At 50.1% G+C, this 72,089-nt stretch overlaps 1 protein-coding gene across 1 annotated transcript; it reads left to right on the forward strand.

The window, feature by feature from the left end:
* Nucleotides 1-27,831: 27,831 nt before the first annotated feature.
* Nucleotides 27,832-30,236, forward strand: LOC125945128 (uncharacterized). The gene is made up of 2 exons (XM_049666701.1): nt 27,832-28,916; nt 28,975-30,236. Exons 1-2 carry the CDS (start codon nt 28,034-28,036, stop codon nt 30,234-30,236), a joined length of 2,145 nt encoding a protein of 714 aa, XP_049522658.1. The 5' UTR covers nt 27,832-28,033.
* The last annotated feature ends 41,853 nt before the right edge of the window (nt 30,237-72,089 follow it).

The raw sequence follows: 72,089 nt of genomic DNA on the forward strand, positions 1-72,089 counted from the left end.
GTTCGCGAGCAAGAACCGCTGTCGAACGGCGGCCCGCGAATGGCAAACGGCGTGCGATGAGTTACCGTGCCGGTAACGTGCACTCAGCGCTTCTCGGCTACCCGCTGTTGCTGCGGTGCCTACGCTGCTTCGCATGTTGCTTGTGTGAAAGACGGCGTGGACGTTCACGCGAAGTGCCAGGGAAAGCAAGTATACGACGTCATCCTTCACGTGAATAAAGCTTACTGTTATACTAAAATTGAAGTCACTAAACTGGCACCCTGAAAACGTGACACCCTGAAACCGATTTTTAATCGACGCCTCACTGTTGGCAATGCATGCCTCATTTCGCTCCGGCGCGTTGTACGCCGCGGCCTATCATTTGATGCCCCTGTCACACTGTTACTTTAGATTGCCATACAGCTCGATCTGGACCGCGTGCAGCTACACGCTCACTCGTAGGCTGTCGTCAGCACAGTCATGTCGAGTGAGCTAAACGATTCGGATTGTTGGATCGTGTGGCAGTGACCTGACATGCTATCCTCGTTGACTCGTTTGGGACCCAGTCGGAGCCACCTGCTGCGCTGATAAACGAGATTTATTAACTAGGCGATCTTAATTTACATGACGCGAATGTTCGTTCTTCATCATGTACAATGATCGAGGCTCATTAGGCCCCTTTCACGAGATACGATATCGCATGCGAATTCCTTTCCTTGCATACGCGCTTTGCTTTTACAATGATACATCGCAAATGTATATCACAAGAAAAATCGCACCATGTGAAACCGCGCCTCTCAAGCGCCAGCGGCCGAAACGAGGATCGTCGAATTCGTGCTCGCCAGCACAAAATAGGCTTCCTTGGAATAAAATATTGCTCATCACACATGCCAGTGCTATGCTGATCATACCGAATGCTAAGACAACGGCAAGCAGTCGTCAAATCAGCAAAGTCGTGAAAATTTCTTTTAAATGTTCAGCAGCTGGCCATGGCCGCTGGCGTCGCACAACGAGCTGTGAAACGCACATGTGTAGCACGCTTTACAGAACAAAACCTTGTCACAAATATCAAAGAAGCTGACTTACTTTACTCTCCTCACAGCTGCGACCCATTTCTTTCGCCGTTCGATCTCATAAGATTTGCCAGGAAACCTGTACAACTTTATCACCGGCTGGCCTTCGTGGTTGTGACAGCCCTTTACGCAGCAGTATCACCGGTTCCACTTGCCTTTTTTAACACAAAAGTGTTTTATGCCGGGGTCCACCAAGACTTCACTGACGTATTTCCGTCACGGAAATACGTCAGTGAAGTGACGTATTTCCGTCACGGAAATACGTCATAGAACATAATACAAAGAAAGAAACCAGAAGAAAAAGTTCCACAAACATGCAAAATTTGGAAATCGAACCCACGACCTCTCGGTCCGCGACGATAGATCGCTGAGCGTTTAACCCATTGCGCCACAAACGCATTTGCAGAGAGCTACACAGACGCGCCTTATATATCTAACACTCCTCCGTGTACCCGCGCTCTTGCTCGGGGCGGTGCCGCCGCCTACGAGCAGAAAAGAGAAGTACTGCATTATGACACTAACGCGCACCGACAGTGAACGCTTCGGTGGTCTCAGCACTACGACGTCTCGATGCCAGCATTCGAAGGGACGCTGGCATCAAGAAGCACTACCAACGCCACCTAGGTGGCGTGGCGTTCACCGTACTCAGCACAGCGGAGCGTGGCCTCCGCAATTAGCTCTGAAAATGTTTCTGAAGTTGATCGCGGAGGCTGCAATTACGACGCGCTGTACGCGCTGATTTGACTCGGTGACGATTCAGTTACGTTCTTTGTCTTGCGCGTTGTATTAGTGTGTCAGTTACGTGCTTCGTCTTTCGCGTTGTGCTAGCGTGTGCAGCGTAGTGCAGCTTCCATATGCACGACGGTTGCTCATGGTCATCGACGTTGGTAGTCGTGATGGAGGAGACGTGCCACCAGGCGTCAGCGTGGGTGCATCAACGCCTAAGGGCGCTTTAGCCACAAAACACCAATAGACATTATATATCAATGTGCAATAAACATTACACTACTTCTGTGAAGACACGTTTCACTTTCGTGTTCTATACCGATTCCTATATAAGAGGGATCAACCACATGTTTTTTTTTTTCACCTCCGACGCTTGCCGATGAAGCGCATGCCATTGCACCGTCGCAAGACGTATAAAAAAATAAGGAGGCTGGTGAACAAAGCAAAACGGCTTCAACCGTGGCCGAGACTAAATGTAGCGCGCGGGAAAGAACACTCATCGAGCCGGCCGAGCTGCGGCGCCCACTTCCCAACACTGTTGCGTCGCTGCGCCAGATGGCGCCAGAGCAGCCGCAAACTCGACTGTACGGAGCCTATAGACCCTGTGTTGCGCGCACGTCTGGAAAGGCCAACACTGTCTCACTCTGTTCGCGCAGCTAAACAGACCGCTAAGCACGACTGTGTTGGAACGCGAGCGATTTGGCACTTGCGTTGCGGGCTGTAATTACCGATTCACAAGGGCGCACAAACGAGCAACACGACGAGGAAGAGCAGAAAGCGCGCGTACCTGCTAGCAGGCTAACCGGAAGTCGTAGGTTCTTTTTCAACCAATGGACATCGTTCCCGCAGTTGACATCACCAGATTCCCCCTGCTGACATCGTGACGACCGCTGGGGATACCGGAAAGGCGAGGGGAGGAGAACGGCATTGTTATTATTTTTATTTTTTTTGTGGTGCTCCCGCAGCGCGTAGAGCTGCAGCGTTTGGCATCGTTGATCTTGACGGCATTCTGAACACGATGTGCGTTTACTTGAAATGTTCAAAAATATCTGAGGTGGTCTAGGGGCCCTTTAAAGACACGGAAGACCATCTTCGAAGTGTTATGTGCGATTGGTGAGAGTCGTGCGACATCGTTCGAAGAGCAGCAGGCAACGAACGGTACCATCCTTTGCCAATTAAGACTTCTTTACTTCTCACCTCGGTGGCATCGCGTGCCACACCATAAGACGCACAAAAAACCAAGGGGACTGCTGCGCACACCACACACTGCGAGCAACAGTAGCGCGAGTCGGCCCACACTGGCTACCATTCGTCGGTCAGAAATGGAAAAAAACATCGAAACCCAGCAGAAGACCCAGCTCTGAACGGTTCGGCACGGCTCATTCAAGGAGAGAGAACCGGCTTCGTCACTCCAAAAGAACCGCCGCTCACTTACTGAACCACGGCTCCCTCGGTCTTCAAAAGAGCGGCCCGCTCCTGAGCGCTCAGGAGCGAGCCGGATCTTTTGAAGAGCGAGGGAGCCGTGGCGAAAAGAGCGGCTGCCTCCTGAGCGCTGAGGAACGAGCCGGATCTATTGATCCGCTCTTTTGAAGAGCGAGGAAGCGGTGGTTCAGTAAGTGAGCGGCGGTTCTTTCGTTCTTCAGCTGTAGGCGAGGGAGTGAAGGCGACTCTTGGGAGGAAGGGCGGGAGGGCAGTTGCTTTCTCGTACCGCTAATAGATGGCGCGGAAGTCGCACCCAGCAGGAGACCCGGCTCTGACGCAACGCATCGGCACGGCTCTCTTTACGCGAGAGAACCGGCTCCCTTTCTCCAAAAGAACCGCCGCTCATTTTTACTGAACGACCGCTCACTCGCTCTTTAAAAAGAGCCGCTCATAAGATCCGGCTCGCTCCTGAGCGACCCATCTTCAACTTGGACTTATTGACCCTTTTCGCGGAGCATTTTGTTCTAGAGATACGAGATGGGGCTTTCGGCGGCCCGCCGTACGTCGCCTCAGCGACCGCGCAGGAATACGAAACCATTACCGCTTCTACCTGCTTCTGTGCATCGGCTGTCGGAAATGTAACTGAGTTTTCGCTAACGCACTGCGCTCCAATCATGCTGGATTGAATTATGTGGATTGAAGACGTGTGCAATAATTGGCTACAAAAATGGGGACTTACATATAAAGGAATGTAATGAATATGTGTGGCTAAGTTCGCGGACCGCTGCTGCAACTGTCCGTACATGTTTCAGGCACTTCGAGATGTACGGCTTTCCTAGAGGATACAGAAATTTGCTCATCCGCCAGCGTTGTATCGCCAACCTTCGAAGAAAGGAAGCGGGCCCCGGTACGTCGACGAGAGTGAGTACCGCTCGTTAAACAATGACAAAGGGAGTTGCGCCGCTTCCTGTCACAGTAGGTTTCGCGCACAGTATTTACACACATCTACCCCAACTGGCACGGAAACTTACTCCCATTCTTTTACCAACGTGTCATGAAAAAGTGAATGGGCGCACAATATAATATATGCGCACTATATACGCACAATAAATGACGGGACTACACCGATAGCGCACGAATTGTCGAAACTAAATGTTTCGTGACGGTCCACAAGAGCAAGCGAGTTACTAGCGATAATACGTCTTTTCTGCAAGGTATTACAATGTACAGAACAGCTACGTTTCAAGGCTTGTGCGCAGCAACAACAAGTTTAATGGAACCGAGCACACCTCCGAACGATGATGCAGAAAATAATCACCGCATGGAGGAACTTTAATGAATCAGAAACATGACAATCTGCTGCTTCAAAATATTTGCTAATAAATAACGAGGAGCACAACACACTAATTCTGATTCAATTCATGAGCGGAAAGTTTTGATAACTTGGAATATACAGTTAGCCCCGCTTTTGGAGCAAGCACAATATACGCTGTTCGCGCCGTTTGGACGCAGCATAATAAGCTCCGAAAGCGCTTTTGCATGTTCTCTGAAGCTGTGGCCAAAGCTTAATTCGTGTCGTCCAGCCAGTCACCGTCTACGATATCTCCGGAAACAGAGGTTTGCTAAGCCGCACCGGCATCATACACATCAATTGTAAACACGGAGGCAACGGAGGCAGTTGAAGCAAGCAATGGACGCGTCACCACGTGATCAAACATGGCAGCGCCCATGGGATGGCTGCGAAAAGGGTCAATACGGAATGTTACGGCGACGGAGACGGTAACGCCGATGACGACGGGGGGAATTCGCCTGGGTGTCCATATAATTGCTATCGCAATATAACATTTTGTTGCTTTAGTCTCAAATATTACCTTTATCTGAAAAATTATAGCAATAAATTACGTAAGCAAGTACTCTCGAGTGTTATGAGTGTTTCGTGAGTGTCGCAATATTTAGCGTGCTGCCCCCGGAATGACTATAGAAATTCTACTGAGACCAAACTTAGGAAATATGGGAGAAATACTAAGAAAAATTTGTATGCGAAGTCAAATGCATGTGGCTTTGTAAAACCTTCCGCGGTAAAGGGCTCGAAAGCGCCATGTGCTCGAAGGATCCTCGCATATGTAATATGCGGGCAGCATTCTAAAGTAAATGTGGAGTAATTACATGCAGCTGAAATTCCTAATGAAACTACTCGATAAAAACAGCTCTGATGGAACTTAGGGGCTGATCCTGCAAGATAACGGAAATCTCGTGTCTTTTTAAATGCGATCAATTTCTTGGCGAACATTTGCTACTTTGACAGTATCTATCTATCAAGATGCCTACGATTTTGTGCTCTCATGGTCGTTTCATTAACTTCGTAGGTACGAAAATTGGCATAGTATGACAGGAGTGTATTGCGAACATAAGTGATAGGTACTGACATAAATGTCAAGACATGCGTGTCATGTAGGTCATGAAAATGATCCAGCGAAAAAGATTAACACTCAAATACCACTGAAATGGGTTCGCACGTGGGTACTAAGTGAAGGAAACACTAAAGGATGATGGTAGAAGTCATAGTCATGATCATGACTCAGCAAAAATGATGATGACCCAGCCAAAAAAAATTAACACTCAAAAACCAATGGAATGGGTTCGTAGGGGGTACAAGGTGAAGCAAAAGGCTAAGGTTGTTGGTTGAAGTCATATTCATGAGCGTGACTGAGCAACAATGACAATGACTCAGCGAAAAAACATTAACACTCAAAAAACACTGAAATGGGTTCGGACGTGGGTACTAAGTGAAGGAAACGCTCAAGGATGCTGGTAGAAGTCATAGTCATGAGCATGACTCAGCAAAAATGACAATGACTCTGCGAAAAAAAAGATTAACACTCAAAAAGTACTGGAATGGGTTCACACGTCGGTACTAAATAAAGAGGAGGAGGAGGAGTAAAAATGTCGCAGTTTCGCCCGAAAGACGAAGCATCAATTGCGATAGCCAATTAGTAGGGAGCTATTCGGAGTAGGGATGGTAGTTTTATCGGCTGCATAAACTTGGTCACATTCGCTTACTAACTGTATTAACAAGCGTGGTGTCAGCGCGCACAAGCAAACATGAATAGATCACACTGAATGACCGCAGACAACGACTGTCAAAACGCTGGCAGCAAACGCAGCCGCCGCAGTGGGCGAAGGCTCGTGCGGTCTATCGCTTCAACGGAAACTGAGCGGCTTATGCACAGCGCATACAAAGGTCAGAGCCGTGTGGAGAATAGAGACGGTGCGAGCGACCGCCACAGCCGGGCAAAGTACAAACGCAGTTGTTGGCAGAGTAAAAGCTGCCCCCCCCGTCCCTTCCGCACTGCCTTCCCGCTTTCTTGCTTTCGCGTGGGAGATTGAGTGACCAGTTCCCCTTGCGCCCGGTTCCACGATACGCATTTCGTGCCGCAGCAGAGCATCGCCCCGCCTCCATCTCTCCCATACCCCCCCCCCCCCCCCCCGGCCTTTCGGGCGACGGTCTCGTTTGCTTTCCGCCGTGTGTTCGCTCTCCGTGATAGCGCGCGGGGGAATACGACGCGGCAACGATTTTATCGCCCTTGGACTTTATACGGAACCTCACAGTGATGGCGACGACGACGGCAGAAATCCGGTTGAAGTGTCCATATAATTGCTATCGCAAAAAAAGGAGAAATGAAAGGCAGGCAAGCAAAGGCAGTACGATGAGCTATGTATAAAAAGCCGATGGACTTGACTCATAGATCAAAATTCGACGATCGACGATTGTGCTCACCGTTATCGTTGTGCTTCACGTGGCACTTGTTTTTTACCCGCCATGGAACTAAATGAAGGAAACACTAATCATGAGCATGACTAAGGCATTCACCTTAAGGTCTCTTAGGTGTAGCTAAAGGGGCTCCTGAGGACTAATGACGTGAATGTCATGACATGCGTGTCATTTAGGTCATGAAAGAGCCGCCACGCTTGGTGTTCTCGTGGTCGTTTCGTTAACTTGGTAGGCTCCCTGCGCACTGCTTCGCATAACATCGATTCTCACAAGGCGTGGGATCTGCCGGCTTTTTGGTCTTAGTGCCTACGTAGGTAACGACACTGTGTCCTTACTGGTACGTTCTTTTCCATATGTGGGTCTTTCAGTTTCTGTATGAGAGAACTTCCGGAAATTATTAAATGTTGTCGCGGATTCTGTATTTAGCGATAGCACCTTGTCTAATGAAATGTTGCGCGCGATGCGAATGCTATTGTGCAGCCTAGAACGTCGGTTAGTACCAGCGATTAGGCTAAAATGTACGATGAGCTATGCATAAATAGCCGACGGACTCGTAGATCAAAATTCGACGATCGACGATTGTGCTCACCGTTATCGTTGTGCTTCAAGTGTCCCTTGTTTTTTACCCGCCATGGTTGCTTAGTGGTTATGGTGCTGGGTGCTAAGCACGAAGTCGCGGGATCGAATCCCAGCCATGGCCACTGCATTTCGATGGGGGAGAATTACAAGAAACACCCATGTACTTAGATTTAGGTGCATGTTAAAGAACTCCAGGTTGTCCAAGTTATTCGGAAGTCCCCCACTACGCCGTGCCTCATAACCATATTGTGGTTTTGGCGCGTAAAATCTAATAAATTTAATGGAACAAATGGGTCGCTGTAGGCACGGATTATGTCACCAGGTACTTGCCATTACTGTAACGGAAGCAGCTAGTGCTACCTACCTATAGCTACCAGCTGCGCGACCGACGTCGCAAATTTTCTTCTCAACGATGTTATTTTGCATCATGGTGCTCCGCGTCAGTTACTTACAGATCGAGGCCGTACCGTTTTGCCACGAGTTATCGATGACATCGTCAAACCATGTGTTAACCAGTACAAATTGGCAGTGTTATGTATCTTTTACACTATACTCATGTATGTGCCCTCCCTGTTATGATCTCTTGTGAGATCAGCAGTATTGTGAAATTAAAAAAAAACTGCCAGCCCTTCCACTGGGGTGGAGATGGAAGATCAGTGAAGCTGTACTATGGTGGGAATTATGTATTTACAATTATGAATATTAATATGTGATGGTGTAATTGGCCATTTGAACTATTAAAGAATTAGAAATATATATGACCCCGTAGTTTTCATTTATTTAGTGACCACAGGGACCATTGCCTTATGGTCGCTACGGTACACCGCCATAGGGTGTACGGCAAAGGTTGGCACGTTCTTCATAAACACGTCACCAACGCCGCGCGCGTTCGGTGCGAACACGGGCAAAGCGCCGCCGCCGTCGACAACAGCTCTGCGCTTTGTTTGTGTGACCGCACACAAGCGCTGTCAAAACGCTGGCGTCATAGGCAGCACAGGCGGCGGAGTACGGCAGGGCTGCGCGCATGCACCACAGTGGGAGAGTGGGCACGCACACGCTTAGTCTAGGGTGCCTCGATGCTCGCATCGCCCACCGCTCCCCTTCACTTGAAGTCGCGTTCGCTCGCCGTGAAAGCGCTCGTCCCTCGCCCCCGCGCGCTTTCACTCGCACATACAGCATACGGCCAATGAGAGTTTTAGATGCGAAGCAGCTTATGGCGGGGGCTTTGTCCTTCCCTCCTGCGTCCCGCGGCGTCCCACACCTCCACAGCGCATGCGGGTCCCCTCTCTCTCCTCTCCTACGCTCCCCCCTTTCTCTCCTCTAGGAATCGGGAGCGGTGCGCGACAGGTGGTGCGACAGCTGCATACTCCGCTGGGGGCGCCACGGTAGTTCCGTTTTTTAAAACGGCGTTGCATGTAGGATCCCTATTCGCGGTATGAAAATGACGGAGCTCGCGCGCCTCATTCTCTCACCTGTGCAGCGCCGCGATGAGCGCTCGGGCCGCTGCCGCGAAATCACCTCCCGCTCAAGCTAACCATCTCCCCGCTGCTTCGCATCCACACATGGTTCCCTTTAGTGGGAGATGGAGTAATTTTTTTGTTCTATTGCCGGACGCGGACCATCGATGAGTGAGCCCCTTAAAAACTTCGCTGTAATAAATAAAAAAAAATTGACCACGTCCTACCATTCCCAGAAAAAACCAGTTTGACCAAGCGCTTGAATCTCACGTTGACAGAGATGCTCGTCATCTACGTCTCCGCTGATAAGCTTGACGGGGACCACGCCTTACCATATAATATAACGTTTTCCTGCAACTCGGCATGACACCGCTATTTATTCTCCCTTTTATGTGTGTTATGTGGTCGAGAACTTACGTTATCACTTCATACCATCCCGTGCTTATCTACGTCACCCGCTAGCAATTACACGCATGAAACCATTGCACGGGCCACGCCACGGGCAACGCATGACAGATTGCCCTCACTCGGATACTGCCAGCCAGAAGCGTATTTACGACCGTCGACACCGCGGAGCTAACTTGTCGCCTGGTTAACTTGTGCTACTCTGGTTCCCGTCAGGGCAAGTAAGATTGACCGAGAAAACCCGCCGTGGTTGCTCAGTGGTTATGGTTTTGGGCTGCTAAGTACGAAGTCGCGGGATGGAATCCCGGCCACGACGGCGTCATTTCGATGGGGGCTTAATGCAGAAAACACCCGTGTACTTGGATTTACGTGCACATTAAAGGACCCTGGGTGGTGCAAATTAATCCAGAGTCCCCCACTACGGCGTGCCTCATAATGAGATGGTGGTTTTGGCACCTAAAACCCCATTATTAATTTTTTTAATTGTCCGAGAAATACTTCTCCCGTTACACCGGCCCTCACCGTGTGTGGCGCCATGTGTCTGAAGTGACATAAGAGATAGCCCCAGTGCGCGGTGTAAGAAATATATTTACATTATTTCTTACACCGCGCCACAGTGTTTCCTCCGACGCTATCCTCATTGCCTTCCGGTGGTGTCGTCCACGTTTCTCGGCTCAAGCCGTACCGTTGCGCTCTCGATGTTGAGCTTTAGCACCACCTGGCAGGGTTCTTTTGCTACCAGGGCAATGCTACGGGGCTGTTGTCACGCTTCAGTGCTTCAAAACGCCTGCATTCCTTGATAATGCCTTCAACGGTCGAGCAGTCCGTAAACACCAGCAAGTTGAAAACAACATCAGCAATGGCTTTCAGGACGTGACTTACTTTGTCCGCCTCGGTCATGGTGGCATCAACACGGCGGCAAAGGGCGATAACGTCAAGGATGTATGACACGTACGACTCCGTGGGAGATTGGACGCGACCGGAGAGATATTTCGAAGCGGCGCGCTGGCGGCCAATAGGTGATCGGTAAAGCGAGCAATCGCAAGGAATTGTGGGGAGCGCAGTCTGCTGGTAGCTTCCGGTTCGACGGATGACGCGCCCGACGCGGCGGCATGCCCAGTGCACGTGTTTATCTGCGTGGTTTCAAATGTCAGTCGTGCGAAGCTTTCCGTCCGCTTTGTCGACCACCAATGTCCAACCATTCATGCAGCTGATTTCTATGTGTCAGTTCACTCTGGGCGCGACGGGGCCGAGGCAAGAAAGGTAAGGATATGCTTTTATTCGTAAACTAACTGTGGTTTTAGTTTCGGCAGTCTTTTTTGGTTTCTGACAGGTTTATCTCTGCGATATTTGCCGCTGCTTGGACGCACCGTCACTGAATGCTCTGGCCGCGGGTCAGTCAGACAGTTGAAAGTTATCTTTATCCGATAATTTATCAACTGTATACAAGCATTACTTAGAAAATCGGGTGCTGGCATAGAGTAACATACGGATTACAAGAGTGGCCACTCCAGCTTAAAAGCGCGGAGCTACGCAGCTTCATGCCGCCAGATAGAGGGCAATACAACACTCGCTGTCTCCAAGGGAACGCACGTACTAGTTATCTACTATAGTAACTTTTCTAGTGCACTATACGTCTACTTGTCTATTTGGCTGGAGACGTAGACGTTATCAACGGGATCAGCCGGCCGTGAGCGGTGGATGATAAGACTAGTATAGAATGAAGCATAACCCATCGCTACAATGTAGCGGCCATGGTGCGATCAGAGAAGGCGACGCTATAATAAAAAAATTATGGGGGTTTACGTGCAAAAACCAGTTCTGATTATGAGACACGCCGTAGTGGGGGACTCCGAAAATTTGGACCACCTGGGGTTCTTTAACGTGCACCTAAATCTAAGTACACGGGTGTTTTCGCATTTCGCCCCCATCGAAATGCGGCCGTCGTGGCCGGGATTCCATCCCGCGACTTCGTACTTAGCAGCCGAAAACCATAACCACTGAGCAACCACGGCGGGTGCGACGCTATAATAGATGTGCGACAACGTCTCCGTGGTCTTCGCAGGGTTTGTCTGCCTGAACGTCTGTCTGCTTGGCTGCTGCATGGTTATTGTGAAATAATTCCCAAAGCTTTCGTCGGCAATATTATAGTTCGCCAAATACAGTAATGATTAATAAATAAATGTCGCAGTTTCACCCGAAAAGCGAAGCATCAATTGCGATAGCAACTTAGTAGAGAGCTATACGGAGTAAGGATAGTAGTTTTATCAGCTGTATAAACTTGGACATGCAGCAGCACCAGCAACGCGCAGAACTATTGTCGACGCCGTCAGCGTTTTGCCCGCGTTCGCACTGAACGCGCGCGGCGTTGGTGACTGTTGCCGCTGCCTCTGGGGGCGGCTCGGAGGTTTCCGACGAGATCAGAATGGGACACTCGTCGAGCTGCGTCGGAAATCTTACCCACCTTCTGGCCTCGTAACGTTAGATTTCTGCCGTCGCCGTCGCCGTCGCCGTCGCCGTCGCCGTGAGGTTCCGTATGACGTCAATGGAGATGAAATCGTGGCCGCGCGCCGCCGAACGCTGTATGTGCGAGTGAAAGGGCGCGAGGGACGCGCTCTTTCACGGGGAGTGAACGCACGGCGGAGAACAAACGCGCGTTCTGCGCCGTGCTTCCTTAAGGGCTGCAGAAGTAGGCGTCTCTTTCCTCCTTTACAATCACCATATATGTAGAGCAAACGCGCCTTCTTCCGATGCGCGAGAGGCCGTGGGGGAGGGGGGGAAGGGGGAGGGAAGGGAGGCGACGTTTAGCTGCGGCACCAAGTGCCTATTTATATCAGAGGCTCCGGCAACAGTCACCAACGCCGCACGCATTTTGAGCGAACGCGGGCAAAATGCCGACGGCGTCGACAACAGTTCGGCGCGTTGCCGGTGCTGCTGCATGTCCAAGTTTATACAGCTGATAAAGCTAATATCATTACTCCGTATATCTCTCTATATATAAATACGCATCTGGTGCCGCAGCTAAACGTCACCTCCCCTTCCTCCCTCCCGTCCCCCACGGCCTATCGCGCGATAGAAGTCGCGTTTGCTTTCTATATATGGTGATTGTAAAGGAGGAAAGAGACGCTTAATTCTGCAGCCCTTCATGGAGCACGGCGCAGAACGCGCGTTTGTTCTCCGCCGTGCGTTCGCTCCCGTGAAAGCGCGCGTCCCTCGCGTCCGTTCACTCGCACATACAGCGTCCGGCGCGCGGCTACGATTTCATCGCCGTTGACGTCATACGGAACCTCACGGCGACGGCGACGGCAGAAATCCTGCTTGAAAGCCCATATAATTGCTATCGCAATAAAAAGAATAATCGACAATCCCTAGAACGTGCCCGCGATGCGGCGCGAAAGAGGCGGCGCATAACCGACGACGCTGGCGGCAAGGAAAGCGCGCGAGGACCTACGCGAATCGCGAAGTTAGAACGCGACATTGAAACTCATGGCACCACGCTTGAACGTCAGCAGTGGGAACAAACATGTAGCAGTCTGAATGGTCAAATGGGCGCCAAAAAAACGTGGCATCTATTACGCCATCTCCTCGACCCTAACAGCACCAAATCCGAGACCCGAAAACGTCTTGAACTCATCATTCACCAATACCCGGACGCGGACGACGAGTTGCTTGACGAACTGGCCAATATCGATATCAATACCCAAGCCAATTTAAATGGCGGTAGTAACACCAGAACGACGCTACCAGAATACCGGGGAAACCCTAACCCCCAACTCGATGCTGATTTTTCAGAGACCGAGGTTTGTGCGGCACTCCATAGGCTGCGCACAACATCGGCACCAGGTCCAGATGGAGTGACCAACAAAATGCTCCGCAACCTCGACTCGAAATCAGTGGGGGCTATCACCAAATACATGAATAAATGCTGGAAATCCGGCCAAATACCTGCAGAGTGGAAGCACGCCAGGGTCTCCTTCATTCCGAAACCGGGCAAGAAACTCGAGCTCGGCAACCTCCGATCCATCTCCCTTACCTCGTGCCTGGGTAAGCTGATGGAGCACGTTGTGCTCTGTCGCCTACAAAATTACGCAGAAGAGCACAACCTTCTTCCACCCACGATGCTGGGCTTCCGTGCACATCTTTCTACCCAGGATGCCCTTATCCAGCTGCACCATGACCTCATCAAACCAGACAGTGGCAAAAACACCAAAGCTCTGTTGGGACTCGACCTTCACAAAGCCTTCGACAACGTGAAGCACTCCTCCATTGTCAGCAGTCTAGCCGCGCTACAACCTGGAGAGCGCACATACAATTATATTAGTACCTTTCTCTCCGACAGAACGGTTGAGCTATCGGTGGGCTGCCTCACTTCCCAGCTGATCAAACTCGGCGACCGTGGCACACCTCAGGGAGCCGTTCTCTCACCATTTCTCTTCAACCTCGCAATGAGGTCACTACCCCGCAAGCTGGATGCAATCCCGTGCCTGCACCACACACTTTATGCGGACGACATCACGCTATGGACGACCACCGGGTCCGATGGGCAGATCGAGGAGACCCTCCAGAGGGCCGCGGACGTAGTCGTCCAACATGTGGGTGACGCAGGCCTCAAGTGTTCACAAAGCAAAGTCTGAATTGATGATCCTCCGACCTCCCGACCTACGAAGAATAAAATCTCCACTACGCATTATCAACGTACAGGTCAATGGCACGCCAATACCCCAAGTGGAGCACATTAGGATACTTGGCCTCATCGTGCAGAAAAACCACTACAACAATATCACACTAGACCGCCTTGCCATATCGGTAAATCAGACGGCTCGCTTGATACACAGGGTAAGCACACGCAGGCAGGGCATGAAGGAGAAGGAATTACTCCAGATCATTCAGGCCTTTGTCGTGCCGCGTTTCACGTACGCTTTGCCATACCTACAACTCCGGCAAACCGAACGCGATCGCCTAGACCACCTGATACGCAAGGCTTATAAGACCGCCCTGGGACTTCCCCGTAATACCTCAACAGAACGCCTCCTCAGTTTGGGCCTACACAACACCCTGGAGGAACTCCTAGAAGCGCAAAGGACTGCGCAAATATACCGGCTTCAAGGAAGCAGGACGGGTCGTTCGATCCTGGACCGCATTGGCCACAGGGTTTCTGCAACGCGCAGTGACCCTGCTATGATTCCGCCAGAAATTAGGAGGAAATTCCTCATCAAGCCAATGCCGAAGAACATGTTGGCCGGCCACCGCGATGGAAGAAGAAAAGCGAGAGCAAGGACTCTCCACAAAACTCACGGGTCTAACCCGGAAGCGGCTTACGTAGATGCCGCCAAATACCCAACCAATAACAACTTCGCCATCAGCGTGGTCTCTCTTCCCAACAACCGGGATTGCGAGTCCCGTCTACGCACAGCATGCTCGCTGAGAGCCCCCAACGCAATTGAAGCCGAAGAGGTCGCCATCGCACTTACAGCAGCGGCAGGCTTCACCACAATTCTGAGCGACTCCAAGGCCGCCATCAGCAACTTCACTCGTGGCATCGTAGCTCCTACAGCGCTACGACTACTTCACCTCCTTCTCTCTTCTCGTTCTCAATTTCCCCCTGTGTATGGAAGCGGGGAGGACGATGACGACGCAGAGGTTTTCACTTGCCCCATCGAACTTGTATGGGTCCCGGCCCATTCGGGGAACCCGGGGAACGAGGCTGCCCACCAACATGCTCGAGGATTCGTCCACCGAGCGGCGGGACAGGCCTCCGACCCGGAGGACTCGAATAGGGAACCTTTGACCTCCTACAGTGACATCACCAGCCTACTATAGAATCTCGAGACGATCGAGACCACCACCTCACCCTAAATTTACCAAGTGTCAAGAAATCACCTGGCGTCGCCTACAGACGCATTCGTTTCCTTGCCCCCAGATCCTCTCCTACATATATCCGGAGCTGCTGCTCCTGCCTCTGCGATCTTTCTCTTCTCTAACTATCAGTCCCACTTCCCCTCTGTGCAACGCGGTTGAGGTGTCCTCTATTGAGAGACAGTTATCGCGTTGCACTTAACCCAACATTTCACCCCCTTTTCCACAAGAATCTCACTCCGGAGCTAATCGACCCCCACTGTAAGCTATGTGGAGAGATCGCCACTCTCAACCACATTGTCTGGGACTGCCGGAAGGACCCTCTCCCCCACTCTCTCATGGCCACTCCCTCATCCCGGGCATGGAATAATAACCTCGCCGGGACCAGCCTGGAGGATCAGCTCCGGGCCGTGGACAGAGCTGGGGAGGTGGCTGTCAGGCACGACCTGACAGACTACCTCCCCCCTTGAACGACACCTATTGTCGAATAAAGTTGTACCTACCTACCTACCTACGCGAGGTTCAAGAGAGACTTCCTCGACCGTAACTTCGGATCGGGTTGTGCAGTTTGCGATCGGCTGTGGTTCGACAACGACCTCTCCGACATTAACGCGATATGGCCGGAAGAGTGACGGCATGAGGCGGTGGGTGTTGACCTGGTGCTTTCCCGGCGAGAAGGACGTTGCGAGGTTTCGAGTGTGCAGTACGTGAAAGGACGCTCTTGTAAAGGGTAACTGTGCCTTGTTTCAGCACTACGAACGGGTACGTGTATCGTCCTTTGCCTCCGCAATTGTGCAATCTTAACACCGTCTAGGAAAGACTGATTGCGCCGCGCCATCCGTTCATGTGCATACGGCGACTCCCGCACGGTAGCGGACAATTTGGCATCAAAGGGGAAGTGGTCAACGTGCTGATCGACGTGCAGAAGACCGTGCATAGATTGCCGCGCGTGTTGTGCTGACGTAAAGACCGCCGACGGGACGGTCGTTGCCACCGTGAACGTTCGACCTGGCTCTTCCAAGCGCGACGTAGACGACTTTATAAACGACCACTTCGGATGGCTGCTCGATCCGGCCGACGACGATCAATTAAACTACAGTCTTCGTCGTCGGCGACCTCAACGTGGACGCGTCGCGGCCACATGGCAATTGGCTGCCCTCGTTTATGCTCGAACAGTTAGGGTGACAGTGCTACACCGATCCTAAGGTGCCAGTGACCACGAGGCGCACGTGTTTGGACTTAATCTCGCCAGAACCTGCCCATCGTCGTCACCGAACTCTTGGACGTCTACTATCGCCCACAAAGCAATAGTAACTTGCGTGAAAAAATATACAACACCAAAGCATTTGTGTATGTCGGTGTTGTACATTTAGATATACCACCTATACAGCTTCGCTGGTCATCCACCTTCGCAGAGTGGAATGGCTCATGAATTCTTTCTCCTGCGGCCCTCGAATAATTTCCTGCCGATAAAAAAGCCGGAAGATGCCACCCCCTGTGGGAATCGATGTTATGCGAAGCAGTGTGTGGGGGGTCTACCAAGTTAACGAAACGAAACGACCACGAGAGCACCAAGCATGGCGGCTCTTTCATGACTTACATGACAAGCATGTCATGACATTCATGTCATGAGTCCTCAGGAGTCTATTTAGCTACACGTAAGATACCTTAAGGTGAAAGCCTTAGTCATGCTCATGACTATGACTTCTACCACCATCCTTTAGTGTTTCCTTCATTTAGTACCGACGTCTGAGCCCATTGCAGTGGTTTTTGGGTGTTATTCTTTTTTGCATGAGTCACTGTCATTTTTTCTGAGTCATGCTCATGACTATGACTTCTACCATGATCCTTAAGTGATTACTTCACCTAGTACCCACGTCCGAACCCATTTCAGTGGCTTTTGAGTGTTAATGTGCTTTCGCTGAGTCATTGTAATTTATGCTGAGTCATGCTCATGACAATGATTTATACCATCATCCTTGAGTGTTTCCTTCACTTAGTACCAACGTGCGAACCCATTTCAGTGGCCTACATGACAGGGGCGTAGCCAGAAATTTTTTTCGGGGGGGGGGTTCATCGGCCCGACCGGGGGGGGGGGGCAAGCGTCCGCTTTCCTCTACGTGACGTGATCGATAATAAATATCGGTAGTTTAAGCACCCTCTATGTATGTATATCAAAGACATGGGACCCCCCCTCCCCCCTCGCGTGTGTGTGTGCTAGAGCACTGCACGGCCTCGGGCTTACCTGAAAGCCCGGGCCCGTGGGCCGGGCCGGGCCGGGTAGAACTGTTTTTTCACGGGCTCGGGCTGGGCTCGGACACGGCGTGTGCTTTTTGACCCGGGCCCGGGCCGGGCTCAGGCTTTCTGGTGGTGTGCATGTAACGTGCAGTGAGTTATTCTCGGGCGACTCAACTCTGAAAAACATTATTTTTCGGTCTCGGGCCGGGTTCGGGCCAGTTTAGAGTCGGGCTCGGGCCGGGCTCGGGCCTAAGGTAAAGGGGTGGCCGGCCGGGCCGGGCGGGTAACGTAGATTATTTCCGGGCCCGGGCCGGGCCCGGGTCTCGCCATAAAAGTTTTGATCGGGCTCGGGCGGGCCACCCAACGTAATAACGGGCCCTGGCCGGGCCCGGGCTGAAAAAATCGGCCCGTGCAGTGCTCTAGTGTGTGCTTGTGAAGAAATTAAGTAAAAAGTAATGTAAGCTCAGTAAAATACAGTAAGTACGACAGGTACAGTGGGCGTTTGGAGCAACCGTCTCTCATCGCGCCACTGAATGGACCAGTCTTCGAAAACGCATCATTGAGACGACCCGCCCGATCGGAGAAGACATCATTAATTGTTAATCGCCGTTAAGCGTGGATGGCGTCGTTCTCGTGGGGGCGAAGTGCGTTTCACAGGTCAAGAACGGCTATACATGTGAAAATGCACGTGTTACCAGGCTATACCTACTCCCATAGCAATAGCTTGTTCGCTGCGTCTTTGCGCTAGAAAACTTAAATACGCGCAAAAACGAGTAATGCTTTTTTTTTACAAAGCTTTCGTCGCCTTGCATTTCCTGTGGCAAGTGCATGGGCTGCTGTGTCTTCCGCTGTGTGCGAGCGTGCAGCCGTCATTTGCCTTTACGTCATGGCATGTGTACGCATTTTAAGTAGTGCGTGCGAGTCATTTCTGCTTCACTTAGGCCGGTGCAAACAGGAAGCGGCCTTGTACCTCGCAGAATCTCGACTGATTGGTGTACTAGTGATGCAGGAATGAACTCCGATCTTGTTCAGTGCATAGTGCAGATAATCAATTTCTCAGGACGCGTGAACTCCGACGAGAACTGTCAGCGCCTGCAACAAGAGTTTACTTACGCTGTACTGCGCACATGTAATCCATGCTTGTCGGCTGTCTGTTTCGTGCATTCTGTTGCGAGTCGGTGGAATTTCACTGCTGGCATCAACCCTTTGGTGGGCACATCGCTGGTTTGGGATTCCACAACACAACAGCAACTACCAGCCTTTCGCAATTGCTGGTTGGGGATTCAGCAACACAACAGTAACTACCAGCCTTCCGTAGGGGCGCAATCGCAAACGAGAGACGTTCTGCGCTGCAGACTATGGCTACGTTCACAGTTGGGAAGCGGCAAGCGGGTGGAGAGGCCAAAGCGGCCGGAAAGGCCAAAGCGGCCGCAAAATCTTTTCCGCGCATGTCCAAGTTCACATTTGTTTTGCTACCACCGCGGCCGCCGCTGCCGCTTTCGTCCACATCCATCTAGTCTGCGTACGTTTGTCGGCGTGGTGGCGCTCATTATCGCATTATTTCGAGCGGTATGTTCATTCACTGAGCCACCCGTCATCAAAAGTGATCATCTTGCGCAATTTCGCGTGTCATCTGCGACCTTCGGTAAATTCCTCGTTGGCGTTCTGTAATTCTCCTCACACGGGCGCGGTAGCACTGTGTCACAGGTTGCTGCCTAGGCGTGATTATATTTCTTTAATAGCTTTTATTTACAAGTTGTAATAACATTTCATCAATTCGTATTATTTTCGGCGCCTCCAGGACACGAAAGTGGCAACGGGAACACCAAAGCTAAAACCCGGGCTGGCCCTTTGTGTTGAGGCTCGCCAAAGCCTGCGCGTCCTTCGTGAGACCTACGCTCCCAATCTATCGTCGCGACGAGAAAAGCACCCCGCGACTTCTGCAACATACCGTGCACGTGCAAGGAGAACTATGGAGCGCCAATGAGGAATCTGCCTAACTATTGTCTGTCATGGAAGTGGAAGAAGAAATGGCTTTTATACTTCTACCTACTTGTTTTCTAGAAATGGACAATGAATAAACGGAAGACAAGAAAACCTCGGAAACGGCGGTGGTGGGTTCGCCTGGCTTTGCAAAAGCGCGAGAAGTTGGGTCACGCGACTCCGTTGGCTTCGTTGCCGCGCCTCTGGTCGCGCGACGTTGAATACTATCGCGAGTATTGCTGACAGTACGTTTTAGTACTTCTCTTGTCGTAGAGCAAGGGGTGGTTCTTGATCGCGTCGATCAGCATTGCAGCCTACACTTTTGGTGCCATGTTCAATGTTACGACCTGAAGTTTACATGCTAGTGTAGCTTCCGGTCGAGCAGAACGACTTCGTTTCCGCTTCGCCATGGCGAAAAAATCGGTCCGAGACCAATTTGGCTCGCCGCCTGTTTTTCTGCCTGTTTTGCCGCCTAGGCGGGCGGATTTTTGCAAGATTTCCCCACTTCCGCCAGCTTCGAGACCAAGTTCCTACGCGAACGCGGCCTAACCGGCACCTGAAGGGAAGCGGTGGAAATGTATACCGGAAATTTCGACCACCTGGAGACTTTAACGTGCACCTAAATCTAAGTAAACGGGCCTCGAGCATTTTCGCCTTCATCTAAAATGCGGCTGCCGCATTTGTTTTGTTGCTTCATTTGTTGCGCATTTGTTGTTTCAGAATGCGGCCGCCACATTCGCGCCCAAAACCTCACAGAGTGTCAAGGCCTTGACAAACACCGTGACAGTTTTTTTCCACATGCAGACATGATTCGCTGTAAATTACCAACCCAAACGGAAGCGCCCAGGAACGAAAGTGTGAAAGTAGCACCGGTTTCTTGAAATATGTGAGCGCGAAGCGACGAGAGCAAAGGGTGGGTTAGTGGGGGGGGGGGGTGCAAAAAATTTCGGGGGGGGGGGTTGAACCCCCCCAACCCCCCCCCCCCCCCCTTGGCTACGCCACTGCTACATGACAAGACCTACATGACACGGATGTCATGAGATTATTGCCATGACCAATCACTTATGTTCGTCGTACACTCCTGTCATACTATGCCAATTTTGGTACCTACCAAGTTACCGAAACGACCATGAAAGCACCAAGACGTAGGCGGATGTTTCATGACCTACATGACATGCGTATCATGCCATTCATGTCATGACATATAATTTATGTTCGTCATATACTCTTGTTATAGTATGCCCATTTTGGTACATACCAAGTTAACGAAACGACCATGAGAGCACAAAGTCGTAGGCGTCTAGATAGATAGATAGATAGATACTGTCAAAGTAGCCAATGTTCGGCAAGAAATATGCTTCTAATTAAAAAAAATTCACAGTTTCGCCCGAAAGGCGAAGCATCAATTGCGATAGCAAATTGGTAGAGAGCTATTCGGAGTAGGGATAGTAGTTTTATCGGCTGCATAAACTTGGACACATTCGCTGTCTAACTGAATTGACAAGCGTGGTGTCATCGCGCACAGGCAAACATGAATAGATCACACTGAATGACCGCAGACAAAAAACGCTGGCGCAGCGGCTGCAGCGGGCGAAGAATCGTGCGGTCTGTCGCTTCAACGGAAACTGAGCGGCGAATGCACAGTGCATACAAAGGTCAGAGCCGTGTGGAGATAGACGGTGCGGGCGACCGCCACCACAGCCAGTGCAAGCGTATTTGTTGGCAGAGTAGAAGCTGCTCCCCCCCAACCTCCCACGCTGCCTTCCCGCTTTTTTGCTTTCGCGTGGGAGATTGCGTTGCCAGTTTCCCTTGCGCTCGGTTGCAAGATAGGCATTTGGTGCCGTAGCACAGCGTCGCCCCGCCTCCATCCCCCCATACCCCCACCGCCTTTCGCTCGACGGTCGCGTTTGCTTTCCGCCGTGCGTTGGCTCTCCGTGATAGCGCGCGTCCCCCGCGCGCTTTCACTCGCGCATACGGCCCGCGGTGACGATTTTATCGCCCTTGGAATCTATACGGAACCTCACGGCAACGGCGACGACCACGGCGACGCCGACGGCAGAAATCCGGTTGAAGTGTCCATATAATTGCTATCGCAATAAAAAATTTGCGTAGCTTCCACTAGAGGCGCAACTCTAAAGAGACAGCGGAGCTAATGGGCACCTAGCTAGTCCTCGCTTTTGGGCTATGCTAAGCACTACCATGTCATCCCCAGCATTTTCAATAATTTATTTATTATTTATTGATTAGCTATTGATTGGCTATTGATTGGCTATCGAGTGGCTATTGATGATTGACTAAGCTTAAGTAGTACCAACAATGTTTGGCTATGCTTAGCCAGGCTCAGCTTCGCTAGTTCACAAGGGTACGTACCATTGCGCTTGGACCCAGTCTGCAGGATCGGCCCGCATTTTCTGTTAACGCGCCACGGACTTACGGCCGGCTTAAACAGCTCCGCTGTTAAATATGCTGGCGCTCCCGTAATCGAGAGTAGATGTAAGCATGAAATGGCTACCATATGGCGTCTTTTACTGTCTGTGGCGCCGCCGCCTTCAACCGCTTTTCTTCTTTCAACAGTGCAGCGAGCTCAGAGTCTGTCGCTACTTTTCAAGCGAAGCTTGTTATAACTCACAGATTTCGGCGGCGTTCATGTACGCACAAAATTATCATCATCAGCATTGGCTCGAGCGTCGTCGTCTTCTTCCGCAGCTGGCTCGTTGGCGCCCCTCGGTTCGCGCTCGTTCGCGGCACGCGCTCGTGCCACTGCTCCCGCGTTCGTCGTCGTCGTCTGCATCCACAGCTGGCTGCATTGCGGCTAATCATTCCAGCGTAGAATTTCACTTCTCTTCTTTCGTCGTTTACGGGGGTTTGAGCGATTGGTTAAGGGTGTATGAGCCATTCATTGTCTTACGCAATGAACAAATTTTAAAGCAATTTTATGGAAATCCATCCAGAATGAACACGCTCGGGAAAGGGCTCACCGTCGACGTGCGGATTCTAGCGTGAGGGCTTGCGAAGTCCAGGCGAAATGTCAGCGAAGAGTAGCGGACCCCGAGTTGCGGGAGCGCGATGTTGAGGCCAAGCGTCAGCCTCGTCTTACCCTCCAGGAATCGGATAACGGTGGTGCATGCCTCGGCAACGCTAGCGCAAACTTGCCCAGTGGGACGGCCAGGTTTCAACGAGATTTTCTCAACCGGAACTTCGGAGCCAGCTGCAGTCCGTATGAGGGGTTGTGGTTCGAGCACAGCGTGGTACTCTTCAGTGCAATTCGTTCGGCAGAACAACGAAGAAACACACGACAAGCTTCGCTTAATTATCCCCATTTCCTCGACAGGGCAGGGGCTACTGATTTTTTAATTCTTTTCGCGTCGAAGTGGTCGGCTGCAAATGTGTGGACAACTCACGAATCGCTGGCGTTGAGAAGAGCTCAGGCAACACGGTCTCACCGCCACAAGATGACAATCAAGTGTATGGTGCCCTGTACCTGCCTTTTGAACGTCGCTATTGGAAATGACAAATAAAACTTCAGCGTACCAGAAGTTACAGCTTCAGTGACATTGTGAACAAACATTAGGAAGAAATCGGAAGTAATATTTTTTGTAACTTGTTTGGGCACTAACTAGCGTATGTAAAGTAGTAGAGTACAAAGGGTTGGGGGCCAAATTCCGCATATTCTTAAATTTTGACATGTTACCCGAATGATCCCTTTTGATCTCGCAACGATGCCGGGATGTTTTCGTTTGAGTGCCTGGATAAATTCTCTGGCTTTTGGCTCAATGTCACTTGAAGGTCGCCGTCAACGGGTGCTAGAAGCAACGCTTAAAAAAACCGTTTCGTGCCTATACCGGACTGTTTTGAGAAGTATCTGAATCTTCGTCGTCCTAATAATAGGTAGGTAGGTAGTAAACTTTATTGAGGTCATAACCAGAAAAAAAGTTGTCGCAGTTTCACCTGAAAGGCGAAGCATCAATTGCGATAGCAAATTTGAAGAGAGCTATACGGAGTAATGATAGCAGCTTTACCAGCTGTATAAACTTGGACATGCAGCAGCACCGGCAACACGCAGAACTGTTGTCGACGCCGTTGGCGTTTTGCCCGCGTTCGCTCAAAATGCGTGCGGCGTTGGTGACTGTTGCCGGAGCCTCTGATATAAATAGGCACTTGGTGCCGCAGCTAAACGTCGCCTCCCTTCCCTCCCCCTCCCCCACGGCCTTTCGCGCGTCGGAAGAAGGTACGTTTACTCTACATATATGGTGATTGTAGAGGAGGAAAGAGACGCCTACTTCTGCAGCCCTTAAGGGAGCACAGCGCAGAACGCGCGTTTGTTCTGCGCCGTGCGTTCACTCCCCGTGAAAGCGCGCGTCCCTCGCGCCCTTTCACTCGCACATACAGCGTTCGGCGCGCGGCGACGATTTCATCTCCATTGACGTCATACGGAACCTCACGGCGACGGCGACGGCAACGGCGACGCCGACGGCAGAAATCTGCTTTTAAGTGTCCATATAATTGCTATCGCAATAAAAAAATACCAGGCCTGCGCGGCACACGCAGCACAGTCACAGCGTAAGCTTGACGAGCGTTTCGACAGTACTACCTAGTAATTTGAGTGAATGCGTCAGGAACGCGCTTAGGACGCCGTCGCGCGTTCAAGCCGACGCGTTCCATCGCGCATGGCTAGAGCCGTTCGGCCCAGCCAGGCGGCCGACAATGCAAATACGGCTGCCACATTCGCTTCCATTGCAAGGAAGAGGCGCTGCGGTCGCCGAGGTGAGCGGACGCGTCTCGCATCGGCTCCGTCGATTATCATTGACGGTGCCGGTTATTCACCCAATATCGAAGAACCAACACTACCAGAGTGTGCAGCAAGTTGCAAGGAACTCGCCAACACCAAATTTGGTGAGAAATTTCCGATTTTTCGCCGTTTTTTGGGACCGGAAAAATCTGAAGCGGAGCTCCGGAGCTAAGCCTAATCAGGCCTAGCTCGACTTCTGGCCGGCGCGCCACGTAGGCCGCCCGCCGCCGCTGCGCCGCTGACCCGCTGCGCCGCCCGCCGCCGCGTCGGCGCAGCCGCTACCCGCGATATGGCCTGGGCGATGGAAACGGAGTTCGAGCCCGACGTTCGTCAAGAACAAGAAGCGCAAGATCTACAACCACGGCTCGCCCACATCGACGGGCGCACAGCGATAGCAGTCCAAGGCGAAATTCTACCGGACGATGACATCGCGGGTTGGGAGACCGGCGCGCGACAGCCACGTCAGCACAAGCCAACATCGCACGCCTGCTTCAACGGTGAGTCTACCCCCGCCGGCAAGAAGCATGAATCGCGCTACACTCAAGCGCAGTACGTCAAGAAGGTTACCGCAAATTTAACACGCATGGCGCGCATGCCAACGAACATCCCGAGAGAAGAGTGCAAAATTATCATCAGACCTAGAGGAGGCCTAAACACGGGGCGCACCGAAGCCCCAACCCTAACGGCAGCCATTTGGACGGCCGCGGGTATCACCAAAGCGGAAGCAATGCAGGGCACAGTGTGTGCCAATGTGGCGCAAAATATTATCGTTGTGAGTACCCCGGACGAGCAGAGAGCGAGGCGCTACGCCACGATACGGGGAACAAGCCCGTATCATCGGGGAACAAGCCCACGAAACCTACGCCTACTTCGCGGCCCCGCACGATACTTCGAAAGGAGTCATCCACGGGATACCGAAGACGGAAACTACCGCAGACATCAGAGAAAACATTATACATCCAGGGAACCCCAAAGCCATCGAGGCACACCGCATTGGAGAAACGACAGCGGTTTTGGTCCTGTTTCAGGGACAGAAAGCACCTTCTACTGTAAAGTACGGCGTAACTATCGTCAGATGCAGCCTCTATTGTCAACACCACCAAGTATGCCGGACGTGCGGCAAAATCGGCCACCGGCAAGACGTATGCCCGCAACCAAACACGAAGGTTTGCTTCGCTTGCGGTAAGCCTAACCCAAGAGACACGCACGCCGAAGAATGCAAGCCACGTTGCAAGCTTTGTAACGGCCCCCACCCAACCGGGGCGCCGGGCTGCAGCAACCGTTTCAAGTTGCCATATCTGGTAAAGAAGCGGAGATGGGAGAACGCACGACGCACGTCATCGACACACGTTAGCATAGCTGTGAACGACAACCCCGCAGAATTCCCGCCCCTGAAAGCCGACTGTCCACTGGAGGAGCGCAAGCGCAGCGCGAGTCGCAGCTGCTTGCGCGGCGTGCAAGGCGGCGACTCCGGCCGCGCCACGTCGCACGGGCGGGAAAGCAGGAGCAGGAGCAAACGGCGCACCGCTCAGTTCGCGCGCCGCGAGTCTCGCTCTCGAGAACGCGCCACGTGGTCCGAAAAGGTAGCTAACCACCACAGAAGCAAAAGCCGAACACCGCAAATCGAAGACACGATGCGAGCTCTACAGCAAGACAACGCAAACCTACGAGCCGAGAACCAAAACCTCAAGGCCCAGGTCAGGGAACTGAAACAAGGACAAGCAGAAATCCTACGACTACTGCGTGCAGGACAACAGCCCGCTGGAACCACAAGAATGGACATCGCACAGGCAGCGCAGAGATCACTCACCCCTACGCCGCCACCACAACAGGTACCCGATCAACGATCAGCTACACCACTAATAGCAGAGAGGACCCCCACAACGGAACCTCCATCAACGGCCCCACAACACGAGACGGTAGAAGACATGGAAGAGCATACGGCGGGAATATCCCGCCCCTCTTTCAAAGAAGACAGAGCAATGAACAGGGAACGTGAGAGCACCAATGCATGCCTGAACAGACATGAAAAACGCATCGAACTACTAGAGAAGCGCCTAACCACACTCGAGCTCCGGGTAACCACGGGCTTCGCGGAGACGAAGGCACTACTGAACCAAATTCTTAACAAGAACAACACCACCAATGAAGAGAACAACACCTGCAGCATCCCACAAACATGGACCGAAACCCCACAACCCGCACAAGGCTAAGAATCTGGCACTGGAACGCCAACGGGTTCCAGTGTCGGAAGGCGGTACTGCAGCAGCACGTGGCAAGCATCGGGCAACCACCGGACGTTATAATGATACAAGAAACCCACATCGAAGACACACCGACTCTGCCGGGGTACCGAGCCTACTCGAGCCGGCCCAGCGCGCGAGAGCACGGCAAGGGAGCCGCACAGGGGGTGTGCACTTTCGTGCGAAAGGGACTCACCTCTATACACCATGAGAACTTCCTGGGACGCAGCTCCATCGAGCACTGCGTCACCGAAATCGGGCTGGGTAGAAGAAAGCAAGAACCCATATTATTGGCGAATATCTACAGCAATCCCACACGCGGGCAGCAGAAATTCAAGGCACTACTACAAAAGACTACAAAGACAAGCCCCAACGGCACGGTGGTGGTGTGCGGCGACTTCAACAAGCCACACAAAGAGCTGGGATACAACCGCACCTCGGCCAAAGGACGAGACCTGCTGGAAGAAGCCTCAAACGCCGGCTTTGTGCTTTACACAGATCCGGGCAACCCTACAAGAATTGGAACGTCGACTACGAGGGACACAAACCCGGACTTCACTTTCGCTCGACTCTCCGGCAAAGCAAGAGGAACGGTGACCTGGCGCAACACTGGCCACAACCTGGGCAGTGACCACTACATTATAGAACTGAACATACCCACAACGGTACACAACGACCAAAAGAAATTCAAGCACAAGCTCACAGACCGGACGCGTTTCCGCGCAACCCTCGATGAAGCCGACAACGACATCGAAGACATCGAGAAGTGGACGGAACGCGTAACCAAAGCAGCCGACTCGGTTACCGCCGAGCTGGACGTAGAAGAGGAAGTACCGCAAATCGACAGCAAGCTGGCTCACATGATCGAGGCTCGCCAATCCCTGCAAAGAAGATGTAAAAAGCAACGGCACAATCGACGGCTACGGAAACGAGTCGCCGAGCTGGGTCGCGCCATTGAAAAATACAGCAGAGAACTATGCACGCAGCAATGGCACGCAACGTGCAGCGCTGCGGACGGACAACTACATAAAGGGCAGACTTGGAAGCTGTTGCGAGACCTCCTGGACGATAAATCCACGAAAGGCCACCAGCAGCACAGGCTTGCCCAAACGATCTACACTGCCGTCAAGACACTAGGCGAAGAGGAAGCCAGCAAGCGCATCAATGCCAAGTACCTCCCCACAGCGGCCACCGAGATCCACCCCGACCACAATGGGCCGCACAACCCAGAACTGGATCGAGAGATCGAAGAATGGGAAGTCCTAGCGGTACTACAAAAGCTCAACTGCAAGTCGGCGGCAGGACCAGACCGGCTTCACAACCGGGCGCTGCGTAACCTCAACGATGGGGCGATCGCAGCACTCACAAGATACTTCAACCAATGCTGGAGAGAAGGCAAACTACCGAAACAATGGAAGACGGCTCGCACGGTCCTCATACCGAAGCCCGGCAAGCCACCCAACATTGAAAATCTACGGCCCATCTCCCTGACATCCTGCGTCGGAAAAGTGATGGAACACATCATGCGTAACAGGTGGAACCGCTACCTCGAAGACAAGGGCCTCTACCCGGACGAAATGATCGGCTTTCGAGAGAAACTCAGTACCCAAGACGCCATGATACAACTCCAGCATGAAATCCTGGAAGTATCAGCTCCCACTCACGACAATAGAGCAGTTCTCGGCCTAGACCTGCAGAGTGCTTTCGACAAGGTACGCCACTCGGCAATCCTGTCGCAGGCCTCGCGGCTAGGACTTGGACGAAGATCCTACAACTACATAAGGGACTTTCTGTCCAACCGAACGGTAAAAATACAAGCGAGTAACCTACAACTAGAAGAAAAGACCCTCGGAAGCGTCGGCACACCGCAGGGCTCCGTGATATCGCCGCTGCTCTTCAACCTGGTCATGATCGGAGTTGCGGAGCGACTAAACGCGCGAGTCCCGCACGTCCGTTACACGATCTACGCGGATGACATCACGCTATGGGTTGCCGGCGTCAGCGACGGGTACATCGAAGAAACGCTACAAGAAGCAGTGAACACAATAGAAGAACAGCTGGATGGCACCGGTCTCCGATGCTCGCCACAAAAGTCCGAACTCCTGATCGTCCCACCACCCGGGCGATATAGGAAGAAAGCCACTGAAGACTCGGAGAAGATCGTGCTCCGAACCAGAGACGGCATCGTCATTCCGAAAGTCTCTAAGCTCCGTGTCCTAGGCATGGTGCTCGAAGCCAGTAGGAGCAACGGCGTCACCGTCCACAAGATCATCACTAAGATGGGTATCGCCACGCGACTCATCAAGCGAGTTGCGACCCGGCACAGAGGGATGAAGGAGGCCAGCCTACTACGTCTGGTGCAGTCCTTCGCCATCAGCCACCCTGCCTACGTAGGCGCGTTCCACTACTGGAAAGTACAGGAGCGCGACCGGATAAATGCGGCCATCAGAAGGACATCAGAAGGCTGCGCTCGGCTTATTCAACTGCACGAGCACAGCCAAGCTGCTCGAGCTGGGGGTGCACAACACCCTCGAAGAAATCGCAGAAGCGCAAAGAACATCTCAGCGCGAGAGACTCCAAACCACACGAACGGGACGAAGCATCCTGGCCAGACTAGGCCAAGGCACGAACACTACTAACAACGAAGCGAAGAGACATCACGCCCTCCCGAAAAGGGCCCTCCGCCGACCGGTGGTGGCGCCCCTACCAAAGAACATGCACCCGGAGCACAGCCAAGGCCGACGAGACGCACGAGCCAAGGCCCTCACTGAAGCACATGCCAACGATAACGGCGCCTTATACGTGGACGCCGCTAAATACAAAGACAAAGAAGACACATACGTGGCCGTAGCAATACGCGCCACAACGGGCGAAATCTACAGTGCTTGCAGCGTCCGTGCGAAGCAAGCGCATCAGGCGGAAGAAGCCGCCATTGCGCTGGCCCTCGCCGACAACAAGTTTACAACGATCCTGAGCGACTCGCGCACAGCGGTTCGGAACTACGGCAGAAATAATGTGTGTGCCAGTGCGGTGCGCGTTGTGAAGTGCAGTGACAGACAGTGCACCGACGGACTGCGGACTCGTCTCCGATGGTTCCCGGCGCATCAAGGCTGCTACTTCGGGAGCACCTCCCCAAACCGCAATGAGACGGCGAACGCCGCTGCGCGAGGTCTTACTCGCCGCGTGGTGGCACCAGCGTCCCTCGTCTTAGCGGAGGGAGTAGCCACCGACGATGAAGACGACGAAGAAGAAGCCGAAGTGGTAACGAGCTACGCGGACGTGCTGGAATGGTACCGGAGCGCACGTCGCTCCATGCCGGACCCACACTTGCAGCTCACCAGAGAACAGGCGGTACTCTACAGACAGCTGCAAACGAACTCGGTGCTCACGCCTGCGCTCGCGCGCTTCATATGCCCCGACGTCTACGAGAGCGCAAAGTGTAGTGTGTGTAACAGTGCGACCGCCACGCTAACTCACGTTATGTGGGATTGTAAACTGAATCCAGAAGAGGCAGCGGCCTACCCAGGCAGACTGCCAACGGACATTGCCCGTGCCGCAACGGCTCAGGACTCAGAGCAACAACTACAGGCGGTCCAGCGGATCGAGACAGCTCTCGCTCGCCAAACGCGCAGGGACGCACCCGACGGGACCCAGGGGCGACAGCCTCGTAGAGAACGTTGGGTCCCCCGGCGTAAGCGTCGAGACGCAACTTGATTACTCCACATATATAGTCGGGCAGCAAGAGGGCCCTGCGTGGCACCCTGCTACCTCCACCGGTGCTTTAATAAAGTTCATTTCTCTCTCTCTCTTCCATTGCAACGCGCCCGACGCGGCCTGCTTGGGACGCCGTCGCGCGTGCAAGCCGACGCGTTCCATCGCCGATGGCTAGCGCCGTTCGGCCCAGCCAAGCAGCCGACAATGCAACTACGGCTGTCACATTCGCTCCGATTTCAACGCGCCAAATCTTGCGCAATCAACGTGATCCCGAGCGTCTGTCGGTAGTTAGCGCCATCTAGTTAAGGCGGCAGCAAAATTTACAGTGTCTGAAGGGTTGCGTTTGCCGGCGCCTTAACTAGATGAAGCCACCATACCGGCGGAGGCTTGGGACCGCGTTGTTAGCGTTCCGCGTCTGAATAGCATCTCGTCGTCTGCGCCTGCGCGCCTGCGTAGGGCGCGTTTATAGTACATTTTCCAGCGCTCGTATAGCAAGTGCTGTGTCAAAGCCAGGCAATAAAGAAAAAAACCCGCATTTCCCCGAAGGGGAGTATGAGGAAGTGCGAAGCACGGGGTGATGCTATGAGGGGGCGCGCGCGACTAAACTGCAGAGCCGAGCGAAGGAGACGGCAGCGAGAGAGCACGACTGACGCGCCGGCGCCACACACACAACACGTGACGGCGGAGCGAAACACGCCAGGCGGTTGGAGAGGGGGTGAGCGGTGGGGAGAGTACGCACACGAGGGGCTGTTACCGGGCGAGGAGGGAGCTGTCAGCGCGAGGGGAGAGGCGGCGGCCGAGGGTGAGTGCAAACCTAACGGGGGGAGAGGCACACCAGCTGCATGGCGCCGTGACGTCACGGCGCGGAGAGGGTGCCAGGAGCCGGCGCGGCGCGCGCAGCCACGGCGCGGAGGCGCCAGCTGCACAACGCGCCGTGACGTCACGGCGCGGAGAGCGGTGCGGAGCCGGCGCGGGGCGCGCGCAGCCACGGAGCGGAGGGCGGAGCGCGCGCAGTCACGTGGGGCGTGACGTCGCTGCGCCGTTGCTACAGACGCTCCTCTCCGCTCCTCGCGCCGTTGCTAGGGGAGAGGAGGAGGAGCGCGGATGCCGGCGGAGTTTTCGGGGTCGCTTAAGAAGTGCATTCGCACTTAAAAAAAACTTGCGTGGCTCAGTCGTAGAGTATCCGCCTCCCACGCAGCGGGCCTGGGTTCGATCCCGGCGGAGAGCGGGTACTTTTTTTCGCATGCGATAGCAGCTACGGGGCGACGGCGGCGGCATCATCGCGACCCGAAACGGCTATTGGAATGAACCCATAACAGCTTACGCTATAAAACGTTTGTACCGCCAAGCAGTGATCACAGGTCTACTGTCATCGTGGAACAAGTATAGGAATTGCGACAAAGACTATCAATCAGTCGCTGCTTAGAACAACGCGTCGTAATTTCTTCAGTCACGACCTGTCTACTATGTTAACCAATAATTCTCATCGATTCTGGCGCATCATCAATCTGAGTTCCTCTCCTGATATAGTACCAATTAATGTTGAAGGAGAACCTGTTATCTGCTTAACGATGCATTTTCGTCTATGTTCACCAATGAAGACATAACTTCTTCGCCCATATTGAAACCATTGCCTAACATTTGCATGCCAGAAATTGTCACCAGTGAATTTGATATTCTTTCCGTGTTTAATAACCTCAATATTACCTACTAGCTCTGATCACCTTGGTTTCAATCATAAGATACTTAAAAACGACTCTCTAAACCTTTTTCACGTGTTATCAGCACTATTTTCCCAATCATCATCTGGCATTATTCCTCATGACTGCTGAATGGCAAAAGTAATACGAATTTTTAAATCGGGTGATCGCTCTGTTCCACTCAACTATCGTCCTATCTCATTAACTAGGAACATATGTAAACTTCTCGAGCACGTCATACATACACAAGTCATCAACTACCTAGCAGACCATGATATCATTTTTCAGTCCCGCAAGGAAGTATTCTTGGTCCGCTGCTTTTTAATTTATATATAAACAATGTTCTGATCTATCAGAAGGCATCATATAATCATCATTCATAGACGATACTAGTGTGCTTACTTCATCAGCATGTTATACTAGCTTAATAAAAAGCGCAAACGAGTTTCTCTAGAACATATATCCACATGGTCTACAGAAAATTATCTAAAAATAAATTCAAACACGACAAAAGTCGTAATTTTTCATGCGAAAGGCACAGATATTCCGCAAAGTCATACTTTAGAGATGAACAAAGGGAGCATAAAAATAGTCAATGAAATTGAAGTATTAGGCCCATACTTCTCTAGTACGCTACACTGGGATCAACATGTAGACTCTGTTGTACAGAAGCTTAGCCGTATCACAGGAATGCTAAACAGGAACAGATATCGTCTACCAACATCCGTAAATATATTAATTTACCACTTATTATTTGCATCACACATTAATTATACACACCTTGTGTGGGGCACAACAACTGAATCTAACCTAAGGAAAATACACTTATAATAGAAAAAAGTCATACCTATCATAGCAAACGTGCCATATCACAATCACAGCACCTCTTTAAACACTAGAACATACATTGTGGAACCAGAGAAACAATCGAGCATGTCTTATGTCTCTGTCCCCAGTTCGACGTCGAGCGTGAAGCTCTCCGGACAGCACTGAACCGGCTGGACTCAATGCCATTTTCGGAAAGGAAGATCCTTGGACCATGGCCGTATGCGTCGATGGCACAGAAAGCCACGAAAGCCTTGTTGCACTACCTCAAGTCGACAGGTCTTGGCGACCGTCTGTAGACTTCGTTCGAAGTTTCAAATGTGCGCGAAACTGTGCTCTCTATATTTCTTTTCTCTCTCTTTTCATCCCTATACCCCCTTCCCCCGGCGCAAGGTAGCAAACCGGACGTGCGTCTGGTTAACCTCCCTGCCTTTCCTCTCTTATATTGCTCTCTCTCTCTCTCTCACAACATACCCACAATCTACTCCCTATACAACCGCTCTATCCTTCGTGTATGGCACTCAAACTTGCAGATCAATAGTTATTTAAACAAGCGAAGGAAACAGTTCTTCTGTTTCCACAGGAGTCCGACAAGGCAGTGTCTTAGGCCCGTTTCTCTTTAATTGTGTAATCTATGATTTACCGCGGAGACTTCCACCTGCACTACACTATATATGCGGATGATGTTTGTAATTGGGCCTCTGGTTCATGTGCTAGCCTTGTTCAATCATCTTTGCAGGAAGGCCTAAACATTGTGGACGAATTCTTAAAGGAAAGAGGAAGGGAGCTGTCTTACAGTAAGACGGCTGTAAGACAGCTCCATTCAGACTTTCAGCGGCGCCTTGAGGGACATCGTTTAGACGTAGTAAAACAACACAAATTTCTTGGGGTTATACTAGACAGACAACTTTCTTGGAATTATCAGATTAAAGCCCTCAAAGAACAAATAAACTCAACAATAAGTGTACTTCACCGCTTAGCAGGCACGGCATGGGGAGGGTCGGTTTCATCACTACTGGAAGCACATAATGCACTTATAAAGCAAAAGATAGCTTTTTCTTCATCTGTTCTGCATGGAATCTCCCGTTCATATGAAGAGCGACATCAACGATTAATAGCCTTACAACCTTACAGTATGCTTAGGCGTTCCTCGAGCAACCTCAAGTTCCTTAGTAATTACAGAGGAACGACATCCTTCATTCGCTATTATGGGGATGGCTGAAACCTGTCGACACTACTTCCGCGTTTCAGTGCAGCACAAAAGGCCCCCACTAGCAATTATACTTACTGAGAGAGACAGAGCGAACATCAATACTGCGATTCAGGTGAAAAAAAATCTACTACCACATCACGAATTTTGAATCTCAGTAATTTCCTCCCCTCCATGGCGACTTGTCGCCCCAAAAATTTTACTTTCGGTTGACGCAATTATTCGCAAACGAGACATGTTTATGCTAGCAGCACAACAACTAGCGCTATACCAGATATACTTTCGGCACCCTGGATATATTCAAGCGTATACACACGGTTCTTGTCAAACAAATTCTTCTACAGCTGCCTTTGTCATTCCAGAATGGAACCGAACACAGACGTTTAAATTGTCTCACAAGACATCATCAACAACAGCAAAGCTTTTTGTAATATTGTCTTTGTTACGATACATCAATTCAATGCAAGAAGGGAACCAATGCGTCATCCTTTGTGACTCACAGGCAGCTTTGTCGTCACTTCACGGTGGCATCAGCAATTCCCAAAACATGGAGTTAGTTTATGAGACACTAAAAGAACTCGCAAAGGAAAGTGAAAAAAATTGCGCAATAATGTTCAAATGAATACCTGGCCACTGCAATATCCCTGGGAATGTTACAGCAGACAAGGCTGTTAGACAAGCGCACATTAATAACGACACATACGGTCTCCCTCTAACGCAAGGAGAATTGCGGCACATACTAAGACAGATCTCAGTCCGTGGTTGCAAAGCGACATGGTTTGATCAGAACTCGAAATCTTCAGATTTATTTCACATTGACCCTGCGCTTCAATTCAAAATCCCGTCCACATTGGTTACAACCAGAGCCCTTGAAACACTCATTCACCGTCTGCGGCTCGGTACCGCGTGCACAAAACATTTTCTACAAAGAAATTCAAGAGCTAATAGTCCGGAATGTACTTGTGGCCATGCGGATGTGTAGCATCTTCGGTTAGAATGTCCGCGACACGACACACATAGACAATGTTTAGCAGTTGATTTAGTGGCATTAGACAGTAGGCCCTTCAGCGTCAGGAAGATCTTAGGTCATGGGCCAACATATTCATTGCAAGGACTAGCGTTAATGGTCCTCCAAAGATTTCTAGAAGCGTGCAATATTCTCGGAAACTATTGAAAAAAGTGGTTATCTGTGATAAGCTCACTGTGTGGGATTTTTTATCGAAATTTGGTTCATTCAACACCTGGGTTCATGTACCTTCATTTGAGTGTAATCCGTGTTATCATACCTGCCGTGATTTTAGTGCTGTTACGGGATCGAACCTTGTGTTTACTTTAGTGCACTTATGTGACTGAACTTTGTGTGCTGTTTTTCTGACTTGACTTTCTGTATTAGTGTGGCATTAGTGTACTTATGTGACTGGAGTTTGTGTTATTGTGATTTGGAGTCAACTTTTAGTTTTAATGCGTGTTGGTTAATTCTTTTTTCATATAACTATGTGAAAAGGAGTAACTGGCGCCAATTAAAGGCAACAACATCTCCTAAATACCATATAATAAAAGAAACTTAAACTCTGAAAACAGCGTATTTTATTAAATTGTTTGCAAAAAATGCAGCTACCTTTATTACCAGTCATAAAGAATCTTGGCCTATACCCCCTTCTAGAACCAACTATGGTTTGCGAATGACAAAAAATAAATTACCCAGGCTGATTTCATGACGCCGGCATTGATATCAGCAACATAACATGGTCAGAACTGTTCTCACTTCTCCGAGCCGTCTCCTAATTAATGAATCACGCATTTCTTTTTCACCTGTATTCACATATACGTATTGCTAAATGTTTGTAATGAAATAATTTTCGCTCATCCTGTTCTTTCTCCTAATCATTCAAATATTAATTTAGCGCAATTTCTTTTCACCTTTAATTACGCATTGTGAAGCGTACGTAATTTTCACTTTTATTCACGCATTGTCAAGTGTATGTAATGTGGTGGTGTGTACTATCGCCATTGTTTTTACTTGCCATTGTTCAATTTCCTTGTTGCCCTATTGAAAACTATCTTGCACTGATTAATTATTGCACTGTGATATTTATATGTAATGTTTCTGTATACTGTTGATTGCGTGACTCATGCCACCATGTAACACGGGGCTTAGGGCACCTCAAGCTGCCTCACTGCAGCTTTTATCTTAGCCCTCGCCATTGTTTGATTTAGCAATGGAAACGAATAAAGAAAGAAAAGAACCAGCACGGTTTTCGCAGGGGTTATTCATGCGACACCCAACTCGCCGGATTTACTAACGATATAGTTTCCGCATTTAATGAAGGATTTCAAGTCTACGCAGTGTTTCTTGATTTCTCTAAAGCTTTTGGTCGCGTTCCTCATCTTGGGCTTCTAATAAAATTAACATACTTAAATATTCACCCAAACGTTCTTGCATGAATTAAAGATTACCTCTCCAACAGACAACAATTCACCTGGGCTGTAACTCTTCTGTTCCCTTAACATCTGAAGATCTCCAGGGCAGCGTACTTGGTACCCTACTTTTCTTAATTTTTCTAGCGAGAGCTACATTGGCCGCATTCTCGCCGTTTCGCTGTGGCCGGTGGCCGCACCGCGAGCTGAGCCGTTGCCTAGCAACCGCCACAGGTGGCAGCGCCACTCGCCGCGCCATCTGGCATCACGTCCGAGGAGGAGCCGGTGAAACCGCGTTGCCACAACAGAAGAGGAGCCGGCGTTGCATCGTATATATAGAAGGGGCGGCTCGGTGGGATTCGTCGGCAGATATGGAAAGTGAGTCGGAGAGACTGAAAAAAGCAATGCTTCATCATCGGAACGAAACAAAGAGGAGGCAGCGAGCCGAGGAAACGGAGGAAGAACAAGTCGCACGCCTCGAGAAGCGTCGTAAGTACAAAGCGGCCAGGCGAGTGGATTCAGATGAGGATAGCACCCGAAACGTGTTCAAGTCCTTGGACGACAACCCCTTATCCTCCCGCCTCACCGACCATCGGGCAGTCTTTGTGGCAATTGAGAAACAACTAGATGAAGACTTTTCAAAATAAATGCGCTACACTTTAAAAATGTCTAGTCTTTAATGTAACCATAACTTAACGAGAGGTAACAACCAAACCTAAACACTCAGACGTACGAAGCTAAACAATAAAGTTGTAACGGCAGGGAGAACCAAGCTAAACAATAATATTAACCGTACCTCTCGCTACGGACACTCAGACATAACTGACTTAAGCCACAGCCAATTTTTATTATTGATCTACCCAAATGTGTTTTATCTCGAATTAGATTATACGCAGATGATTGTGTTACATATCGTAAAATTAATAATGACGCTGACCGCCTTTCCCAACAAACTGATCTTGATGTGGTGACTGTTTGGCGCTCCTCGTGGCTAATGCCTTTAAATACGTCTAAAATAAAGCTAATGTCATTTACCAACCATTCCAGTCGACTTCCTACCGCCTACTCTCTCAATAATGCTAGCGTAGAACTTGCGCCAACTTACAAGTATCTCGGCCTTCATCTTCAGCCTGATTTAACTCTGCATTACCATATTAACACCGTCTTAGCAGCAGCCAACCGAGCACTCGGTCTTCTTAAGCGCAACCTCAAGCACGCACCTTCACACTCTAAAAAAAAACTGGCTTATATCACGCTGATCCGCCCAAAAATTGAATATGCTTCCGCCATATGGGATCCCGATCGATCATACATTATCAACAACATTGAATCTCTGCAAAACTGTGCTGTTCTCTTCATCTTTTCAGATTATTCACGCTTCATCAGCGTCACATCAATAAAACAATGTGCCGAGTTGGAACCAATATCAGGTCGACGCCACTTTGCTCGCCTAACCTTATTGCTTAAACTGTATCACCATTCTACGCTTCACGATGACTTCTTTTCGCCACTCCCTGCAGTCTTCCCGCGCCGTGACCACAAACGCATAACGTGCAGCTGATCGCTTTACGCAAGATCATTTATTCCTCTCGCAATAATAGAATGCAATAACATATACCATCACGCATAGCTATTGAAGTAAACTTACCATATTTCCGAACCTTGTTGCAAGAAAACGGTTAGTGGTAGCAGATTAGTTAATACTCATTGTTATATGTACTATCGACCAAAAAAGTTTAAGACCAAGGGATCTGACAAAAAGCTGAATATCTCCGCAGCCTCAAAACGCAGCCGGGTATTCCCATTTCCCGCCTCTACTGGTATATGCGAACAACACTGTGATGTATGGTTTTACTGGCTACTTCTAAAGGCTGCTTGGATATCTAGCGTTTTCTGAGATCCCGTGGTCTCTAAACGCTTTTGGTTGATATGTGACGTCTCGGTTGGAACGACGTTTATTAGGCCCGGGAGCTCGTCAGCGAACCAGCGCAGCACACAGGCGATGATGATGAACACATATACAGGCGAAGAGGAGGATAGGTAAAAGTGCGAGGATGATGATGATAACATACAGATGAGGAAGATGTGCGTAATAAACGCCCACACTAATTTCCCCCCGACGTGAAAGCGGCCATCCTGGCCGGCCGTCAAGGTGTCGAGGCACGCCGCGTGAAGGGCTTCATGCGGGAGACGTGGACAACCTCGGTATTGCGGCAACGGCGGTCTGTGGGGGCGTCAAGAGGAGTGACGCGATAGTTGACAGGCGAAGTCTGTCCAAGGACCATGTACGGCCCGATAAACCGTGGCTGGAATTTTTCGCATAAACCAGGGGTGCGAACAGGAGTCAGGAGCAGGACCTCGTCACCAGGTCGAAAAGATACAACGCGATGGCATTCGTCGTAAATATTTTTCCGGTCTTGTTGTCTGGCCTCTGTGTTCAGGCGAGCAAGCTGGCGACAGTGGTCGAGTCGGGAAATGTACTCTTCGCACGATGATAGAGATCTATTAGCCTTGGAGTTGAAGAATGAAACGTCCAGAAAGAAAGTAGGGGAGCGTCCATAAACGAGGTAAAATGGCGAGTAGCCAGTTGTGCGCTGCACGGCCGTGTTATAGGCGAAAGTGACGAATGGTAAAAGAACATCCCAGTTTTTGTGGTCTGGTTGAATATAAGCGGCGATCATGTCGGCAAGGGTGCGATGAAACCGCTCGGTCAGGCCGTTAGTCTGGGGGTGATAGCTAGAAGCTGTCTTGTGGGCTGTGCCGGAGGCTTGAAGAACTTCGTTTAGCAGTTGGGAAAGGAACGCCTTTCCACGGTCACTGAGCAGTACACGAGGAGCACCATGGCGTAGAATAATGGCTTCAAGAACGAAGTGAGCAACTTCCGAAGCAGAGCCAGTAAGCACAGAAGCTGTCTCAGCGTAGCGCGTCAGATGGTCGACGGCAGTCACTATCCATCGATTGCCAGCAGTAGTGACCGGAAGGGGCCCGTAAAGGTCGATCCCAACAACCTCGAACGGGGCTGCAGGGCACGGAAGCGGCTGTAATTGGCCGACAGGAGCAGATGTTGGGAGCTTGCGACGCTGGCAGGGAGAGCAGGAACCGACGTATCTGGCGACGCTAGCAGAAAGGCCAGGCCAATAGAAACGACTTCGAATGCGGTCATAGGTTTTATGGAACCCAAGGTGGCCAGCTGTCAAATCATCGTGAAAGGCGTTGAGGACACGAAGTCGGAGAGAGCGTGGTAGAACTGGCACCCAGCGTTGCCCGTCAGGATGGTAAATACGGCGATACAGCACGCCATCGTCCAGCTTAAAGTGCGCGAGCTGGCGACGGAGGCGCGCGTTAGGTGGACGAGAAGCCCCAGAGAGGTGATCAATGAAGCGTTGACAGTACGGGTCAGCCAGCTGACGAGAGGCGAGTGGCTGATCATCGTCGAAAGGCAGTTGGTACATAGAGGCCAGGGAGGAAACCGTAGCAGTGTCGGTCGAACTGGTGACGTGCGAAGCGATTGCAGAGGCGTCGAGCGGGGCCGTAGGAAGCGGGCAGCGAGAAAGAGCGTCGGCGTCTTGGTGTTTCTTCCCGGACTTGTATATGATTTCGAAATCATACTCTTGGAGGCGTAAAATCCAGCGACCCAGGCGTCCAGACAAGTTCTTGAGCGTGGAAAGCCAGCATAAAGCGTGGTGGTCCGTAACGATGGTGAAATGGCGGCCGTGGAGATAAGGGCGAAACTTCTGTATCGACCAAACAATAGCCAGGCACTCTTGCTCAGTGATCGTATAGTTCTTTTCGGAAGCGCTGAGTACACGGCTGGCGTATGCAATGACTCTCTCTCGCGAAGAGTTGTCGCGTTGCAGAAGAACAGCACCTATACCGCGGCCGCTAGCGTCTGTGTGTAGGAGAGTCGGTGCGGCCTCATCAAAATGGCAAAGCACAGGTGCAGAGGTGAGGGCGTCCTTCAAGCGTGCAAATGCCAATTCGCATTCCTGAGACCACAGAAAGGGTACACCGGAAGCTAGTAGCTTGTGTAATGGAGCTGCGATGGAGGCAAAGTTCTGGATAAAGCGACGGAAATAAGAGGCGAGGCCAAGGAAACTGCGCAAGTCTTTGGGTCTGTCAGGACGAGGAAAGCGAAGAACTGCAGCAGTCTTATCAGGGTCCGGCTGAATGCCATCCCTGCTCACGACATGACCCAGGATCTTAATGGCTTTGCTGGCGAAACTGCATTTCTTGGTGTTCAGCTGAAGACCAGCGCGGGCGAGGCACGTCAAAACTTCATCCAAGCGTTGTAGGTGCTGATTAAATGTGGATGAAAAAATGACAATGTCGTCCAGATAACACAGGCAGGTCTTCCACTTCAGGCCACGCAACACGGTGTCAATCATGCGCTCAAAAGTCGCAGGCGCGTTGCAGAGCCCGAAAGGCATTACGTTGAACTCGTACAGTCCATCGGGGGTTGCGAACGCCGTTTTTTCTTTATCGTCTTCGTGCATGGGGATTTGCCAATAGCCGGAACGCAGATCCAGGCTGGAAAAGTATTCCGCACCTTGGAGGGAATCAAGGGCGTCATCAATGCGCGGCATAGGGTAGACGTCTTTTCGAGTTATCTTGTTGAGCGCCCGGTAATCGACGCAAAAGCGCACGGAGCCATCTTTTTTGCGGACCAAGACAACAGGAGACGACCAAGAACTAGCCGAGGGGCGAATTACCTTGCGTTCCAGCATGTCTACGACGTTGTCTTCGATGATTTTCCGCTCGGCTAGAGACACACGGTATGGGCGGCGCCGTACGATAGATGTTTTGTCTGTCAGAATGCGGTGCTCTGCAACGGTTGTTTGGCCCAACGTTGACGAATACACGTCGAAAGAATTGGCGTGCTTTTTCAACAAAGCCAGCAGCTGTTGCGTCTGCGCGGGTTTCAAGTCAGTGCTGATGACTGCTGTAAGGGCGGCGGCCGAAGAAGAATCACCAGAAGATGGGTCCCCAGAAGAGACTGGTGTAAGTGGCAAGACGCAGACAGGCTCCAGATCGGCGACGGATGCAACGGTTGTGCCTTGCGGAAGGAGGATTTTTTCTGGAGTTGCGTTCGTGGCAGTGACCAGTGCAGATCCATTGTGGAATCGAACAACTCCTGATGTTAATGTTATGCCTTTAGTAAGGCAACGTGAAGAAGGAAACACCAAGACGTCACCATGGTCAATGTTGTCGGATAGGAGAGTAACTAGTTGGATTTGTCCTGGGAGTAGTTCCGTATCTTCCGCAGCGGTCAGGTGAAGTGGCGTGTGGGTTTCTTCGCCAAGCAAGTGTTCGGTCTCGGTAAGGTGTATCACACGCTGCCCACAACAAATAGCAGCAGAGGCAGAAGATAGAAAATCCCATCCCAAAATCAGCTGGTGAGAGCACGGGTATAGCACAGCAAACTGTATGTGATGGAGAATGTCATCGATAAGTACACGCGCAGTACAGAAGGCAGCAGGTCGAATAGTGTTCCCTTCGGCTGCAACCAGCGTGGGACCATCGTAAGGCGTCATAACTTTCTTCAGACGGGAACACAAATGAACATTCATAACCGACAAAGCCGCACCAGTATCCACTAAAGCATCCACGGGCACCCCTTCAACGTACACACGAATCATATTGGATGGGCGCGCTAGAGGAATTTCAGTCTTGTGTGTATATGCAGTTTTATTGCGATAGCAATTATATGGACACTTCAACCGGATTTCTGCCGTCGGCGTCGCCGTCGCCGTAGCCGTCGCCGTCGTCGTCGCCGTGAGGTTCCGTATAGATAAAATCTTCACCGCGCGCCGTATGCCCGAGCGCAAGCGTGCTGGGACGCACACTATCACGGAGAGCGAACGCACTCAATCCCCCACGCGCAAGCAACGAAGCGGGAAGCCAGCGCCGGAGGGAGCGGGGGGGGGGGGGGGGCACTTCTACTGTGCCAACAACCGCGCTCGTCGCTCGGCCGCACGGTCTCTTATCTCTCCCGCGCGCAAGCAAGGAAGCGGGAAGCCAGCGCCGGAGGAAGCGGGGGGGGGGGGGGGGGGCGCACTTTTCTTCTGCCAACAACCGCGCTCGTCGCTCGCCGCACCGTCTCTTATCTCCACACGGCTCTGACCTTTATGAGCCGTGCATTCGCGGCTCAGTTCCTGTTGAAGCGATAGACCGCACGTACCTTCGCCCGCAGCGGCGTATGCTTGCTGCCAGCGTTTTGACAGTCGTTGTCTGCAGTCATTCAGTGTGATCTCTTCATGTTTGTTTGTGCGCGCTCACACCACGCTTGTTCATTCAGTTAGTAATAGTCGGGTCACATTTTCCAACGCACGCTACACATGTAATGCTGCCCGGATCGGCAGTGCAGCGCTACAGGTGTGTCCCTTCGCACGCGCGCTGCCCACGGGAAGCGCTTCTCATCAACACCACCGTTTCACACGCGCCTTCTCGTGGTCATCGAGTCTCTCTTCATGTCGGTCTACTTACGCCGCAGCACACCTGCTTACTTAATCAGCTCATGTTTACTACAATTCATATTGTTACCAAAGCCGCTCACCTTACTTCGTATGACATTGCTGTGTTGCTATCGCATTCATTGCTTCGCCCTTAGGGCGAAACTGTGACATTTTTTTTTCCTCCGGAAACTGCATCGCTTAGTTTTCCGCGCGAACGGTAGAGGTAAAGGAGGCAGGCCTAAGTGGTGACGATGAGCGGCGGTAGGGTGATGGAGAACGGCGTCTGGCCGAACGGTAAGCGCCTCGTGCATCAGGTGATGCAGGCGGAGATGGAGAGCGCTGCGAAGGTGAAGAGTAACGCCGCCCTTGGTAAGAGGCCCCACTGTAAAAATCGCGCTCACACATATCGTAGCCCCGACGCTCGTCTTGCTGGCGCTTGCGGCAAAAGCGTGATATGTGGCCGCGATAGCCACAATAATAGCACGTAGGACGAGACGGACGCCAAGGGGGGTAGTAGGGGGTGTTCGGTGTACCGTGTGACAGGGAGGTCAGATGGGCCGATGAAGGCTCTGGCGGTGATGACGGGAAGTGAACCGTGGGCGCAGTAGCAACCGACGCGTAAGTTGGTAGCGGAAACGGAGAAGTGACGTGGCCGACAGGCTTGGCAGCAACTTGCGCGTATGTCGGTAGTGCGGTAGTTGGTAATGCTTGAGGGACAGGAGCTTGTGCTGGCACAGCGCAGGTCAAGGACGCCAGTTCTTACCTGATAACGTCACGCAATGACGCACCAAAAGGTTGGCTGGGATACGTCGAAGGTGAGGTTAACCCCATCGATTGTAACTCTTCGCGTATGAGCGTGCGTATCAGTGTACGTAGGTCATGGTCCCCCGTAGAATGGGCATCGTCAATGTCGGGCTGTAGGCGGACAGACTCGAGCTCATCGAGGCGCTGAAAAGTGATTACGACGTCAGCGACGGTAGCCGGATTCTTAGTGGCGAGTGCATTGAAGGCAAGAGTTCCAATGCCTTTGAGAATGTGGCGTACCCTGTCCGACTCCGACATTGAAGAATTCACACGGCGGCAGAGTGCAAGGACGTCCTCGATGTAGGAGGTGTACGACTCACCCAGGTGTTGTTTGCGAGCATCGAGGCTTTTCTTGGCTAGAGTGGACCGAACAGCCGGTGTGCCGAACACTTCACGGAGCTGGTGCTTGAAGAGAGTCCAGTCGGTCAATTCGGGCTCGTGGTTAAAGAACCACGTCTTCGCCACGCCAGACAGATAGAAGGAGACATGGCGTAGTTTATTAACATCATCCCAGTGATTGGCGGAACTGACTCGCTCATAATCGTCCAGCCAGTCTTCGACATCCTCTCCGCGAAGACCAGCGAAGAGATGGGGGTCACGCTGGGCGCTGTTGATGATAAAGGAAGGAGGCACTTGCGATGTCGGAATGGAGGCAATAGGGGCGCCAGGCTGCACGTCCTGCGTCATGCTAGCTGACGGTGGGCGCAAGCGGCGACCTGAACGAAGCTCCAGGAGGCAGACCGGACGGCCAGAGGACGTAGGACCGAAGAGCACACTCCACCACTTGTGACGTCTCGGTTGGAACGACGTTTATTAGGCCCGGGAGCTCGTCAGCGAACCAGCGCAGCACACAGGCGATGATGATGAACACATATACAGGCGAAGAGGAGGATAGGTAAAAGTGCGAGGATGATGATGATAACATACAGATGAGGAAGATGTGCGTAATAAACGCCCACAGATAGTACATATTAACATATTGTGTATCAAGTTTCTTGTGATTTCAAGAATTAGTGCATATACCCCCTGTTCATATCTATGTACTTGATGTTCCTTGTGTGTTTATTTCATGTAGTTTTATTTTTGTGTATATTGCATGTTTCTGTTGAGTTTGTGTCCCCACCCTTCCCCCCTATTTACGTAATACAGCCGCACGAGGGCCCTTAGGGGTATTCTAAATAAATAAAAATAGATATGCGCACCTTGGTCCGTAGTTGCACACTTGTGTGGTCTGGTATCTCTTAGGGTTGTCATCGTTCTCCAGCGTGTAGAAAGTGTAGCCGCAGCCGACGAACCGGCTCTCGCCCCACATGAGCTGCGAGAAAGAGGATCGGACGCTGGCTATTCGAGGCATTTCAGCACTGGACTCGGAGCACAGGTTGCGCCATGGGGGGTCAGCGTTGAGTTCGATGGCTGGGGAACGCTGCAGCGCGATGATAGAGAACAACCGCCCGACGAGACACACAAAGGAGAGCGCTACTCCCGCTGAGGTTTCTTGTGGCAAAATGCGGAAATAAGTAGTCTAGCAAAACAACAACAAGCACGCCTGTTTGTCGAAGGGATGGTGCAGAATGGTGAAAAGACGCTAGGGAACAATGCTGTCGTCTTACGCACGCGCCGATACTTCCCAGGAAGATCATTGCCTTGTCCGATAGGGAGGGACAATGACGGCTTGCTCACGCATAAACCGTGCTCATGTGTCATCGGCGCAGCTTCAGCGATAATGCCGGTACGATCGTCTCTGTGGCTGTATAATAAATATTACGGTGTCGCCAAACACTGGTGAACAGGTGTACGAGTGGCAATGCTGTGACAAGGAAGCCATCTTTTTCGCTGCGAAAGTTGTTCGCGTGTTCTTGCAGGCGGTTGTTAAGACAACTGCCTGTCTGGCCCACGTAAGAATCACCGCACGCCAGAGGTATCCTATAAATGGCTCCCCGCGCAAAATCGACATAGCTTTTTCTGTGTTTGACATTACACATGATGGACTGTTTTTATCGTGGGACTGCTTATAGTTTGGCAACGCTCGCCAACTTGAAAAATGCGGAAAACACTATCCTAATGCTAGCTCGCTGTGCGATTTTTTTTAGCCGGTGGGAAAGTCTCGGCAGGTATGGAATGACAGGTTTTTAGGGGCGAAGCTCCTTAGGGTGTGGGTCTGTCCCTCCTCTGTAGTATGTAGTAGTAGTAGGTAGCCACGTCTACTTTTATGAAAAAAGAAATTCCGAAAGTTGTGTCCGTAGCGCGCAATCGAACCAGGGTCCCCTCGCTTCCGAACGCGCGGCGCTAACCACTACGCCACGAAGCTTTTTTTTTCTTTATTGCCGGTCTTTGGCACACACAGAAGTATATAAATTCACAGAGAATAACAAAACAGAATCACAATCACAATATTCGTCAAATACGACCGCTCAACTTGTGCGGACGCGTACACGCTAAAAGTGTCTCATCGTCAGTAATAATTCCACCCGAGGCAACCATTATGAGATACATTCTAGCAACTTTTGTTCTTCCACAAAGTCCCTTATGCTTTCTTTAAAATACTGGCGAGCCGCTCTTGCGTCGAGATCAGCGTGCCTTACTGCCATTCTGCATTTCCAAAAGCTATGCAGGGCCATGAGCATTACCATATCGAATGGGGTGCCGTCATCACTTTCTATTGGCAAGTAGCGAATGCCATACGCATCGAGGGGGAATTCTTTTTTGATTGTGCGCTGGAGCACATCCCAAAGAAAAACAGCATCCCAACAATCCAGGAATACATGCTCAATTGTCTCCTCCTTTCTGCATATTATACAATGGGTGCCCCAGGGAACAAAAAAACCCCTTTCAGCCATCAATGGTTTGACAGTGAGCGTGCCTGTGTGTAACTTAAAAAAGAAAGTCTTAACACCTGACGGTATTAGCATTGCCTTAACGCGCTTTAGAACATTGTGCCCATGGCCTGCACCGTAAAGGGATCGATATAGAGGCACGGGTAGAACCACATCACAAAGGTCCTTGTGCAATTTTTTCCGATTGACTTCACTCAAGTATTCAAGTGAAAACCGCGCTGAGAAAAACCTACAAGAAACCACAACTTCACGAAGAAAACCATAAACACCACCGGGCAAACTGCCGGTTGAGACAACCATGTTGGGCAAGTGTCTCCCCAGGCGAAGTTGACATACAGTGTATAGGAACGGGTTTTTTACGTCCCTGAAGAAAGAAAATCGATTGACTACCTGTCTCAAAAAGAAATGTGACAAACCAAGTCCTCCATTTCGAACTCGAAGAAATAAATTGGTTCGACTTGATCTTTCCCAAGACGATGCCCACACGAACACAGCGAACACACGGTGAATTTTCTGAATGTTTACCTTTCAGCAGTGCAACCCTTGGAGGATATACCAAAGTTTGCTCACTAAAAAAATGTTACAAATTGTAGCTCTGGAAAACATAGACCAATTCCAGCCATTGCACTTGTTTACTTTGTCCCGCAGGTTATCCACTTCACTCCTCCAGTACGATTCACTGTCTTTGTAGCACTGGAGGGGAGCTCCGAAGTATTTAACCGGAGTCGTTACAAAACTCATGTTGGCAAAGGTGTCCGGGGCGCGTATTTCCATTTGCTAGTAGGTACAGCGTTTTACCGCTGGAGCCACGCTGCGCCGCTCGCGCGTACCATGTTTCGAGCCGCCGCCGTTGGAACGGAGGAGGCGTTGACGGAGAAAACGCTGGGCTGGTGGTGACTTAGCCCTGTTGGGATCGGTGGTATTATAAACGCATCACTGTTTTGATGATCCAAATATAATCTCACTATCAGGGAGGGAGCAGTCTACCTGACTGGAGCAGTATTTTTTTATTTGGGGTGTTGCTACGCTGCGCTCCGCAACGCCCCAACGACCGCCGCTTCGCGTCGGCGCCCGGCACCACGGCTGCCGCCGTGGCGTCGGGGTTCAAGCGACTGCGCTGGCAAACAGTGAGAGAGAGAAAAAAAGGGAAAGGGGTAATATTAAAAAAAATCACAGCATATCCACGGGGTGAATGATGATGAGTGGGCGAAGCTCCGGAGGGAATCATCCGATCTCCCGCTTAAGGGGACGCTAGCACAAAGGCGTTAGAAACGTGCAGTACTCTCTAGTAAGGGGGAGCGTCCACAGCGTCTTACGCAGCCATTTACACATGCCGGAACGTGCACCGCGTTTGCCGACGCCATCACATGACTGCTGAGAGAGTATACCCCCCGTATTCATAAACGCTCCTCGACTTGAACTTGACTTGCCACCGCCTTGGGCAGCGCGTTCGAAACGCGTTGAAGGTAAGGCGGAGAGGCCACAGCGTCTTACACCAGCTTCTTACACGGGCCGTAACGCGCTAGCACAAACGCGTTAGAAACGTGCTAGAAACGCGGCCTTTCGTTAATGTTGGGTATTTATTGCCATCGTGGTGCGTGTGTCTATGTGCGCTTCGTGGCGTAGTGGTTAGCGCCGCGCGTTCGGAAGCGAGGAGTCCCTGGTTCGATTCCGCGCTACGGACACAACTTTCGGAATTTTTTTTTCATAAAACGCCGGAAGCGTTCTCCGGAAGCCGGAAGCTGGCTTCCGGAACCGGAAGTGGAACCGGAAGCGGAAGTCGGCTTCCGGTTATACGTATACATGTATATATGGGTATACATACATATACGGACACACAACGCCGTCTATTGAGCAATTCATAAAACTAGACATGGCTACCTACTACGACGGGGACGAACGGGTGCCGCTATAAGGAGTTTCGCCCCTAAAATCCAGCCAGAGCGCGTTTCGAACCCGCGTACGCAAGATCCCGAAGCGAGCGCCGTAACCACTCAGCCATACAAGCACGCATTCAAGGGTTGCATTCGTACAAACCATATGATTGCGTTCGAGCGCCCTCGGTGAACGGAACCACCTAGAAACGAGTTACGTGCGAGCGGCGCAGCGTGGCGCCAGCGGTGAAACGCTGTACCTACTAGCAAATGTAGTGTTGCGTCCGGGGCTTCCGGCCAGTCTCCATGCCAGAATCCCAGGCACTTGCCCCAGTTTACTGCGCGCACATGGACACGCGCACCACGATGACAATAAATACCCAACATTAACGAAAGACTGCGCGTTTCTAACGCGTTTGTGCTAGCGCGTTACGGCCCGTGTAAGACGCTGTGGCCTCTCCGCCTTACCCCCGTATTCATAAACGCTCCTCGACTTGAACTTGATTTGCCACCGCCTTGGGCAGCGCGTTCGAAACGCGTTGAAGGCGGTGGCAAGTCAAGTTCAAGTAGTAGTAGTAAGTGGTTCTTGAGGAAAGGGAAAGGTTGACGCTATCTTCTGCAGCCCTTGAGGGAGCACTGCTCAGCGCCAACGGGGAGGGGTAAGTTCAAGTCGAGGAGCGTTTATGAATACGGGGGTTATACTCTCTCAGCAGTCATGTGATGGCGTCGGCAAACGCGCTGCACGTTCCGGTATGTGTAAACGGCTGCGTAAGACGCTGTGGCCTCTCCCCCTTACTAGAGAGTACTGCACGTTTCTAACGCGTTTGTGCTAGCGTCCCCTTGCGGGAGATGGTGCAATTATAATGAAGGGCGCTGTTATAAAATAGGAATGACGTCACATATGGCGCATGTCATTGGTGGAAGTCAATCGTTCGATTTAGTGCGGCGAGACTGGGCGAATTACACGGAAGATTCACGGTTTACCGATGATTCCCTCCGGAGCTTCGCCCACTCATCATCATTCACCCCGTGGATATGCGGTGTTTCTTTTTTTCTTGTTCGCTTCACCATTTTCCTTTGTGGGGAATCTCCGCCTTTCCTGCTCCCACTGTTTCTTTCTCGGCGTATTACTTCCGAAATTGAGACCATAAACGCCTCTGTCCCGCCTTAAGGCAGGACACGTGGGTTTGAAAACTGCTAACCATGATGTGGTAGAAAGTTCAGTACAAGACGTTCGAGAGGCACGCGTGCACAATGCCTCGCTTCACCAGTCTGCTGCGTGCGTAAAAAAGAGGCAGCAGTCACTTATGCGCGTGGGGTTCGTATGCCACCAACAGACATGACCAGAGTGAAGAAACTGTAGGCGACCTAAATGTTCCATTCAAGTGTCTTTAATGGCGCTAGCCCCTAGAACTTAGGTTAGGGGCGGAGCAACTGACGACGTGTCCGACGTGTCCTTCTCTTACCAAACCCAGAGGAGCAACTGAGGACGTGTCCTAACACGCCGGCGAAGACACGAACAATCAATGGCTCATACCCCCTTAAGCAGTGGCGCATACCCCCGTAAACGCGGCCTCCCCATTACGACGACAGAAGAGAAGTGAAATTCTACGCTGGAATGATTAGCGGCAACGCAGCCAGTTGTGGAAGAAGCCGACGAACGCGGGAGCAGTGCCACGAGCGCGTTCACGCGGTTGCGCCGAGGAGCGCCAACGAGCCAGTTGTGGAAGAAGACGAGGATGCTAGAGAAATTGCTGATATATATGGCATGAAGAACTTTATTTGGGTACTGAGGAATCAGTCTGGGACTGATGCGGGCCGCTCCCACGTCGGGAGAGAGAGGCCGAGCCCCTCTGCCGCCACACGGGCCCTCTGGACAGCCCCGAGTTGGTCCGCCAGCACTTCATTCTGCAGCATCCGCTGCCACAACCGTTCACCTTGAGAAGCATCACCGGCCAACGCCGAGCAGCGCCAGAGCATGTGTTCTAAATCGACCAAACCCCCACACTTACTGCAATAGACTGAAACCCCATAGTCCGGATTAATTTTATTCATGACTACCGGGTTAGGGTACGTCCATGTCTGCAGAAGCCTCAATGTAACCGCCTGTGGCCTATTTAATTTAGAATGTGGCAGGGGGAATGCCCTGCGTTCTAAGTAATAGTGCTTGGTGATCTCGTTGTAGGTTAACATCTGGTCCCTGAACTCAGTAGAGGAAAATCCAGCCCCATCAGGGAGGGCACGGCACACTAATGCTCATGCCTCCATGTGCGCCACCTCGTTGAGGTTACGCGGGGCTCTCTCCGCTGACCCCATGTGCGCCGGAAACCAACTAACTGTATGCGGAGTGATATCCCTACCCTGCAGCAGTCTGTAAGCCGGTTCCGCAACAAGTCCCCTCGAGAAGGCTTTAATCGCAGATCGCGAGTCACTAAACACCGAAACCCGTCCTGAATCAAGTAGTGCTAAAGCAATATCCACCTGCTCAGCCACTCCCGTATCCTCTGTATAAATGGAAGCGGCATTTCGAACGCTCCATTTTCCATCTACCACCACCACCGAATAACCATCTTTCCCATTAATCCATGCCGCGTCAACGAACGCAGACTCCTCCTCCTGATCCTTTGCTTCTCGCAACAAAGCCCTAGCTCTCGCCATCCGCCTCCCTACATTGTGCACAGGATGCACATTCCGCGGAAACGGATGAACCATGATATTGGTCCGAAGGTTAACGTTCAACTCGTGTAGCCGTGCCCCATCGTGCGACACAGCCACCGATTCTCCCATTAAGATATATCTACCCACTGGTGTATCTAGCAACTGCAGCTCTATCTGTGCCGTACGCTGAGCCTCGGCAATTTCATCTGAAGTATTATGCAAACCCAGTCGCAACAACATATCGTTTGACGTACTCACAGGTAGGCCTAGAGCCGCCTTAACGGCTTTTCGAATTAAAGCTTCCTACTTATCTTTCTCCACCCTATGCCAGTTTAGCATAGCTGCCACATACGAGAAATGACACAGAATAAATGCGTGAACTAGCCGCATCGCACCCTCTTCGCCTAAACCCCTATGCCTATTAGATCTCCTTCTGATAAGACCTATGGCCGCCTCCGTCTTCTTGGTAATACGCTGAATGGTTCTGTTATTCGATCCATTCGCTTCAACTACAAAACCCAGAACCCTGATAGCCTCAACTTTCGGTATCAACGACCCATCCCTAGTGTGGATTCTAATGCAAGTCTCAACTTCCGGTACCCAATCCTTCGGCTTACGACCCAGCTTCTTAGATTTGAAGATCAACAACTGCGACTTTTTAGTCGAGCACTTGAGCCCCATAAGACCTAAATACTCTTCCGTAAGTGTTACCACCTCCTGCAACCTAGCCTCAATCTCTCCGTCACTGCAACTGACACTCCATATAGTAACGTCATCCGCGTAGATAGTATAGCCAATACCCTGGACAGTGGCCAGTATATTAGCCAACTTTGACATCGCAAGATTGAATAACATAGGCGATAGTACGGATCCCTGCGGCGTACCACGGCAACCCAATTTAAAGACTTCCGGCTTGATCTCCCCTAACCTACGACATGTCCTTCTACCAATAAGGAAAGCCTTGACAAAATGGAAAAGCCGCTGCCCCAGATTCAAGTCCGATAGCACCCGTAGAATGAAAGAATGTCGGATATTATCGAAAGCTTTTTCTACATCAAGTCTAAGTAGTACCTTAGTATCCCTTGTCCGCCGATCAAGTAACTGATGCTTAATCTTGATCATAGCATCCTGAGTCAAAAGGCCGGGCCGAAATCCTATCATCGAGTGCGGAAAGACCCCATTGCCCTCAACGTAGCGCGTTAGCCTATTTAAAATGACATGCTCCGCGACTTTCCCCAAACACGATGGCAGGGAAATGGGTCTGAGATTTTCAATCCCTTTAACTTGCCCCGGTTTGGGTATCAGAACAGTAGTTGCAAGTTTCCACTCTTCCGGGAAAGAGCCTTCTTTCCATCGGCTGTTTATCTCCCGCGTTAGGAACTCAATGGACCCCTCATCTAAATTCCGTAACATTTTATTCGAGATGCCATCCGGCCCTGATGCCGATCGACCATTAAAATCCTGCAGCGGCACCCTAATATCAATTTCAGTAAATTTTTGACCCATATCACTATTCTCATCCCCACGATATTCAAAAACCACGTCAGATGTGCCAGGTCTCCAACGGAAGATATCTGTCAGCTAGTACCTTCAGCAACTCTTCCTCCGTGGAGTCCCGACACGCCTGATGGACCAGCTTACCTATCACCGTTCTCTGATTAGATTTAGTGTTAGTCTCATCTAGTAAATGTCTGAGCAAACTCCAGCCGCTCACCCTTTTAATGCGACCATCACTAGAATTACATACTTCATCCCATTTCTGCTTGCACAGTACCCGACAATGGTCTTCATTTCCTGGAATAATCATTGCTATGTGCTTTCTGAGCCTTCTATTCAACCTCTGACCCTTCCATCTCACTAACATTGACTGCTTCGCTTCCAACAAATGCGTCAGGCGACTATCCATTCGCTCTGTGTCAATATCGGTCTTAACCTCCTTAGTGGTCGCCTGAACGTCACTTTTACGCTGACTAGTCCACTGTTCCAAGGTCAACTCACTCCGTTTATCTTCGATTTGCTCCATTCTTCGTTTCCTAAATGCATCCCAGTCAAGTACCCTGAATGTGTGCTCCTTTTTATTAGCCACTACCAAAGTAATCATAAGAATGTAATGATCGCTACCAAAATCTATATTAGAATTGGACCAGGACGAATCCACCACCCCCCGAACAAAAGCGAGATGTCTACATGTCGACGTGCCGCATCTAGTGGGATACGCAGGGTCAGCGATAGATTCAAGTCTACTGCCTGCTGACTCTCCCCTTTACTATAGTGCTATAAACGTACTTCCACACATGGTAGGGTGCATTAAAGTCTCCTCGAATAAGCAACGGCGCATCCTTGGCCAGATTTGGCTGCCTTGGTCAAGAGAGATTTGAAACTCTGCTTCGTGTCCCGGGGGCTACTGTACAGGTTAAGCAGGTAAACGCTCCTCTGACATGCCCCTTGCTGACCTAAAATTACCTCCACCATAATGTTGTTACGGTGAAGGAAAAGAAGAAGGTGACGCGAACGAGAGGAAGACGAAGACTCTGGCCGTTGCCTGAACGCCATATTTCTTCGCTGAACGCCATATATACATTTTTCTACACTCGTGGGCCTGCTTTCTTCCTGCAACATTTTGGTGGAGTCCGCCAGTCCGCCATGTGAAGATCATGCCTAACATACGCCAACCTCCTATTAATGAGAGTTACGAGTCCTCTGCCCTGCTCATTACCCTTAACCTCTGCTTTGAAACCCGTTAAGGTCACGCTAGACGTCAGAGTTTCCTGTAACATGATAACCTGAGGTTTCACACCATGGTTTCTAACAAACTGCTGCAGGGACGCCTTCTTATGATTGAACCCCCTAGAATTCCACTGCCAAATACTAAATGAACTATTTCATAGAGCCATCTTGGATATGTAAGGTCGGTTCACCTAATTTGAGCTTCATTCCACTCGACGACTTACCCTGCTGGGCCAGCGTCCGAAAGCCTCCCGCTTCATAACAGGGACCACCGTCTCGTTTAGGTATACTTCAATTTTGCACAATCTCTGATCCGTTATATTTTGCCTTTCTTCTATCCGCTGCAGTCTACTAATGACCTGATTTACACTTTCTTGCAATGCCGCCATCATTTATTTAAGCTCGGAACGGACCTTGCCCTGAGGCTGCACCATCGAGGAGAGGGCCCTCTTTTTCGGAGCCGGCGTCTCCTCGTCATCCATGTTCCCTTCTGCAGCTTCCGCAGACGTCGGTACCTCAACCCGGTCATCATGTTTGCTAGCCGGTCTTAAGCTACCGCTGTCACCGGACGGTAAGCCCCTCCTAAGTTCCGCTCTCTCTTTTACAAGCCCGTCAACGGCTGCTTTTAAGCTGCGATTTTCTCTCTCCAATTGCGCAATCCTATCCCTATCCCTATTACCATACAAATGCTCCTGGGACTGCTCACGCGCTCGGCCGGTGTTTGTCAGCCCAGGTGGTCTGGCCTCCAGCTGCGCCGCCGCCTCCACCAGCCGCAGGAAAGCGCACCCGCGCCTCCCTATAGACACGGAGCGGCTCCCGGCGGCCGGAGTCCCAGACGACGGCCGCTGCTTCGACCTTGAACGGCTCCGAGAGCGCGAGCGCCTCCTGGGGCTTCCTGGGGGGCGCTCGCCAGCTGCGATGCCTCGGCTGCCGCCGTTGCCAGCTCCACGCTGGCTCTTTCCTGTCGTCGAACACGCACCACGTATGGAAGCGGGTACCGTTGTCTGGATTGTTTATCCGCCGTCAGGTGTCGGCCGCCACAAAGCTTGCAACAAGGCACACAGTTATGATCCTCTTCGGGGTTCCGAGCACCACATCCTCGGCACACAAGACAATCTGGCGCAGAACAGACATCCGCCCGATGTCCAAGCTTGCCACACACATAGCATACATCCACCTGCTTTCGATACAGCTAACACCGGACTAGGGTTGGCCCATATCTGACAAAATTGGGCACTCTTAACCCATCGAAAACAATGATAACAGATCTGGTATTCTTGATTCTTTTGACCGCCATAGCCAGCTGATTGCGATCATTAACAATGTTCCGCTCAAGTGCCGCAGGGCCATCCATAATGTCCACATTGCGAATGACTCCTTTACACGTAGTGTGTGAGGCCGTCTCGTACGCACTCTCTTCAAAATCCTTGTCCGCCACTCTGATTGACCTGAGTCTCACATATCGTTCAGCGTTGCTCCTTTCTGGCGTACTAGCCACCAAGATATTTTGCATAAAGTTAGGGCAGATAACATTTTTCTTAGTCTGCTCAGTACTGAGGCCTGCTGCCTCTACGATAGCCCTGCCCACCGTCGGAGGGCTAATTTTCTCCAAATTCAATCCACGCCGTGGGCGAATGACTATTTTGATGTGCTCTTCTGGCATCGGTGGCATGCGCGGTGCCTTCACAATGCGATTCTTGATTACCAAGCCTTTGCGCCATTCACCTGCGCCCCTTCGTTCAGGCATCTCGCTTCGTGCACCGCCATCACCCAATCCAGGCTTCGTGGTAGCTCTAGATTTTCGGCTGGACACTGTCCGCCATCCCAGGTCGTCAGTAAAGTCCTCCGCTAGGAGCGTTTCCCCTTCGACTTGCGTTGCTGCCGTGCCGGACGCGCGCGTCCCGCCGCGCTAGGTCTACCAGACGCTAGCTCTCGGCCAGCGTGGCGTGAGCACAAAAGTTCCAATAAAGTCCAAAAAATGGGTGGCCCACCTTGAAATCAGGTATCCGCCGAATCCTCTCGTCTTCACAGATCCGATGATATCAAATTTGCGCCACAATATGAACAAATACCCGCAGAAACATTCAGAAAGGACGGCGCCGATGCGAGTGCGTCCGCTTACTTCGACGCTCCCGTGGCATCTGAGACATTCATGATGACGATAGTTAATTGTCAGAATGATGAGAAAGACCGGACGGTTAATTGGCCCTTGCCTTAACTAAAAGAATGCTCCTAAATCATATATATCCTATACAACTCTTGACTTGAACCATTGCCTACCTTTAGATGAGTTTTTATTATTCTCACGATTTCGGAGACACCTAAATTTCCGGTTGCCTGAGGCCGACTTCTGGTGTGCTCCCTGAGAAACATAATGTCGCTAGGTGCTAGCGCCATAAAGACAATCTGGTATTGAAAAACCGTAAAGTAGCGCTTTCAGCCTCATGTTTGAGTTCTAGAGGTTTCAGGCACTCTTGATGATCATCTATGGGGTTTTATGGCGTAAGGTTTAGACACTCTTCAAACGCGGCTATCATTTGCACTGAAAGCGGCTGGAAGTTGGCGGAATTACGTTCTAAAATAACCAAACCATTGTCGAAGCACATGAAGGTCCTAATGACACGCGTAACTTTATTTTTCCTTTTGAAAAAAAGGGACAGAGGGATAGAACGGGGGAGGGTGCTATGCACAGTAGTCCTCCGCAACCCTCTCACCCCACCCCAGGATTGCCTCCTGGATGTCGGGCCTGGAGCTGCGCAAGGCAGCCTTCCACTGCTCCTCACTACCTAATAACTTACGGAGGGACGGGGGAGAAAAACGTTGTCGCAGTTTCACCCGAAAGGCGAAGCATCAATTGCGATAGCAAATTTGTAGAGAGCTATACGGAGTAATGATAGTAGCTTTATCAGCTGTATAAACTTGGACATGCAGCAGCACCGGCAACATGCAGAATTGTTGTCGACGCCGTCGGCGTTTTGCCCACCTTCGCACAAAACGCGTGCGGCCTTGGTGGCTGTTGCCGGAGCCTCTGGGGGCGGCTGGGAAGTTTTCGACCACATCAGAACGAGACACTCGTTGAGAAGCGTCGGAAGTCTTTACCACCTTCTCGCCTCACAACGTTTTTATATAAATAGGTACTTGGTGCTGCAGCTAAACATCGCCTCCCTTCCCTCCCCCTTCCCCCCCACGGCTTTTCGCGCGTCGGAAGAAGGCGCGTTTGCTCTACATATATGGTGATTGTAAAGGAGGAAAGAGACGCCTACTTCTGCAGCCCTTAAGGGAGCACAGCGCAGAACGCGCGTTTGTTCTCCGCCGTGGGTTCACTCTCCGTGAAAGCGCGCGTCCCTCGCGCCCTTTCACTCGCACATACTGCGTTCGGCGCGCGGAGACGATTTCATCTCCACTGACGTCATACGCAACCTCACGGCGACGGCGACGGCAGAAATCTGCTTTGGAGTGTCCATATAATTGCTATCGCAATAAAAAAATTCTCGCAGTTTCACTCGAAAGGCGAAGCATCAATTGCGATAGCAAATTAGTAGAGAGCTACGGCGTAAGGATAGTATTTTTATCAGCTGTATAAACTTGGACATGCAGCAGCACCTGCAACACGCAGAAATGTTGTCGACGCCCTCGGCATTTTGCCCGCGTTCGCACCGAGCGAGCGACGTTTTTATAAAAAAAAGTCGCAGTTTCACCCGAAAGGCGAAGCACCAATTGCGATAGCAAATTATTAGAGAGCTATACGGAGTAAGGATAGTAGTTTTATCAGCTGTATAAACTTGGACATGCAGCAGCACCAGTAACGCGCAGAACTGTTGTCGACGCCGTCGGCGTTTTGCCCGCGTTCGCACCGAACGCGCGCGGCGTTTTTATATAAATACGTATTTGGTGCCGCAGCTAAACATCGCCTCCCCTCCCTCCCGTCCCCCCAAAGCCATTCGCGCGACGGAGAAAGTTGCGTTTGCTCTCTATATATGGAAAGGAGGAAAGAGACGCTTAATTCTGCGGGCTTTCAGGGAGCACGGCGCAGAACGCGCGTTTGCTCTCCGACGTGCGTTCGCTCCCCGTGAAAGCGCGCGTCCCTCGCGCCCTTCACTCGCACATACAGCGTCCGGAGCGCGGCGACGATTTCATCGCCATTGACGTCATACGGAACCTCACGGCAACGGCGACGGCGACGCCGACGGCAGAAATCTGCTTTGGAGTGTCCATATAATTGCTATCGCAATAATACGCATTTGGTGCCGCAGCTAAACATTATGCGAAATACTTCCCCTTTTCCCAACCTGATTAGAGCCTGCCATCATCTTTGCAGATCGTCTTATAGAAAACAACTGCATGGGCTATGGCTGATTGTAGCAGCCGTGGCAACTACCGCAGAAGCGCCTGAGAACTCTTTTACATCTATCATGTAGAAACAATGCGAAATAGGTGAAAGCCCTGCCAAACATCGGACATGTTCGATTCGGCGACATGCGCGGAAGAGGAATTGGGAGAGGGAAGTTAGACGATCATTTGCACGTATTATTGCGATAGCAATTATATATACACTCCAGGCGAATTTTCGCCGTCGTCTCGTCATCGCCGTTGGCCTCGCCGTGATGCTTCGTAAAAAGTCCAAGTGCGATAACATCGCGGCCCCGCGCCATATGCTGTAGGTGCGAGCGAAAACTGGCGAGGCTGAGCAGGCAAGCAGGCTTGATGCGGCGGCGTCTTCTGGCGCTCGCAACGGAGGAAGGCAGCCATCTAATCACGTGCGCAAGGGAGGAAGGGGAGAAAGGTGCACGCGCTTGAACGGGGGAGGGTGTATATAGGGTACTGCGAATCTGCTTGTGCTCCAGTTGCAGTGGCTGAGCGCTGCCGCGCACGCCCTATCTATGAGACAATCGGCGCTGGGTTCGAAGGCTAGCCGACCGGAGATTGCTCATGACGTCGTGTTCGCTGTGTTTTCGTGTGTCTAGTTCGCGTTAAAGCGAGTGCCAGCACGAAGGGGAATTCGAGCGCCGCTACTACCGCTCGTCATCACGCCAGCGTTCTGACAGCGAATGTCCGCGGTCATCGAGTGAGATGTGTATGTGTTTGCCTGTGAGATCGTGAGAACGTGCTTCTTAATTTAGTTAGTAAGGGAATGTTTACAACTGTTTATGTTTTATACAGCTGATAAAACGAATAACCTTAGTAAGTATACCTGTCTAATAATTTGCTATTGCAATCAATGCATCGCCTGTGGGTGGGAAATTGTGACGTTTTACCCGCAAGGATAAAGGCGCAGAGACAACTGAAAAGCTGTAATCACTTTATGCTGCTGAAAAGCTGCTCCCACTTTAAGATCACCTAGTGTTTAGCTTTAGCATCCACTAAAGAATCTACCAGAGTGTAAGTAATTAGGTGCCAGTGTCTCGAATTTCGGGTCTATATCCTAGAAAGGTAATTCAAACCTGAGTGAAGTGACCCGTTTTGGCGGGTCCGCGGATGACCTTGAAGCTTGCGATGCCCTCGGGCGGGTAGTCCTTGTACTCATCGAACCAATTCTTGACACGCTGGCTCCAGGTGGCGCTACTGCGGTTCCGGTTCTCGCCACGCCAGCCAACGTTTTGGCCGACGCGGGGAAACCTCACTGAAACGAGAGGTCAGAAAACTATACAGTGACGATGTCGCAGATTTAGAACGGCGACAAGCTTCCCTTTTAGTATTTCTGCGCATGAAATTTCCCATTTATCACTTATTTCGTTCTTACAATGACGCCGTAACGTCTCGCATTTTGGACTTTTTAATGTTTCAATAAATTCGAAACGTCAGTTAGAGTGCCGCAGTTGTCACTAAAGGAAGTAAAAACACATTGATAACCCTATAGTCGAAATTACGCCTTATAAAACTCTACATTCTAGCAAATATTGGGACAAAATTTCACAATAGACAAAACTGCGACTTGTTTTAGAAGCCGCAATCCCCTTTGGCTCCTTTCAACACTGTGAGGAGACTGGCTGCTGCCGTCTTGCCGATTATACAGCGACTTGGACTCCATGACATTTACCACTGGGTATGTACCTAATTTTTACTCTTGCTCTCTTAAAATTGAGAGAAATCCTAGAACCCATTAACCTATGGTCACTGCACTTTACCCTATTTTACACTACTACATCCTGCACTATGCTGGTATAGGCAGAGAGTATTAAATCTATTTCATTCCTTTCTTTTCCATTAGGGCTTCTCCAGGTCCACTTCCTTTTGCTGCGCTTCCTGATGAAGGTATTCATTATTCGGGGCCCTATTCCTTTCCGCGAATTCTACCAACATCTCTTCTCTAGTGTTCCTAGAATCGCAAGTTGGAATAAGCTAGGTAAATGGAGATCGCAGGGAGAGGCCTTCGTCCTGCAGTGGACATAAATATAGGCTGATGATGATGATGATGATGATGCACCTAACAAAGAGGTTAAAAAATTGCTGGAGTGGCAGCCCCCACAGTTTCTTACCAGCACAGGTGAATCCAGAGTTTGCCTATACTTCTACCCTGAAAGAGGGCCGCGACAGCTGAAATCCACTCACAGCTCACTTCATTTCGCTCAGTTATTGTAAATGTGAGCCTAATTGGAAAATAAAACCTCATGGTTTCTGGCCTAAATGTTACCTTTGGCTGTCTATTGATATCTGGATGTGCCATAAAATTTGACAAGGAATTTGGGCTGCCTTCTCAAACCAGTGACAGAAAGAAAGACGTCGAGCAATAACTGCACGGCAAAATTAACCATCCAAAATAGCATGGCGTAGGAAAGAAAGCGCTTCGTATGATCTCTGCCATTCGCTAACGTTTTTTGGGGCCTATGGTAAGGTGGCGGTGGTCCGGCTTCACTTTTGATACGTCATCTCCACTTCAGAAATCTTTTAAAACCTCCTTGGCCTAAACAAACAAATTTGGCCACGGGAAGTGTTGGCAAATTGGCATCTGCCTCTGGGTATTTGTCCGAGTAGAAAACTTGGGCCACTGGGTGCGTGCGACTGGCCATTTGGCGCTGGCTATGTCAACATTATTCGCCAATCCCCCAGAATAGGTATATGCTATTGGGCAGTTACCCGAATTTACAAACAGAATTAGAAACAAGAAGTGAAGTCTACAAAACAAAATTAAAGAAATCTGCTTCAGAGAAGTGAAAAAGTCGACAGCAAAGGCAGCCTAGTGAGGTGAAAGAAGTAAGGTGAACAGGGAACAAAATGGGACCACAGCGTGCATTGTGCGAGGAGCATTGAGCTACACAGGAGTGAAGAACTAACGTCAAGACACCTCAGTAAATATTCCCGTTTATGCGTACGTGCCATCACCCTCGTCGTCATCACCCTCGTCGTCACAGAAAGCTTCACTTAGAACTAATTCCACACATATGCTTGGGGTCCGGCGATCTTTTTTCTTTTTTTGTTTTGTTGCAAAGTTCGAAATGTAAGCTTGATACTGCTCCCGTCTTAAAATTTTACTGCATTCGTGAATTTTTAGAGGCGCTGGTTGCGCATGTCAAAAACTGCTTTAGAACGTTGAGCCTATTCGTATAGGGAACGTCGGAGTAAAAAACAATAGCTAAAGTGAATGTGAGTAGACCTAATGTCGGCTGCACCCTTCAGCGTGAAGCGTGGAACAATGCGAGGAGGTGGACTCGCACCAGGTCAACGAATACCTGTGGCAACGCAGCGACAATGTTTAGCACAGAGAAATGGGGAATTCTGAACATTAATGAAGACACGAGTAATTACGTGGTGTCAATTCAACAGCAAGTCATACATATAGTCAAGCAATATCCGCACTTGTGACAATAAATTGTGAGGAAGCCATCCGCCGCATTGTCACAAGTGCGGATGCGGCACTCCACTCTTCAAAGATACAGTTATTATCGGGAGAAATAAATGCGAATTAACTCGTCTAATCATTGAAAGTGCTCACATTTAGTTAAGAGTTCGGCGGTGCTTGTGTTAGCAAATCGTCCCTGTCACTATCCAAGAAGGATTTGGAATTACTGCGCATGCGTTAAACATAATGGTTTTCTTTGCCTAGTCTGCAAGTGTGTCATTTTACTGTGTGCTTTGGTGCCTTGCCTTAGTCTACAAGTACATTAGACTACCATGTACCTTGTCACGTGCTCGTACACGTGCTTGTGGCGCGAGATGAAGAAAGTGAGGGTATAAATGTGACGTCCGTCCCGGATATAAAATCGTTGTTGGAAGTTAGCGCCTGAGTGTGTCTTCGTTATTCTTCTACGTCCGTGTGTTTTTTGCGCTATAAGAAAATCTGCAAACACCTACTGCGGCGATAGCGCGCCAGGTGTTGCATGAGGGGAAAGAGCATCGCCACGACGCCACGTCACCCTCGCTCTCGTTCTCGGAAGCCTGTGTTACCCGCGTGTGCCTTGTTCGCGCATGCTCACGCCTGCGTTCTAACTGCGCCTCGGTAACCGCTATAAAGAAATTAACGTATACAAAAACAATAAATTCGGAAGGAAAAACGTTGGCGGTAGTGAGTTTTGAACCTAGGACCCCCCGCTCAGAAGCCGAGTGTCTCACCCACTGGTTTATTTCGGTTTATGACGTCATTCTACTTGGACTGAAATTTTCATTGCCAAGCCCAGCGTGACGAAAGTGGGGACGTAAAAATCACCGCGGCTTACTCGGGAGCGTGTCCATTAGATTCTATGGCAGTCGGGCAAGATAGCGTGACGTCACAGATCGAAGTGCACCGGCCTTGGGGCCAAGCGCCCCAACGCGCTCGCTTGCCCGCGACGAGTTCATAACTGGAACGACCACTCAGGCGCGTTCAATTGGACATTAATTGCTAGAAATGGTTTTAGGCGCAAAATAACACACGGACAAAGAATAGACACGGACAGGCGCACAATGAGTTGTGAATACTTTCACATTCAAAACTCAAAAAAAGTGCTTAGGTGCCCTCAGATTTTTTCATTGTAATACTATGAAGTTCCCAGTGTCAGTCAGTTTCTTTTATTCACAGGAACATGACTTTCTGAAAAACCAATGCTGCGGCAACCAACTTACGCTATTTATTCGTTATATTAGTTCAGACCTTAACCCATTGGTAGACGCTTTTTTTTAAGTTTTGAGAAAGCTTTCGATAATGTTTTACATTATGCAATTATTCTAGAGCTCTCCCGTCTGAATCTTGATCCTTTTATTTTTTATTGCATCTGCAAATTTTTAACAAACAGGCAGCATTTTGTCATGCTAACGTCCGTTCCTTCTTTTTAACACCCGTTACCTCCAATGTCTTCAGACCCCTACTTTTCTTAAAGTACTTTACTGACCTACCGAATCGCATTTCTTCTGGTAGACATTCCGTTGACGATTGTGTCTCGTATCGCCCTATTTTTAGCCGTAAAAGTAACGCGATTCTGCAGTCGTACTTGCTAACCGACAAACCTTGGTGCCGAAGTGGCTAATGTTTTTAAAGGGACAGTAAAGTAAGCTATTGAGTCGAGCTAGATTGAAACATTTGGCTTCTGTTATAACGAATTCGTCACTCGTAGCGAGAACTGAGCTTTTTTAAGCGAAAAAATGACGAAAGTTGAAATTCAGAGTGGCGCCACCTGTCGTGGAGTATATTACTTTTCTCGCGTATGACGCCTGCTGGGACGTCAGGGCACCGGGTGGCTGGCACCACCCGCCCGCTAGCCAGGAAACCGAGGCGGGTGGCTCGAAGAATGCCACCGAGGCGAGTTCCTTCTTTTTAACACCCGTTACCTCCAATGTCTCATTGGAGGAGTGGCTCATTCGCAGACAGCGACAGAGATCCTAAAGCCAGTACTAATATTTATAATCTTGAAGTGCGCAGGAAGATATCACAACTGTGTGTCTTTAGCACGTTTTACCACTCCAATCCTGCATGCCCCCGTCATTACCTGTTTATCGATTGTCGAAACACATAAGCCATGCCAAAGCCGTTTAATTCCCACTTGCGTGCACTTCTGCGCCCACAGACTCGTTTTTTGCCCGAACAGCGAACGCTTGGAACCATCTGCTCAACGACGCTGTGCGCCCCTCCATTCCTGATGACTTCAAGAAATACATCGAAGAAAGAACCCACTGCTTGGAAGAACCCTATCCTCAATACAGGGACATTTTAGGTATAATAAAGAAATCCATGGCACCTTAATTGACATGAAGGGAAATTTATGTGACCTACATTTCGTTCACGCCTTCACAGATCTATGAGTTTCGGTTAATAAATGAATAGCTTTGCAATAACATGTCCGAAGGGGCACGACAAGTTGTTTGAAAAGAGACCAAAACAGGCGGAATAGCTATTCCGAATTGTGTACTTAAAATTATCAGGGACTTAAAGAGGAAGCTTAAGCTCGGGTTTAACTCTCTATTCAATTACATGTAAAGCACTGAAATGCTTTTACGAGAAAACTGCTAGACCAATTAGAATAGAAATATTTGCATTTGAAAGATAAATTTGAATTTCATTCTTTCTACAGGAAGAAGAATTTTGATTTAGGGCATGGAATAGTTTAACGAAAATTCCGACAAATTCGTAAGGTAAAAAAATTAGTCAATCAGTTACAGATTGGTAAAACCCATTGGTTAAACATAATCTGCTAGAGCATCTAAAACGGACAAATTTGACATATGAATTCACAGCTCACATGAAAGTGTTACAAAATTTGCGAGCGTTTTACAAAAGGTTTACTCACAAATGAAGGGCATATTTCAGAATTTCAGCTTTAGTTGTCTTAGGGGCAGTTTACAGAACTGTTAAAACACTTTTCACTGCTGAGAGACCGAGTTGTAAGCTTGATAACTGTAAACTTTACATTTTTTAAACTGGCAGCCTGAATAAAATATCATTGCTGCAGTCGCTAGACTATAACTTCTTATTTTAAATGCAACTCTAGTCAAAATCAGTGCAATGGTTGCTCAGAAAAACTACTTTACTATGTCATTGTATTTAGATAGGAGCTTCCAAGCTAATGCTTCCTCTTAATAGTATATATGATCTGTAAATTTTACTTCCATTCCCTGTTTTATTATAGCCGAAATCAACTCCTTCAAAAATTAAGGGAAGTGCGTAAGACAAGTTTTCTGCGTTGCTTCAGCCAATTATATTAAAGAATTCCTGTTTGCACTGATCATTTCCAACTAATCATCACCATTCAAGCATTAGAAAACGTTGATAACTTTAACTTAACATAAGATACCTTTAGCTATGGATCCAAACAAGGAATTTTCTTCACGGTGCAAATAAACATTCGAGTCATGTGGAGTGACTAATCACTGCACTAATTATGTATGTAGCTAACATTTTATGGAATAAAATATCTTCAACGCCCTAAAGCCCAAGAACGCTTGACAAGCAACTGACAAAAGTAACAAATAACAAAAGGGTTAAACCCAAATCCGTTGTATATATATTGGAACTATACCTTGGCTCTACATTTAGAGATCTGTGGCAGCTGCGTGCAATGATACATTTTTTGTACGAGACTCATTGAACATTGTCGCTAATATTGAGCACCATGGAAACGTAAGGACCTCGACTGCACCATGAGCACCTCGACTATGCTCGAGAGCTAAAGAAAGCATTGGATCACGAAATATTAGTAGTGGTTCCTGCCGCAGTTCACCCGAGAGAAGCGAAAGAGAGATTTTGACTTAGGCCCTGCTCAGATAGACGCTTGAATCTGTATCTAATTTGTAGGATTATGAATCAGATTCTGCTGTGCATGAGCTGGGTATCCACTAGAACACCACGGGATGTAGCCTTTTTGTGGATGCAAAGAGCGCTTGTCGGAACCGCCAATCGCGAGGACGGTGCTTGTCTAATAAAGCTAGGAAAAGGCGGTGCACGTGATCGAGTGGGCAGAATATTTTCTGATCATTTTCTGGTTTACGCCTTCTGACATGCCCTTCTGGCATACGCCGAACATGTAATCATTTCATCAAAATGAATCATCACTGCAGTTTATGAGCCTAACGTCTGTTCGATGTTTATTTGCAACCGCTGAAAGTTACGTATTCACTTCACACTATCTCCATCGCATATTCCGTTCTAAAAGGCACAATATGGAATACAGTACTAAACGGGACCTGGAAAAGTGATTTTTTGGTGGACCGGGGCTACGCCTGGGCGTGCTCGGGCTTGAAGCCGCGGGCTTGGGCCATTTATTGATTGGGCTAGGTGGGGCCTTCAAGTTCACGAGGCCATACTGCATGTATGTAAGGCATTTTTATTCGAAGTTCGAAAAAGTGTCTCTCCATTACCTTATCAAAAAAAAAAACAGAAGAAGTAACGGTAATAATTCTTTCATGTATTGTTTTCTAAAAAAGTTTATTCATTTTTGTTTCCACAAAAGCGAGCTTTGTTCTCGCGAGAAAAATTACTATCCGCTCTTGATACGGTCTGCCTGTTAGCAATATGGCAATTACACTATATTATTGCTCTCGATGTGCTTATTTTATAGCAACTGCATAATTTGACCATTTTTTATGATTAGCACCACATTGACGATTGCTTTATGGTCGCTGCAGTTCAGCCTAATGGCTTCCCTTAACGGCTTTCGCAATATTCTTCGTGGGCCTTAGATTTATGAACGAGAAGTGTTGTATAGCAGCGCATTTCCCACCTTCATAATTTTCGTGCCCAAGTTACGATAGCCGCGTTCGAACGTTCAGCTGCTTTTACATGTAATATAATTTGAACCTTTATTTGCTGTATGAACTGTTTGCAAGTGCCATATCATTGCCATAGCAATTGGGACAACATAGGCGGGTTCGCGCCGCCACCTCAGTGCTGTCATGGTGTCGACGCACATTTGCGGAACGCGCGTGCAGGGTAGAAGTGGTACATAGTGCGTTCAACTGTAAATACGTCGACGCCTCGTACAAAATACCACATGTCAGCTAAATGTTTTGCACTCGCGACTGCTTCGCCGGACAAGAGACGGGCACTCACCTGTCCCTCTCGCCTGCTTCTTGTCGTGTTCCGCGTAGCGCTTCTCCGAGCACTGGTCCGCGTGAGCTTGTGCAACCTCGGCCAGTTCGGTGTCCCAGAACTGCACGGTGAATTCGATGCATTCCTTAGTGGCATTATACGTATACCACTTAACCTGACAAACTGCCGTGGAGATAAACAGTATACCAGTCTCTCTCAGCAAAGAATATAAGCTTATTTCTGCTGTTGCTCATCTTGAAATGAGACAAATCAAGCTGCATAAGAAACTGAAGAGCTCTTCAAATGTAGCGTTTCTTGTGCACGTTGCTGCCAAGCGCTTTAAATAGTATACGATACTTTGCTGTTAAGCGTACACAAATAAAATTGCACAGTTGCACAGTACATAGGTCGCCGAATATATTTACCGTAAATCGTAGTAATATCCAGCAGAGGTTTGATGTGATTATTATTTTTTGTCAGACTTAAAGGTAGCATCAACAAGAGTCAAATTTACTGGAGCGAATCACAGGCAACCGCAGCGCCAGGTGTCATGGGAAAGCCGGTATAAAACTTCTTTAGGCGCTGTAGGTAAGTGCACTATAATCCTATTAAATGTAAATACCATCGACGCTGCCTTCATACATGACCAATATGACGAAAGGCCACGCGAATCCTGTCTTTATTGAAAAGAGCGCCGGTTATGTAAAAAGTGCTCCTTCGTAATTCGTATTGTATTTGTCTGTGAGTAGGTGGTCTCGACGCATCGCCGATCTTTCTGTGCAAGCACTTGTAAAAAAAAAAAAAAAACATGGGGAGCTTGCACTAGTGGTGCAAGGCTGGAGTAAACAACGGAGCTGGTGATCGACCTATCTTTTTGCAGGTTTTACTAGGCTTGGCTAAGTTTTGCTAGGAAATGCTAAGTGCTGCTAGGCACGGTGTTCCGAATCGGCTCGCCGCCGAAGTGCAGATTCTCACTTGGCCGTGCGACACGCTTCAGGATGAGCGGCGGCTTCTTCGGATGTCCGGATCGTGTTTGGTCATCCCATGTCAAGGCTACATGCACTCGCCACAGAGTCAACGAGAGTTCTGCCGCAGTCGTGGCGGCTCCGAGCTTTATCTCCCCGGTGACGTCACGGCCAAATTGCGCCTCCGCACTTGCCGGGGCGTGGCTGGTCGAAACCTGCCGAGCCGCCGCCAGAGGTGCCTGCTGCAGTTACAGTCACGGACACCGCGCGCGTTCGGCGCAAATTAAGTGTGAAGTGAACCATATGTTAGTGAGGTCTAGGATTTGTCTCAATTCGAAGAGAGAAAGAGTAAAATTAGTCAAGAAGAAACAGGACGACTTGGACGCAGTAAGGGTAAACGCTCGCCAATTCAGGCTGGTGCTCTCAAACAAATATGCAGCTTTAGAACGGAACTATGAAGAAAATACAGAAGTAATAAAATATTGTATTGTAATTGTAATATTGTATTGTAATATTGTATTATAATATTGTTGTAATTGTGTAGAGGTAATAAATATTGTATAAAATATTCACCAAGATAATTTCCAATAGAATCAGGGCAACAATTGACTTCAGTCAACCAAGAGAACAGGCTGGCTTCAGGAAGGGATATTCTACAATGGATCACATCCATGTCATAAAGCCGATCAGGTAATCGAGGAATCTGCGCAGTATAATGAACCTCTCTATATGGCTTTTATAGATTATGAAAACGCAATTGATTCAGTACCGATACCAGCCGTCATAGGGGCATTGCGTAATCAAGGAGCACAGGAGGCATACGTGAATATCTTGGGAAATATATACAAATATCCCCCAGCTACACTGGTTCTCCACAAGAAAAGCAGAAAGTGACCTATCAAGAAAGGGGTCTTAGAAGAAGTATTCAAGCTCTTAGATTGGGAAGGCTTAGGAGTGAGGATGAGCGGTGAATATCTCAGCAACCTTCGGTTTGCAGATGACATTGTCCTATTCAGCAACAATGGGGACGAATTACAACAAATGATTGAGGACCTTAACCGAGAAAGTGTAAGAGTGAGGTTGAAGATTAATATACAGAAGACAGATATTGTTCAATAGCCTGGCGAGGGAACAAGAATTCAGGATCGCCAGTCAGCCTCTAGAGTCTCTAAAGGAGTACCATTTATCTAGTTCAATTACTCACAGGCGACCCTGATCATAAAAGGAAATTTACAGAAGAATAATAATGGGCTCGATTGAATACCGCAGGCATCGCCAAATCCTGACTGGGAGCTTACCACTGTCGTTGAAAAGAAAATTGTACAATCATAGCATTCCACCGGTGCTAACATATGGGGCAGAAACTTGGAGGTTAGCAAAGAAGCTCGAGAACAAGTTAAGTACTGCACAAAGAGCGATGGAACAAAACATGTGAGGACTAACGTTAAGAGACAGGAAGAGAGCGGTGTGGATGAGAGAGCAAATGGGGATAGCCGATATTCTAATTGACATTAAGAGAAAAACAAATGGAGCTGGGCAGGCCATGTAATGTGTAGGATGGATAACCGGTGGACTATTAGAGTTACAGAATGGATACCAAGAGACGGGAAGCGCAGTCGAGGCCGGCAGAAAATTGGGAAATTTGCCGGTGCAATTCGGAATTCGTGGTCGTGATGCCGTCGTGGTCGTTCCATCGTCGACATTCCAGCTTCGTGATCTGACTCGTCATACCATCGTCGTCAAGCCTTCTACGCCGACCCAGTGGCCAAAGTTGCCTAATAACTTGAACCAATATATATGAGCTCCTGGTCGTGATGCGGCCATGGTCCTTGCATCGTCGCCATTCGAGCTTTGTCATCCAATTCTCATCATGCCGTCGTCTTGACGCCATCCTTGTCACACAGGCTTTGTGATACAGTCTTCACGCCATTGTCGTCAACCGCTGGTCATTATCACGTTGTCTTCATACCGCTGCCATGCCATCATCGTCATTTTGTCGTCGTTATAATGTCGTCGTCACGCATTCGTTGTCCTACTGTCGTTGTGATGATGTCGTGGTCTTCTATCGTTGTCATTCTAACTTCGTCATTGTGATGATGTGGATAGTGGCGTGCGGTGGCGAGAAGACCTGCTTCGAATGATGATTGTGTTGTGGCTACAAGAAGAGGATTGGTGATGATGGTAATGGAAGATGACGACACATGCCACGGACGAAGAAGCGACACGAGAGCACGCAGAGCGTGAGAGCGAGCGGCAGCCTCGAATGTAAGCTCGCAAAACGGCGGCTCCAGGCTCGGGTACCGGCGACCGGGTGTCCAGCTACCGTGCGGACCTGGTCCGAGATCCAGCTCGTGGCTAGGCTTTCCTGCGCGCCAGCGGCCTGCTGTGATAGCGGCCTGGTGCAGTGCTTCCTGCTTGGACCGGGACGCCTGAGCTACCTGCCTGCTGAGCGAGCCCGAGGACTGGCGACCGGGTGTCCTGCTACCGTGCGGACCTGGTCGTAGATCCGGCTCGTGGCTCTGCTCTCCAGTGCACCAGCGGCCTGCTGTCATAGCGGCCTGGTGCAATGCTTCCTGCTGGCCACCGGGGCGCCTGAGCCACCTGTCCGCTGACCGAGCCCGACGTTATAGCGGCCGAGGCGTTACAGGCCAGGCGTTACTGGCCAGCTACAGCAGTGGCCGGGTGTTCTACCGGCCTGCTGTTTTCCTCTTGCTTCCGCGTCGCGACAAGGTGCGGCGCGACAGCAGCGACGTAGCCACAACGACGCTCCACCGTCACAACCACCGTCACGGGCACCGCAACGACGATGCACACGGGCGAGTGTTGACGCATGAGGGCTAGGCACATGTTTATATAGGACAAACAATTCGCGAACTCTAGTCCACGTACATGTAAATCGTCTGTATGTAAATAGTCTGTATCGTGCTAGCGTGTCTGTTAAAGTCTGTGTTTCGTGTAGCAAGCTCCCGTCTGCCGTGTCATTATTAAAGGACCCTGGGCCCAACTGGAAACCGGCGAGTTTGTCGTTGTTTCCTCATCACAATCTGGCGAGCTTGCCAGGATCCGCCAGTAACACCCCAAACGCGGAGACCGGCATTCGGGTGTATACACGCAGCACTAGACGTCCGGCATCGATTTAGGACAAGTTAGCCGCCAGTGCAGCACAGTTAGGCTTGTCCTGCGCTGAACTGCGCGAATGGATGGAAAGAGAACAGGCTAGGCAGAGGGACGAACGAGCAGCTGAGCTAGAGGCAGCCAAAGCAGCAGCAGAAAGTCAGTGGTTAGCCGACGAAAGGCAGCGACAAATCTTGCAGCTGAAGCTCAAGCTTCAAGAAGGAGCGCAGAGCGAGATACCTGCCCCAGCCGCGCCCGCATCGTCACCAAAGCTACCCTGCTTCAACCCCCAGAAGTTACTGCCACTGTTCGACGAACGACGTGATGACGTCCACGCGAATCTCCAGAGGTTCGAACGCGTAGCCACTGGAGAGGACGAGGCAGGTTGTAAGCTTGCAAACAAGGACAGAAAGGCTATGCGTATAAAAGAACTAATCGAGCTAGGCGAGAGCATGGGACTAGAGAAAGCAGAGTTGAGAGACTGGGTGGAACATCAGCGGTCATTGGAGTGTGAGAGGCGTGCTGCTGAAAAAGAAATGGAAAAAGCTCGCCATGTAGTGCAGCTTCAAGCTGAGCGAGTGCGTTATGAAGAAGAGCTATGCGTCCTCAAATTGCAGATCGCAGCTCGTGAAACGCTCACTAGCCCAATGACCTTCGGCAGCATGACTCCATCCGACGGTGAAGCTGTAAATGGGGTGATGGCCTTGTATTCACCGCCTCCCGCAACCAAGTCTTTAGATTTGAAAACGGGCGATGAGGTGGCTCAAGGTTGCTTGTCGCGTGAGCAAACATTGTATGTTTTGCATGATCACGAAGCTCACAACGTTGACAAAACTAACGCAAGAACCGCCCTAAGCCACAAAGATAAATCACAAGACTTGAACTGTGACTCACTATCAAATCAGTCTTTTAGGTTTTGGTTGTTTGTTAGATTCATGCTCTTCAACCGAAGAGGCTGCTGTGCAAACAAAAGTTCATGTGAGCCCCGTCCTCTATGACACAAAACAAGACGCAAATTTGTACTCTGGTATAACCAGCGATAGAGATTGCCAGCAAACTCACCCAGCCAATCTTTCTCAATCTATGAGAGTGGACTCACCTATGATGTCAAAGAAAATGCCTAGTATCCAGGCAATGACTCCAACGGTAGATGACGTAAGCGTGAGCACTTCAACATGTCAGGTAAACCCAAGGCATAACAATAAATCGCCTGTAAGACATAATGCAGCGCTTATTTACTCACCATCAAATGTGAATGGAGACGAGCAGACAAATGTCCCGAACATTCCACTGAATCATGAGAAAATTAACTCAGAGAATTCAACAGCTAATTTGCATTCT

This window comes from Dermacentor silvarum, chromosome 4 (genome assembly GCF_013339745.2).
Source record: "Dermacentor silvarum isolate Dsil-2018 chromosome 4, BIME_Dsil_1.4, whole genome shotgun sequence".
Lineage (NCBI taxonomy): Eukaryota > Metazoa > Arthropoda > Arachnida > Ixodida > Ixodidae > Dermacentor > Dermacentor silvarum.

Coding starts and splice junctions, on each gene's coding strand:
- LOC125945128 (XM_049666701.1), top strand. CDS start 28,034: ATGGAACACATCATGCGTAACAGGTGGAACCGCTACCTCGAAGACAAG. Junction 28,917..28,974: donor CAGCCACCCTGCCTACGTAG/GCGCGTTCCACT, acceptor GGCCATCAGAAG/GACATCAGAAGGCTGCGCTC.